This window comes from Gambusia affinis, linkage group LG09, assembly GCF_019740435.1.
Source record: "Gambusia affinis linkage group LG09, SWU_Gaff_1.0, whole genome shotgun sequence".
Taxonomy (NCBI): domain Eukaryota; kingdom Metazoa; phylum Chordata; class Actinopteri; order Cyprinodontiformes; family Poeciliidae; genus Gambusia; species Gambusia affinis.
Genome location: NC_057876.1, coordinates 22,972,265 through 23,044,353, shown reverse-complemented (window position 1 = coordinate 23,044,353; position 72,089 = coordinate 22,972,265). Strand labels below are relative to the sequence as shown.

The 72,089-nt window shown below is 38.0% G+C and overlaps 1 long non-coding RNA gene across 1 annotated transcript; it reads left to right on the top strand.

Moving 5' to 3' along the window:
• Nucleotides 1-23,055: 23,055 nt before the first annotated feature.
• On the top strand, nt 23,056-54,676 carry LOC122837078. Its single transcript, XR_006371684.1, has 3 exons — nt 23,056-23,328; nt 32,021-32,089; nt 51,739-54,676. It is a non-coding gene; the product is annotated as an uncharacterized LOC122837078 (long non-coding RNA).
• Nucleotides 54,677-72,089: the final 17,413 nt, after the last annotated feature.

Genomic DNA, 72,089 nt, shown 5'->3' with positions numbered 1-72,089 from the left:
CTTTTATAATTGACATAGAAGATATTTTCCCCCTGGTGATCAATAAAGTATTGTTATTCTGATTGAAAAATGTTGTTTGTTGAGTTTTGCATGACTGGTGGCCATATTGGATTTTGAGGTCTGGGATGGTAAGAAAGGGTCCAACTTTTCCAGGTGGAAATCTTACCTACAGGTTGATATTCTGTTAATTTTCACTAATTAAATCTAAGAAATTTTACATAAAAAAAAAAATAAAAAATACAGTAGCAAAAAAATTATCATTTAAAACACACACAAAAAACTGAAAAGGTTTATTACACTTTTTATGATGTCACAGTAAGGTGATGCTCGAAAAACCTGAAGTATAAAATGTAAGCAATCCTTGTGCTGATTTCACTCTTAATGAGAAAGTAAAATCAGTGCTTTGGACCAGACTGACTGCTAAAGAAAAGCCTCTGGCTAGGATGGGATTCTTAGAGCAGATCAGTAGAGAAAAACAAAGTATCTACAAAAAGTGTACAACATATTGTTTCTTTCTTTCTGCTTTCATGCTCCAGTGCACATGCAGACTCAGGGACGAATAACTTCTCTACAAAAGGAAAAGCTTAATTTACTTTAGCCACTGATTTAAAGAACAAGAAAGTTATTTTGACTTTAACAGAACAAGACAGTTGACTTGACTTCAAGTGCATCTATTTGTTTGCCATTTAAGGGAAAACACGGCTTAGTATTTTGCTTCTTTTTCATTAAACCTGCAACGGCAATGCATCATGGGTGTTTAATTAAGGAATAAAGAGAACGCTACTCCCATAAGCTGTGCATTTTTTCCTAAATTTGCGTGACCTGGGAAGGATGAAGCTTTTGCTGAGTTTTCCCACACAAAGGACTCTGGGAATTCACAGCCGCAGTGCCACAATTGAGTCCCCAACACCCACCCCTCAAAATCTTGAGGTCCCCCTACAATTCTGCACCACTTCCTGTAATCATCCCCATATGTGGTGGTGGCATTTGGTCTCCTCCACCATGGCACACGTCATTAGGCTGAGCTTTAAGCAGATCTACCTTGCTCCAGGCCATAGGAGAAACTTTCATGATGCAGGTGGGGGGTAGATGAGTTGGTTGAGGTTGGGGGGTGGGTTAATGAAGCACTGGCTGAATCCTACCACCTACAGAGGTTTTGACTTGCTGAGGCAGCAGCAGCAGCCTACACATTGGCCAACAGCAGGTTTTGGCCAGCGCTGATGCAGAGCTCACGTGACGAGAGTGTCTGTAGGAGGGTTGGATGGCAAAGGTCGAGCCAGTGAAAGGTGTAAATCCCAGAAGGGGACCGGCCTAAAGGTCAGTCAGTCATGGCGATTAGTGGAGCCATCGACAAGATGCAAGAGAGTCGGGGGTGGCACAGAAAGCCTCCCACTGTCTTCTGCATTCGAAAACAGACACCATTGTTTTCAGAAAAAAAGCCACTATAATGACATGTGTGATTTATATTTCAGGATAATGGGTGGAACTTCCTCAAAGAGAAAGAAACACTTAAGCAACCATATGAGTGATATGCACCGTCTTTGCTGTTGTTGACTGAGTGTTGAGAGTTTGTGCACGTCCGCTCTGATGGTTGTTGTTTCTTCAAATGTGTGTCGTCTGTTATCAGACAGCCCTCTGCAGAAATGAAAAAAAGGTGGAATTTCTCGATAAGATGTGACAGTTTAATTGCACATGACTCAATAAATACAAAAATATGAAGTTTCTTCTTAGAGAAATTTTACAATTTGCCCCTTTTACAATTTCCAAAAGGCAAATGTGACAATTTTTAATAAAAGCAATTAAAAATATTTTGGGGGTTTTTGTTGTCTTTTAAAAAACATACCAAAACAATGGCTACTTTGAAGGTGACTCTGGCTTAGTGGGGACTGTAGTCATCTTGCAATTCCCTTTCAATTGAAAAAAAAAATCACAGATATGAGTCTAGCTTCTTAACCAGCAATATGTAGTTAGTGTCTTCTATGTAACACACTGTACCCCAAATTACCTACCAGTCTGCATATCAGTGCAATTTGTGCACATTTGTAATTGCGGCTGAATAAATCTTGCTGTACGCTAGAGATACAGCAAGATTTATTGTACTGGCTTAGCTAGTGATCAGTCAAGACAATTACTGATCACAGCTAAAAATATTCGGGGAGTTCTAGACTTTGCATCTCAATGTACTTTACAAGACAAACAGGTGGAACTCATATGCAATTATAGAAAACACAATTCAGTCTAGCTTATATTCAAATTATATTATTTAATTCCAAGAAAGGATTTTCCCAGACAAAATGCATGTTTTACTTGTAATGGCTATTTAAACCATTTGTGTGAATTACAATATTTATGCAATGTTCACATTTTTTATCAGTTTTAATAGATAAGATGGTAAATAAGTTTTTGTGTGATGTCTGAGCCATTACTTGCAAAATACTTAAATTATCTCAGTTTTCAAATAATTTTTGTCTTTTAAAAGATTTATGGAAATTTTATTCACACCATGTGCAATACCTGTTGCAGGCCAAATGCTTAAAAGTTACTTAGCTGTGTTAGGTCTTCACTTCTGTCACCTCAGCATCTGAAAGATCTCGTGCTTCATTTTATACCCACCCTGTGACCTCATTCACCCCTCTACAAGTTAACTATTTCCCCCTCTCACCCTGGGTCCAAAGTAAGAGAAGACTAGTGGTGCGCCACTTAAAACGAGCCGGCCAAAATGGAGGCGTAGCCATCACCTCCCCACATTCACAAATGCCCCCTTAAATGGGGAGAAGTCAAAGACAGGAATTCTAATCACTTGCCTTCCCCTCCTTTTTGTTGAGGGAGATAAATAAGGAATAGAACACAATTTGAACCGAGTCCAAAGGCAGGGGAGGCACTGAGAGTATTGTTGGATGATCTCCACTTAGCGGAGGCAGGGGCTGAAAAGGCTGCTGTCTTGTTAGTTGGTGTGTAATGAACAACTTTCACAAGCCAGTTGGTCAATGGGAATCACAGTGTTCCATTTCTGTGCTCTTACAAATTCACATTAAAATTGGCTGGCACACTGTGGGCCTGCCTTTAAACAAATAATAACTGAAAGAATGAATGAATGCTAATATCTTCATAAACAATTCATTGGTGGTGAGTTTGTGTCATGTTGGTCACCAGAGAGTTGAGTCTTATCTTTCATGTAGCTGGTTAAAACAGAGCAAGTGGGGGCGTACAGCGGCTGAAAAGGACCGCCTCTGTTTTGTAATCGTTCTCCCTCTATCTTTTCATATGACCAGACCTTTCATTCCATCCTTTTCACCACAAAAGAAAACGAAGAAAAAAAAAGTTTGTCAGTTCTCTGTTCCGTTTGTTGTGTGCTTTCTTCTCTGTGCTCTTTCTACTTTTATCCTAATCCCAGCCATGCATGAGCGATCAGTTGTGTCCTGTTGTTTCACTGTTCTGCTGGTTCTTAATCAGTAGGGTTCCTGCTTTGTTCCTTTTTTTTGCTAAACACAGAAAAGGTAAAGGGAAGAACGAGTAATGAAATCTAGGCCTTTGTATGCCTCATTGGGATTTTTAGATATAGCACTGACTGTAATTAAGTCAGATTGTTGTGATGTCGATCTCTGCTGCTCTCACCATTGGTCTTTAGAGAGTTAAAGAAAACCAGCATCAAAGCTTATATCTTGAGTCCAGTAATCAAAGACTCCACCTTGTTTCGATGTCTGAATTTAATAAATAACGTTGATAAATATCAGAACTTGTGGAAAACCACTTCCTCACACCCCTTTTCATCTACAGAGAGGAATGAGCATCTTGAAATCTATCTAAAATCAAACACAGAGAAATAAGTTTTAATACCACAAACTCTAAGTATTCTTCTTCTTGTGAATATGTTGCAAGTATTTGGTGATTAATTCCTTTCATATATTTTTTGCTATTCCACATACAGCTTTTTCAGCAGATGCATTCTATGACTTCTGATGTTATTAAAGTATTGAGGGGGTTTAAAACTTACATTAAGATAGCTGCATTTAAATTGTATGCAGTTAGTTGTCTTTTCGAATAGAATAGAAGAGAAATATTGTTTATTCTTCCACAGTGGGAAAATTCAGGTGTACAAACAATAAACTAAAGATAAGAGTAAACGTGTATTCACAAAAAGGTAAAGTATATACAAATAAGAATAGGAGACTGTATGATAAGGGTACATTTACAATATGAAACAATCATGGTAAAAATACTTAGATTAGAACACATGCTTAGATTAGATTAGAAGACAGGCAACTCAGTAGAGCTAATTAAAGAGTTGCTTAAAGATTTGCATTTATCTTTGTGCAAGACAAACAAAAAACAACGTTTTACAAGAAGTGAAAAAAATGCATACAACTGCAATGTCCAGATAACAGCAGGTATGTAAACACTTATTGAGTTTGTTGAAAGCAGTGATGAGAGGAAGGATCTGCGGTGATGCTGCTTTGTGCACCTAAGATGCAGCAATCTGCACTGAAGGAACTTTCTGAATAGGGCAAGGGTGGGAAATCCCAGTCCTCTCGGGCCGGTGTCCTGCAACTCTTAGATGTCTCCCTGGTCCAACACACTTCAATCAAACAGCTGAATCGCCTCTTAAGTGCTGTCAATTTCTCCAGAGTCCTGCTAATGACCTCATTGTTTGACCCAAGTGTGTTGAAGTGGACACATCTTAAAGTGCCCACCCGTAGTCAGAGTCTCCGACATTGTCCAACGATGAAGTTATTTTAGCTAAAGTTCTTCTGTCTCCCACCACAAGCGTTGGGCCGAGGGAGCCTTCTTGGTAAGCTTATCTTATTTTGAGCTAACTTGTTTATAGTTTCACTACATTTTGTTTTTCTTTTTCCTTTGGAGCAGTCACATACTTATATGTCGCTGCAAATATGTCTGCAATGATTATTAGTTGCGCTGTCTGCAGCTACAATGTGATACAAAAGTAAATAGTCTTATACCTTTAACAGGTGTGGAAAACATGCACCCAAAGTGAGACAAGATTATTCCTCCATTTAAATTAATTTATGTCCATTAAATTCCAGCAGTAAAGAAATCAAGATGATTGTAGCATCTAATGTAAAGGGAACCACTGAAAAACCTATGTATCTGACGGGAAAAAGTCTAAAAGTTTACTTTATGCTTGGGCTACAACCCACCACAAGAAAAGAAACACTGCCTGCTGGAAAGAGTTAATAACACCCCTGAGAGCTGGTCACTTTAGATTTTGAATTTTAAAACTAAGGAGCAATGTAATTACACTCTATCAGTGATTACTAATAATTCACCAATTCATTAAACCCTTTTCTCAATCCTGACGATTTTCTCCACCTTTAAATGTTTTCTCCATCATTAAAAGTACTTTTGTGCAACTAATGTGCTCACAACAGTTTCAAAATCTAGGAAATACCAGCTTAATTTCAGGTTAAATTATATTTTTATCTTTGTTCTGTGTCTGTAGCAGTGAAGTTCACAGCAGAGTTGAGTTGCTAAATATGCTAGTATCCATTCAGGATTCTATTTCATCAACCTTTGGAAGGTGAAGGTCCAGCTATGATTACAGAGTCTCTTTTATTAAAGGATCAAGGTTTATATGCCTGCATATTCTAATCCCTAATCACTTTTCCAGGCACACTTTGTTTATGTGTAAGAATGCTGGTCCAAAAGTTTCATACATAAATGACAAAAGCATACATTTTTAAATATTTAGCTTCATCAAAAATAATGTTGAAGCCTTACTTCAACATTAGCTGAAAGTAACTTTGCCCTACTTTCAGCTTTCAGCTTCTTTTGGTGCTTCATATAAATATATTTATATACACATTTTACTTTTATAGAATCACGGTGTACTTTTCATAAAGTCTCTAGTCAAGAAATAAACTTGATGTGAACATGCATTCTACTGTTCATCTGAGCTCTTTGAATCCATTAGTTATTAATTATATTTTAATCCACGTTATCTATATTTGTGAGCAAATATAGATACATCACAACACATCAAAAATGTATAGATGGAAATTCAAGATGCTTAACGGTATCTGAAAAAAATTATAATTACGGAGAACTAAAATTCATTTTTTTTCTCCCTGACCTGCAAATTTACTTATTTGCACTGCATTTTTGCAGGAACTGCAAATATTCTAGCTTCCTTTAAGTTCTGAGGTGCTCAGTTTCTGATCCCTGTTTCAGAAATAGACGCGTAACATTGAGTGCCACATCACCATGCAGCGTAGGAGGGTTGCAGACCTTTAGAACATTTGGTGTAGGAACTACTGCTGATTGCTGTTGCTGAGGTGATTGTTATTAGCATGATCACAGCATTATATCCTCCATATGGCCTCAGTGGGGACAGAGGCCGATGCCCGTTCAAAGGGACAGTCATTGTTACAGGCTGATCTCTAATCTCTGTGGTTGTCTGCCCTAATTAAAAGTCTTGTGGTGGTGTTGGGTGCCTGGGCCTCTTCACTGCAGGAAATTATGATCGCAAACGTCTTCCTATCGGGTCCTGCGCTTGGCACTACAAAGTGACGCAGGCCGCCATTACCTGAATGGGCTGGAATCAGAGCAGACAGCCGCATCATCCCGGCTCTTAGTCTATCAGGGCCGTGCACAAGTGGCCATTGTTGACGCCAAAAACTGGATTAAGGAGGGTCTTCAAGGGAATTGATTTTCATGTGAGAACAATAGAGGGGCGCAGAACACTGGGGCTTGGGAGTGAATCACACAGCCAAAGAGTTTTATAAAAAATAAAAAAAAAAGAAAGAGAAAGAAGGGGTGCGCCGTGAGCACTGAGATTAAAGCAATCAGGCTCTTTACCCCCACTCTTTCTGGATAGCCCTCCTCTCCTCTCCCTCCCTCTTTATGCCCTCATCCGCTCTGCACAGTAATTTTAACACAAATAATGACTATGAACAAAAGCCCATGAAGAATATTAACAAAACAAAGAAACAAAATTTGCTTTAACCAAATGTCCCTGTTTGCTTTTACCCAACTATGGACCAGGAGTGGGTTGGGTTGAAGTTTGTGCAGAATATATAAGCAGATTCTGGACACTTTGTCCAGTGCAACTAAGAACCCGGCCAAAGGCTCATCTGTGTATGTGGAGAGGCGACATGATTCTTTGGCGGGGAACAGCATTGGGGGGAACATGACGCTTCACTGAGAGGGGATCAGGGGTTACGGATGAAAGAGATGGCCGCCTTGTCCTCTGTCTTTGGCTGACTGCATGCAGCTGTGAGCGCCATTGTGGACATGCTCATTTGCATACGTTTGGCAGGAGCACCAGGAGGCAGAACAGGCCAAGAGGAGTGGCCCCCGTTTAAAATGGAGGCAAAAGGGCAGGCAAGTAAACACCCAGTGCTTGCAGATACATACCCATACATTATCTCGACTACAGTACACACAATGGCTGTGGCCAAAGGAGGAAAAACGGGCCTGTTATTCCAAAATCAACATGCTAATGTAAACAGAAGTCAGAACGTGTGCGAGTTGTGTTTTGGTGGATGATGAGGCCATGACACCCTGATGTCATAATGACAGACATCACGACTGACAACTGAGGGAGTGTGCTGTGTGGGGCTCTTGGCCAGCGGCAGAGGGGTGTGTCCCACCCTGACTAGAGACAGGTTTATTGGGTCTGATGAGCGCTAAGCTCCTGTGCCTAACCACAATGGAGCCTGTGATCTCCCTTTGTGGCTCATTGGGAAGCACTGGTGCGCTCTGCAGCCCCCGCTCTGTCATTAGACAGATTGTGAACAGGCTGCACAAGGCCCAGCCAGGGATGACGGAGCCACCAGCCACTTCATTAGGGGCATTATGAAGAGAACTGAAGCTTTCTTCTGCCCGCCTGTGTCCAGAATTCACAGGTCTGTTTAATCACATAATTCTCCTCAAGTGCCCCGAGGAGGCTGCAGCACAGCAAGGGCCCTTTAGACCCATGACAACTTGGAGAGATTAATTATATTCATCTTTTGGAATATCTGCAGAATAAGAGGGAGTTTGATATTGGCTCATTTTTATTTTTTTTCTCACGTCTTTTTCCAACTAGGTCTTTGATGTCCTCCTGTTATTGTTGGGGGACGTCTGTGCAACCCTCTGCTGCCGGAGCTTTGATATGCTCCAGCAAGGGTTAGGGGTGAGCGTCCAAAGGTCTAGGGCCAGGACGTCCTAACTTCTGTCTTGGAAAGGAATGACCCCTGGACCTGAGGGTTGGTCAGAGAGCCTCCAAATTCCGCCTCCCTTTGATGCACGTCTCTTTCACAGCAGTTAATTAGCAAGGGTGGCTAAACGTTTAGCCTGGGTGTGAAAGAGTCTGGGATGAGCATGTGTGTCCAAGACATTGCCTGCTTTTTTTCTGTGTCACAAGGTCTTTTGAAACAATGTGGTACTTGGACAACTTGTTTGCATAGCATGGTGGCTGAATGCAGCAGCCTATTCATGAGAACTCTTTCAGAAAGAAAAGTTTTTCGAAGGCCTTTCTGGCAGTGAAGGGAAGTCCTTGACATTTCACTCATTTCATCTAATCAACTACACAATTTCGTTCTTTTTCTCAGAGTCTTTGTTTGTTACAGGAATCTGCGCTAAGGAGGAGGGAAATTGAATACCCTCTTATCTCTTAAGCGGCAGTTGCAGTCAGTAAAGATGTTCAAGTTACTGAATCATATCTTTCCTTCATCTTCGCTGTCTTTTGGAGCATTAATATGAATTTCTCAGGAAATAGCTTTCATCAGGAGGAGCCAGAGTTTCATGCAGGATCCAATTTTTCTCTTCTTTCTTTTCTTATGAGGAGTCATGAGCCAGATTGGTAGCCTCAGCTGTAACATGCTGAATTCATCACTGCTTATATATCAAGTCTTTACTGCTGCACGTAAGGAATAATAATTTCTCAGTGTGACAGTTTGAAAGAGCAAAGAGAGCCTGTTTGTTCAATTCTGGAGAGGCACTAAAACTCCCCTTTACTGTCTGGCCTTCAGCGCCGGGGCCTAAAATAACAAGGTGTTGCAACTGAACAGCAATTGGGTTGAATTTAGACCAGACTCTACTTTCAATAAATATGCCCGCTCTTTTCACAGCAGCACAGGTCAACACAGTTAGCTGTAAGATGCTCCTCAATCTATAAGGCAACCTTCAATCATTTGCAAGTCGAGGAGCATCAAATAATATTTCATCTCAGGTAGCCAGTGGCTCAGATAGAGCAAGCAGGGAGCCGGGTTTAGTCTGGTTGACATTGCAAACATATTGATCTTCTATTGAACGCACAGCCAGTCCAGACAGTTTCCAACTGCAGGGACCAGAGAACCAAATCATTCGCTCATTTTTGGCCAACTTCTTTCTTTACAAAACTGTCTAAGCTTTTTGGAAAGATGAAGTTTAAAGTAAAATACCAACTCCAGTCCTGTGCAACTCTTTATTTCCGTTCTGTTATCTTGTCAGTTTTGCAGCCATCTCACCACAGTGCCTTATAGGGATTCAGATGCATCAGTTGCCATTGCAAACTATGATCTCAAAGACATGTTCCAAAACAAGACCCTTTTGTCTTAACAGGCATGAGAGGATTTTAGGAGATTTACACCCTGCTTGTGATTTAAACATCAAGGCTTAACCTATTTCTTTATGAATAAGCAGTTGCAGGGGAGTTGCAGCTCTCCCTGGATAACTTGATGATTCATTCATTTGTGGATACATGCAAAGGAATCGCTTTAAAGCCTTTGTTACTTGAATATGTATCTCATGAGTATAGAGTGTTTCTTGTTTAAGATAACGTATTTTGGCCAGTATAAACGGAAAGTGGCATCTGTAATCTCAGTGTCATCACATCTCCTGTTTTAAAAGGGACATTTTCCAAGTTGTTAATTACACATTTGCAAAAAGAACAAAGCATTCCTATTCCCCATTGAATCATAAGCTAAGCTAAACACCATCATTTATCCAGTATGTTGAATTTATTTGGAAGCTACTGTAAACATTATTTTGCTTTTCAACTGCCATCAAGATGATGTCTGTAGAGTAGGGATGACATTTCTTGACTAGTTCCTTACAGCATTTTGTATCGCTCTGAATGGAGTCAAGAATGAGGATTAAACACTTGTTCTCCCAACAATTTTGAAGACACCACATCATGTGTTATCCAATGATTGCTGCAGCATCCGGTACCTCTTCACATGCTTTTCTGTTTGCAGATTGTGTGCCGTTTGCTTTGTAGTCAGGGCAGGTTTCGGGAGCCCTCTTCTGCTCAGCCACCTGCCGCTGTGGATCGATCAGCTCTCCGGCACCTCAACCCAACACCCCCACAATGCGGCACCCACCTCCAGAAACCCACTCTGTCCTTGGCTACATCACGCAGACCAACAGGGGGCTGACTTTTTCTTCTTTTTTCTTTGCTGAGAGACGAGGGGCACATCCATACGATGTCAAGGCTGCAGAAAAGACATTGTTAGCTGACTAAGCTCACATCTGTTTGGACACATGCAAAAAATAACTAAAAATGGCAGATGTGTGCATATCATAGATATATAAGATCATAGCATTTAAACTTTTTACACATTTTGTTACAATACAATTATCACATGTGTATTTTCTTAATCTTTATTGGATGGTGAAGCATCTGGAGAGGCAGCAAATAATGCACAAAGTAGTGCAATATTTTTTTAAAAACAAAAAAAAGGGTGAGATAAGCATGACTTATGTTTTTTATCAAAATATAGAAACTGTGAAATAGATTTGTTTCAGTTTCCTGTACTCTAATATGCATAAATAAAATCCAGCACAATCAAGGTGTTTTAAAAAGGTGTTCATTGTAATCCAGCAGTCAGTAATTTCCTTACTTTTTTAATCATGATGTCTCTGTATACCATAAAAACCCTAACATATATTTTTTTCTTTGAGAACATCAGATAAAAAACAGAATTATGAACATCAAGGAACACAATAAACTTGTTATAAGGTTTAAAGCAGAGCTAGATTTTTAAAAAAGTGACAATTTTTGCTACAACTGAAAACGTACAAAATACATGAAAGACCAAACACAAAGATCATCCATCAGAGAAGCTGCTAAGAGCCTGATGGTCACCCTGGAGGAGCTGCAGAGATCCACGGCTTAGTAGTAAAGATGTGCCACAAGGCCAGCCTGAGGTATATGTGAACTTTATTCGTCCTCGCTTGTCCAGGACGACAATTCCAAGAGGAATTGAATTAACACCGGACAAGCTGACATATACCCCAGTTGTAAACTTACATGTAGAATGAAAGGGAGAAAAAGGATCAACTACAGACAAAATAAACAGGAGGTCAGTGGTGCGGTAGTGGATGGTGAGATTAACTAGAGGTGGGCCCCGAAAAAAACTCTGCTTAAGGTCTTTCACCACTCTGATCCTGCTTGTTCTGTCAACAGAACAAGTATGTTGTGCTCTTCACGAATTTGGCCTTTATCAAAAACTAAAGATTTGTCAAAATAAAGCCATTAGTATTCATGTTTTCAGTTTGCCACAAATCCTTTATGGCACACAGCAAACATGTGCACATGTCTGTCATATAAGACCAGAACGTAAATTTTTAGCAAAGTACATACAAAACGTTGCTTATTGTGGTAAAAAACTGGCACCTTGTGCTATCCTGAATGCAACATCTCCACTATGAAACATGGTGGTGGGAGCATCAAGTTTCATATAAAAACATGAAACATGATGTTTCATCATGTTTCATGACAGCATTTACTGAAATGCTGTCAGTATTTTATATTCCCATAATAAATTAGTGGAAAATGCTGCAATAGAGAATTATGTTTTTAATCCATACAGAATATTTGAACTTTAAGTGTATTAATTATGCATTGGTCAAGACTGGAACTTCTAAAGAAAACATTTAGAAAAAGGTCACTAGCGTGTGTACAGGGTAAAGATATGCTTGCATTTAATTAAGACGAGGATAGTTAAGCACATGCTGAGACACTAATGAATACTAGCCTTAAAGAAGCACAGGTTAAACTGCTAAAATGCAACCAAGAAGGGTGTTTTTCCTACTCAACTTTTTATGAAAGAAAATCCTTCCGCTTGTCAGCTTCATAGTGGATCATTGGTTTTGACAAAAACAAACCAGGATTGGAGGAGGAGTGGAAGTTGTGCCAGACCCTTACAAGGGACTCCCTGCTGCATATCCAGAACAGAGAAGTTTTCTATTATCAAGGACTCTCCCTTAATGATGAAAGTAAACAACATGAACAGGAGTGTTTAATATTTCATAGGCCACCCACAGGTGTGGAGACGTGGAGGGAATACATACATCTATATGGCAAAGCGAGGCTGATTAAGATGGAGGCCACTGTCCCAGCTGTGGTGTGCCGGGTCTCCTGTGAACATGTGTGTATGTGTATAAAGTCTTGGACATATTTGCTGCCTCAGTCTTTTTATTTTCCTCCTCACCCACCCTCTCTCTTTCACCCTCTCTCTGTGGTGATATATGGAACATATGGGAAATTATTGTGGGGTTATAAAGGGCTGCTGACTTCAACAGACATGCAATAAATTACACTGTTTGTGTAGGGGTGGAAAAACACAAGCTCTTTAGGAACACTTAGTGCAGATTTCCTGTACACACTCAACTCTCCCCCGTTCTGTCTTCCTCCTCCCCCTCTTCTTTTTTTCTCTAACACCTCCTCTTACCCTTTAGCCAGTTCCCTCAGTCTCTCTCTGACTTCCTCTCACCATTGTAACACAGACCACAGCACAATCTCATTCTGTTCTCCTAGTTGGTGGTAACACAGTGGGATATATCCACACAATTACTCACATAAAACTCGTAAAGCCTGGAAAATATTTTAATAGTTTCCGCACCCCCTCAGTGGCTACGAGCTGCATGTGCAGAGCTTGGTGAGCACCACCAACATTATTGGTGCAATTAAATGTGAAACACAAGAGAGGAACATGGGGGAGTGGGAGCACAAAATGGCTGTAAACAAGGAAAATGACACTTGACAAGTTGTAATTTATGGACGTCGTTTCAAAGGCAAGAGACTCACCGTTCCGACACAGGCAGAGCTGCAAGAGTGAGGCACAAGGAAGCAGGCATTAGAGGAGCTATTCACAGAATGTTAGCGCATCAAAGCTACACAGACACAAAAAAAGGGAAAAGAGAAAGCTGTGACTTCAAAGTGGAAGCATGATGAGCAACACAGAGAGAAACCAAGAGAGAGACAGGAAGTGTGTGTGTGTGTGTGTGTGTGTGTGTGTGTGTGTCATGAGAGAGATGATGATGGTATCCAAAGCAAGCTCTGAATGGGGAACTAAGGTAAAGGGGGGTTTGAGAAGGCCCCTGGATACAGTTGAACACTCCTCGTCTCAAAGAACCCAAAATCATAAACTTATACACAAATTTATGCACACATACACACCTACACACACGCAGTCTGTCTGGGGAAGACATACCATTAAACAGAATAAAGTAAAAGTTGAGCTCACACACCCCAGGCCTATCTGGAAACAAATCAGCGTCACCATTTACGTGTTTACTCTCTTCAGAGAATAAGGACAAAACTGCACCAATAACATTCATTCAGCACAAATAAATAAATAAAACTACATAAATGGATGGTGTTCTCATCCAAGCAAAATAAGAACCTCAAGTTTATCCTGTCTAAGGCCAGATGAGTGATTTCATAACAACATTTTTCTTTTACCAAAAGTGTGTTGCTCTTCTAATCAACATAATAATCATACTGAAATATGAGCAGATAACAAGTGAGTTACAAACGCTTGTTTTAAAAAAAAAAAGAAATTTAAAGATTTTAGGCCGAAATACTACATTTTAACAATATGGGCATTAATGCAGTGCCTTTTTTGACAATGTAATTGTAAAATGTTAATGCCTCCAGGTTTATGTAATGAACAAACAGAAATCTACTAATATTTATTGGGTTTAATCTTATGGATTGTTATGTTAATTACACATTATGTTTATTCAGTTTTTGGTTGGACAAAGTTAGAGCTGAATATGCATGCTTGCTATTTTTCCAATATCCTGTTCTGACAACATGGTAGTAGAGATTAGTTTCAGAGTTTTGGATCCTAAAACATCTTTGGATCTTAGTTTTTTTAAAAACAAACATCTTAGTCATTCAATTACTTTTAATGGCATTAAGTGGCTGTCTGATATTGAAATAATACCAGGTGGTGTTGGTGTTATTTTTGACCAGGATATCTCATTTAAATGCCATTTTAAACAAGTGTCTAGGTTCTCTTCTTTTCACCTATGAAGTATTGCAAAATGAGTCACACTAAGAAACTAGTTCATGCATTTTTTACTTCAAAGCAGGACTACTGTGAGTTCTTACACTCAGCAAGTCCTAAAAATGCAGTTATGCCTTCAGCTTCTCCAGAATGCTGCAGCGAAAGTTCTGGTGAAAATTAAAATTAATAATCAAGCTTCATCATATATTAGAGATCTGATAGCTCTATATGTTTCCAACAGAGCACTTTGCTCTCAGACTGCAGCATTACAGGCGGTTCCTACAGTTTCTAAAAGTGGAATCGGAGGCAGATCCTTTAGTTATTGGGCTCCTCTCCTGTGGAGACGGATCGTAGTTTATTTTTTCAAACTGGTTCAGAGCTTTTCTGTCTCTCTGTCCTCCATACATGAAGCCAATAAATTGGTACTACTGCCATTAATTATCTACTTTATTGTTAGCATAGAAAATATTCTTAGATGAGTGTTTCGCTTGTGTGCAAGCTCTGTCTTCTAAAACCCTCGGCCAGTGGCAGATGGCTACTTACACTGAGCCAGGTTCTGCTGGAGTTTTCTACCTGTGAATGGGGAGGTTTCCTTAAAGCTTTCGCTACAGCTATGCTTAGTTTATGAGGAATTGCTGCAAAGTTAACTCAGTGCAATCACCTGTCCACTGTGTCCACATGCTTGTGAATGCTGCAAGTCAGTGACTTGATGCAATCTCTGTTGTTTCCAAGGAAAACATTTTTACAAGTTTGAATAACAAACTGAACTTGACAGCATTCTTTGATAACTGGGATCAAATTGGAATATGAACAGATCTAAATTGACTTTGAATCTTTCTGTATAATCAATTAAATGGACTTTCTACTATGTTTCTAAAAATATATCTGTTTTATGCCATAAAATGTTTTACAAATTATTGACAATAACTTAAAATTTTAATTGTATAGAGGAATATGGTAAAGATTCTAACCAAAAAGACAGTTTTTTAGACAATGTTTGTCTCCTCTCAGTTATTATCTGTTTCACCTTATATTGAAAGCTTGATGAAAACAGCGGAGCCAAACAAAAACAGATTTAGGAAAAAAACATGTTTTTTGGTTTTGTTTTTAAGAGCAAAGTGAGAAAGTGCTAAATGAACCTGTGTGTCATCGTTTTTCAAACTTTCAGTTCACTTTTCAGAATGAGTTTAATTTCACCAGCCACTCTCAGGATTAGTTACTGCCACATTTGTATATTCAAGAAATCACTTCAATAATGTCTTCTTGCTCAAAAAACACCTAGTTTGACTTAATTAAAAACATTTCTGCATAGAAAAGTGAGACAAAATTCCTCCACAATGAAGAAAACTTATTGCCAGTGTTTGCAAATACTTGTTGGCAGTTGCTTCCAAAACGTGGCACAACATGTTATTAGCTTCAAAGCTTCACTTTTTGCACATCCCATGTTTTTATTGATCATTTTTCCTAACTGGTCTTCAGGGGACATTCAGGACCTCAGACATTTTTTTGTATCCATTTTTTGACTTATACTTTTCAATAACCTTTTCTCTGATTTGCTTTGCTTGGAGTGTTTTCTTTGGCTTTATGCTGGGATAGCAGCCAGGAATGCTGATTAACCTTTCCAACACAGGTGTCTTTATACTACGATCAATTGAGATACACCCACTGCACTCAGATGATTTCTGTTCCACTCACTGTGACACTATTAGCACCAATTTGCTGAATCTTTGTTCAACTGGATCAGTCATTCTAGGAGAAGTAATTATTTACCCACTCACTTACTTTATGTTGTGTTTTTCTGATTGACATTATTTTTGTAAAAATAATAGCAAAATAAATAAAAAAACATCCAAGGGAATTAATACTTTTTATAGGCCCTGTATATTTTATATGAAGTCATGACTATTTTAATAACTGAAAACAGTAGTTATTAATCTTAGCAAAGTTGCCTTGAAGTTCAAGGCAATAGGGATTTAATATATTGGATTTCATGTAAATTTATTGCTGGTTTTGGTCAATTTTCCAGGTTTTGTTTTCAGGTGGAGCCTTTCTGGGTGAATATGCATATTCTCTCCGTACAGGCACAAATTTCCTGTGGCCACATCAGTTTTCTGCCATAGTCCACAAAATAAGGCATGTTAGATTAACTGGCCTTTCTAAATGGCCCTTAAGAGGAAGTCCATGCTGGTTTGTCCCAGTGTTGCCCCTGCCAGCATCTTGGCTGATTGTAATAAAATCTTCAGTCTCCTAATAACCCTAAACCTGCTTAAGAAGGTAAATAACATCATTCAAACCCCATGGCTAATTATTTAATTAATCAGTTGCACATAGACTGATATAGCATAAACTAGGAAGATGAACCAGATATCTTGTGAACAAAAAGAAAGAGGACATTGCATCAGCTAAGAGAGTCTAATTAGATGTGCTTCAGTATTTTCAGCATGTCGAAGATGCAATTTCATAATTTGGACATAATACTGAAAATGACTACAGAAACTATTCTGTGACTGCCTCTGAAGACTCTTATCCTAGATCAGTGGTGCCTACATAAAAAAGACTGAAAATGCCGTAAGTGTGGCATTTTATAAAACGTTAAAGAAAAAACAATTAACTGAATTATCTTCACACAAATGTATGACATCAATGATAATTTGCAAGTATATTTTTAAATTTGGACAGGAAATTACTTGATTCATGAGTAACATGAATCAACTCTTGTTGTTTTTGTTTTGTTGGTATTTTACCTTTCACTTAAGAAATATTTGTTCTCCAGACCAATTCATCTGGGTATCTGGATGAGATTCATGAGATTGATCATAAAAATCACTCATTCACCATAAATTAAGCATCTTTCTCAAAACAATTCACAAAGTGTATATGAACTCCCAGTTTGCTGCTGTTATATATTGTTGCATAAAAGCCACTTATGCCAATCTAATTTTCTTTTTATTGAAATAGTTCAAAAGTCATGATAAGGATCAATACTGAATGTGTGTTCTGTGTTTATAACTATAGTTAGCTATGTTAGGAAGTTTTATAAAGAGTTTCATTTTTGATTAACTATTGTAGGTAAAATCTCACCTCTGTGAAACTGTCCAGCATCACAGAGGAAGACTTCTTGGTGTCTAATATCAGACTCCCTTCAACTCCCCTGCGTCACTGACGTCTGTTTCTGATTGGTTGAGCGGCTTTGTTGATCTGGTCCAGGTTGTGTTGTACTAGAAAGAGCAGGAGGGAGAGAAGCCGTTCTAAAGTAGCATTTGTTTAACCATAAGAGATTTGCATCATTTGCTCCGTCAATTTGTTTGATTATGAGTGAAGCTCTGCAAGACTTTGTTTCTCACATCTCGAACATGTACTAAAGCCTTTGGCAAATTTTGAGAGCATTCACTGGAGAATACAAGTATTCAAAATGTTTAGGATCTTAGGTTGTTTTGGAGTTTGATTTGATTCCAGATTCATATGTATTCTGTGTTAGCTCTTTATTTTGATTAGATTGGTCTTCTTCTTGTTTTTCTTTAGTTAGTAATTTCTTAGTGACTCTAGTTTATCATGTTTATTTCTTGTGTCTAGTTATTCTTAGTTACTCTAGTTTATGTTTAGTTTTGCTTTATTGTTATATTCACTTCCTAATCCCCATCTGGACTCTCCCTTGCCCTTTGTGCCACTTTCTCTCTTTCTTTCTTCTTCTCTGTCTCTTTCTCTTTCCTCAGTCTGCCTTTTGCTCTCACACCTGTAATCAGTTAGTTAATCAGCTCAGGTCCATTGTTCCAACATTCTCTCTCTCAGTACTTATACACCTTTTCTCTGCTCACTTCCTGCTGGTTCTTCTTGTTATAACCTGTTGTTTTTTCCTGTCAGTTCCTTTCCCTCCTTTTTCCCTAGGATTTATAGTTTTTCTTCTTCTCTGGGTTCCTTGGTTTCTCTGTGATTTTTTAAGAGTTTCGATCAACACAACCTGCATCATAACACAAACTTGGAGCCAGATCGACCATGGAACGTTTTATTCTTAACCCATCTGTCCCTTGTAGTCTCATTTCTTACACTAGAATAGAAAATAAAAGCCAAAATTGAACCATAAATACAACCCTCCTTTTAACATCTCAGAGACAAATGTCCAGATAAAAGACTACAGACTACAATCTAACAACAGTTCATCCCTTACAGTCCTGTTTTTGTGGCCCGACCAACTGAAGTTTCTGTACTGCTGGTAGAAATAACTTCCTAGATAAGCCACAATTTGCCATTCTCTTCTAGCAGTGTCAAAAAGAGAGGTAAACTTTGTTTTTTGCATCAGTTGTTTAACAGCATCAAGGGTAGCATGTTTCTGTGCTTTCCACATCTTGTGGCTGTTTGAAAATTATCCGGAGGATTAATGATTATCTAATACGCCTAATGAGCTGAAAAGGCAGATTAATATGACACAAGACTGATTAGCTTGTTAACGTCCACCACTCTGAGAATTTGTTTACTTTGTCAAAAAGCTCACCATCATATTAGCTTTTTTCAACTAGAGGTAAGTATGTAATTACTGATAATAACATCACAGAACCTCATTTCACCAAATCTGAGTTTAATGATACTGATGTGTTCTTATAACAAAATCAGACTTCTACATTTCCAGTTTAGAACATCCCCAAGAAACCTGACTACCTTTAAATTGAATTCATGGCAAATATTTTCAAAAGAACACAAACATTTTAGGTCAACAGCAGACATTATCTGCAAAATTGTATTTAGGATTAAGGTGTCTTGATAGCTATAAGAATAATAACCTGGAAAGAGTTTTTGATGACTGAATAATGGATTGCCAAATTTATTATAGATAGTAGGAATGCCTGCAGAAGCACATGTATATATGATTACTTTATTAATTGTGTGAAAATTTAGTAAGTGATAGCTGCAGTGCTCCATAAAGATGCCTGGAAATTTCCCCTGTCTAATTAAAACTTTGCTAACTGACTTGTCATTAAGTCTTTAATTTACCAGACGAGAATTTTGTAAAATGAAGTTTATGTGTTGGATAATTCAGGCAACTGAACTGACATTAAATTATTGGAAGATAAAAACTTGACACTCATTGAGTACACGTTAAATGAATATTACAGTTTTTATTTTTATACATGCAAAAATCTCAATCCACAAAGGTCTTCTCTGTAGCATGATGGATGTATACAGAAGATTTTTTGCTGTCATAAGTAGAAAGTTAGATTTTAATTTTTCCTTTTTTGAGTTTTAGTTGAAATTTGAAAACACTACAGCATCTTTCTGAATCTCAGTTAACTCGGTGTTGGAGTGAGGTAGAATGCATAGGAACTGTGGGGGAACATTTTTGTTTTGGTTGTGAAAAGTTACATTATTGCAGACCAGGAAATCCTGTAAAATTCAAATCCATGAGCTCATATATTTAGAGTTTCTGTTGTATTTTTTTCTTCTTTACAAAATGCTTGGTTCTGTCATTATGAAGCAAAAATACTTACAATCCTAAGAGTTTTATTAAAACATTAAACTAATTTCTCTTGATTTTTTTAACCAGATGTGTTTGTACAGTATTTCATACTAATTAATGTAATTATTTTACCAGATGAATTCTAAAAAACAAAAATGAAAATATGAAGGTTTTAGGTTTAGGTTGCTATGTACAGTTACCGTCTCTGGTTTTCTGTAAGTTCTGCCTCATTTGTGGGACACTCCAGGGCCTTATTTTGTTTAAAGTTTCATAAATAATACCGTCTAACAATTTTACAAAATAAGTGAATAGTTAGTTACTTTTCCAATCTGTTACTGTTAGATTGTTACCATATTTATCTGTTTTTTTTGTTGTTGTCACTAAACAAAACAAACAAACAAAGAAACCCCTGATGTATTCACGCTGTTTGTTTCTCTCCTACTTCTTGGAAGGTAGCTGAGTGCTAGTGGAAGGTATCCAATCCCACGGCTCTGTCAGTGCATATGTGTGGCTGTGCTCGCGAGATGGTGAACAGAACAGCCTTTACTCTGTGAAAGTAAATGCATTATTGTAAATTCATTGGTAATACAGACAAAAAATAGCATCTTAATAGACATATAGCTTGGTGGAAAGAGTTTAAATATGAAGAAGCACTTTAAGACACAAAGCTACACAATGGTTGCCAGTTCAAAGGGAGATGTCAGCGCTACAGCTGGCATCTCCAAAACAATGGACACCCTTTAGTTCAGCTAAAGCTGTCAGTCCGGGGGAGACTGTGGAGTTTGTTTCCGGACACATGGTGGAGGAAATGCTACATCTGAAAGGAGGAATGCATCATATCATGGTTCTAAAATAAATAAACCGTTTCATTACTTATCACTGATGAATAAAAATTAACTGCTGATCATTTAAAAGACTTAAATCTGTTTTTCGCAGTATGTACTATTCCAAACATAGTCTTTTATTTAAGTTGCAGATAGGATGTTAAAATGAATGCTTTTCAGGATGTGCTGCAAAGGAAAAAGAAGACTGACAGTTCTGTACTGACTGCTGCTGGTCTATAATACTTATAAACATTTTGACATTTCTGAAATAAACTTTCCCGTCTGTAAAAATATACTTTATAAATAATTTTCCAGTTACACAGAAGTGCTATGAGAAAAAAAACAAAGTGTGTCTATATATTTTCTTGAATCATCTTTAAACTCTTCAAAAGACTAATTGATTTCTTTAAACTTCAAATATTTAATATTTTCATTACGTAATCACGACCACAGCCCTTTTTCAGAAGAAAAACTCTTTTATCTGCTTTTTAAGAATTACATTTAAAACCAAATGAGAAAAAGTGTTTAGTGATTATGCTTCAAAGCTGAACCTGCCAAAAGCGCAGGACAGTGAAAGTAGTTTAATTTTAGCAATGAGTTCACTTAAAAGAGCCACGTCTTTCAAATGTGATACACAGATTTGAGCACAGGACCAAGGAAATTGGAGGAAATTAACAAACATGCAACTCTTCACAGCAGATGCTCGGGGTTCTTTGCAATGAAACTACACAAGTTAAATTTGCAATGTTGTTATCCTGTAATTTGCAAAATGACAAAATGCTAGTCTGATGCACTAAGCACCTTCAATTGCAGCTCATTAACTCAGTCAGGGGGAACCATTTTACAGGCATGGAGAAAAACTATTAGAATACTTCTATTAAATGGAAGAATAAATATCCGGTTGAAGCACAATGTGTCTTCATTTTGGCCCAAATGTGATATATGCCGTTGCCATGGTAATGTGGCGATTGCTACAGCCCTCCTCCCAGCTGTTGGTGGGTTTTGTGTGCAGGAGGGCGAGGGTAAAAAGAAAGAGGGAGACTGTGTGTTTGTGTGCGTGCACACATGCATTGATGCCGCCTCCGTGCTGTGTTCCCCTTTCAGCCCTCAGAATAGTGTCTCTACTAATCCGTGAAAGTTGCGGCGCTCTGAACTAGTGGCCAAGGCTTTTCCCACTGAACCAAGGCCCAGGGTCTGCGCTCGACTTCACACTTGATTGGTCCCTCCTGCGGCAGACCTCTCCTCCCCACTAGGCGTGGGCCAGTCCCCCTCGCCGGTTTCCCCAGGCACTGCTGAGTCGCCTCTCCCCACCTTAATTACCAGTGCTTGAGTCGCGGACTCACCAACAAACCATTAAAGTCTGGCCAGCCTAACCTCACAAGCCCTCACACATCCAACACTTAGCACCTTCCTGGTGCTGAAGATCAGCATCAACTCCACTGAGCACCTGTTTGTGCCTGGGATGCTCCGTAGCACTCTGAACTCGCCTGCTGTTGGTGCAGGCCGGTATAAAGAGCAGAAATTGGTAGCGGTGCTGTTGTCCTGCTCCTCCTTCAGTGGAGGTGATGTTTTTATTTGACCTGCATTGAGAAGATGAGACGTGCCTATCTCCTTGTTCTGTTCTATTAAAAGAACTCAGAGTTCTTTGATAAATGACCCCTTCAAGCCTGCACTGAGCTTTGGGAATAACCTGTGTTGATGTGTAAACAACTCGGAACCGACCCTGCACTTCCTTTTTCAAACTTTGTACATGTTTTCAGAAAGTGACATAAATGTGGAGCTGTGATCCTATTCCATAGTGTAAATTTAGAACTAGAATAAGCCAATTTTCTATTTTGGTGTGCCTACTAAGTTTAAGACTGCTGCAGAAATAGTCAGGCCATATGGGAGTGAACAGGTGAAATGCAATGACCTGGCAAATGGTCCAGAAAATGATGAGAGTCGAGTACACGTCAGAAGGCACTGGGTGTGCTGGCACAAACTTTACCCAGGATGTGGATCAGACAAACACCCAGCACTCGTTAGTTTATTGCTCTCTTATTAGGAACATTTTTTGCCTTGCACGGATTGGCAGAGTCCCGCTAGCCACCCTCTTCACATGGCCCGGGCTCTGTCAGGACTGATCAAAAGACGTTTCTTCACATCTCCAGACGCCAGGGAAAAAGAAGAAGAAAAGAGGGAGAGAAGAAAAGAGCCAGAAGGGGGCATACTGCTCTCTCTTTACTCTGGTCTTTTGGTGAATGAGGACTTTTCACAATACCCTCTCCCTTCTCTTTTTTCTTTTCTCATTCTTTCACTGGCAAAAAAAGAGAGAAAGAAATAGCATTTCCCAACGCGTTTGCGCCAAATTGTTCTTGCCATATCAAAAACAATTATCCTCAGGTTAAGAATGTGCCTGCAGAATTACAACCGTTCCAGGGGGAGAAAGCAGTCTTCACAAATTTGACTGGCTTCCAGGCAGCCAAGACCCCCTCGAAGTGGTAATGAAAAGTGTAACTTTAGCCTCCCAGCTGTACGTCTCAATCCATAATCCTTCCCCAAAAACCTCACCGTAGAGCCGCCTACCACTCCCATGGCGTTCCCAGCCTTTGCCGGGCTGGGCCTGCACTGATTTATGTGGCAGTCCTGAGTCATACTCTCAACCTGAAAAGGATTTGCTCTCCTATATTTACAGGGGTAGTCAGGCCGGCTCTCTTGAAATACAGAAAGCCCTGTCTCCGGGCCTCAGTCCCCATGGTTTTCTCCCCTTCTCTGCCTCAGTAACAAGGACATCTGGGACCTTACAAGAATCAGCCGAGACTCCAGTGTTTTTATGATGGAGTCTTTCTGCAGAGGAGAGGTGAGTTTCTCTGTGTGTATCTCTTTGTTTGTGCCAGAGGTATCTGCAATAGATTACAGTAGCAGTGTTAGGCCTAACCCCAGCAATATCCAGCTAAGGGTTGGTGATTTGGCCTGCGACTTGACAACAGACCCAGAAACCTAAAAAAAAAAAAAAAACGGAACATGTTCTTGTAGTAACAGTGTGTTTATTGACATTTACTTGCTTACATCGCCAATGTGTTATAAATATGTTTTTTTAAAACAAGTACAATACAATTTTAGTAAACCAGTTGTTCTGTGAAACAGATAATTGAAATAATTTCTAGTCAATAATTCTAAAAAATTGAGAAAAAGCATGAAAATCTATGAATCAATGAATTTTCAGAGTTTTTACAAACATAACTGCAAAGCAGATATCTCTGACTTTTTTTTTATTTCCAAAGAAGGCACAACTAGCACTACTTACCTTTAAAGCTTGACTAAAGTTCTGGTTAAACTGAAGTGTTGACATGTTGGTAGCGGTATGATTGTGCATGGTGGTGGTCCACTCTACCGCCATGGATCCATCCCTGTAAAGAAAACAAGCCAAGGTGACCTCTAGACTCCTGGGTTTGCACATCCTGTGGTCGGCTGTCTATGTAGAGCACAGCGGGTGGTTGAAGCAGCCTCTAAGAAAGGGATAACTTCATCTCATTTATATATATCAGTGCACATGTGTGTGCGCATGCAGGATGTGAATGCACATGAATGTATTGTATGTGTGTGCCTTTGTGTGACAGCCTTGTGGTAAATGCTAAGCACCATTTGGCACCTTCTGTGCAGGAAAATGAAAGCATCAATGCTTAGGACATGCACAGTGCATGCCTGAAATGATCCACGTTTTTGCACCTGACATCTTGGTTAAAGGCCCAAATTAAGAACTTTTGCCCCTGCAAATTTTCAGATGAAATTGCTCCTACCATCTCCTGACAAGAATCTGAAAGAAATGCGTCATGACCTGAGAAAGACTTCTCAGCCAATGTAAACGCAGACAAAATGGCTGCTGTTGCTAAGCTAACACAGAGGAAGGAAGATGGAGCTGATGCTCATGCTGCTGCACAAAGACATCAAATGAGAGGTTAACTCTTTATGACTTTCGAGCAAGAAGCATGCCGAGGTGTCAAATTTTGTCCATTTTGTGTTGGCAACTAACTATTACTGTCGTCTACAGTATTTCACGTGTGCGGTAACGTGACTGACCCACACATCCTTGCAAGTCAAGGCTACGCCAGAACTCAGCGCTCACGTAATTTAGCTTTCCCAGCATGACGTAGTTTACAAATTTGCACAATGTAGAGAACAATAGAGTAAATAAAATAACGGCACACTCTTCAAATGACTTTAGTTTTCGGAAAAGAGTGACTACATAAATATTTTCCGCTCAGATTCTAAGTTTCGAGACGAGCAAATGTGACAGCCTCATACGTAAGTCTGTTTGAGTCTTTTCAGTTAAAAGCCTTCCAAGTTCGACACGAGGAAGCCTTTGGAATTTCTTTTTTATCCTTCGTTTCTTTCAGTGCAATGGACTAACTTTGGAAAATCATGTAAGAGATAGTTTTCTTTGAGATTCAAAGGGTAAGATTGGTAAGTTTTTTTTTCTTCCCCCAGCAAAGTTTCCCTGCTGATCAGTTTTTTTAAGTTGCGTTGAAGTGAATACATTCTGGATGTTTTACAGTAATAATGTAGTTGAGAATGTAAAAACGAAAAAAAGAGAAAAAGATGGAATAATAATGCATCAAAATGCAATGTTATTTTCTCTTTTTTGAATAAAACAGAATAATTTTACTTTTAAAATACCCGCCATTTTTACGTAAATGTTCAAATACAATTTTTTCATTAAACATTTAATTAAATACTAAATTTGCTTAAATAAAACAACTGATCAACTCTATTTTCATCAAAAAGAAAATATTTATTGTTACGACTTTGACCACAGTTGACCTACTGATGTAAATACAATTCAAAAGATTGTTAAGGAATAAAACATTTGTGTTGTCAGGATATCTAACAGTCCTGATGAGTAGGAGGGACACTGCTGACAGTTCAATGTCCTCTCTACAGACAAACATACAAAAAAACAGATGGCGGCCTTTTATTTCTGAAACTCAGAGAAGTTTCACACTTGGAGACTTGGAGTGTCTTAGAAAAACATTTGATTTGAGTGAGAGGCTTTGATCAAAAACTGGGATTCTTATTTATCATTGCATATTATTTGATTAGGATGAGAGCTTTTTATTCCCGACAATGTCCCTTGAAGAAATAAAAAAAAGGACTTGAAATAAGGGAATCTCGCCAATTAGATACAACCTTGAAAGAGCGCTCTGATGGATTTCCGTGTCTTTTGAAGCCGCACACGAAGTTCTGCAAATGTTAAAAACAATGCAAAGGAAATACAAAGAGATGCATTACCAGATGGCTTTGCAACAAATAGCTAAACTAACAAAAAAGTACGACGAAAGTAATTACTTTTTCATTGTTTTAGCTTATTCTGTTTGTCTGACATAAGCTAAAAACTTTAATAATTCTAAAACAAGTCGCTGTGCTTTGTTGAATTTTAGATCAGATACATAATGTCCTTTAGCTGTTCTTTTAATAAATTATATTCATTCGCTCAAGGATATTTTTTTTGAAAGAATAATTTTTACGATAAAATTTAGACATCCTTCATTTTTATTTATTACAAAATATAGCTTCTTACACATTTTATAAAAAGGGAGATGAAATATGTATTTTTTCAATTGTTGCTTTACATTTATTCGTTGCCATTTTCAAAAGAAATGACATTTTATTTTTTATTTTCAAATTGGCAAAAATGTGGCTAAATTACAACAATGACAAATTAATTATTTTTGTATTACTTTAATTTCACTGTAATAATAATGAATACAGCGACGCTGTAAGTTTTTTGTTTTTTTTTTAAATAAGAGATGTTTTAGTTTTATCGGCATTTTAAAAATCAACCAGAATTCTTTATTTTTCTAACGTAATCTTTATATATATTCGAAATTTTGATTTTGTAAAAACTCAACCAAAAAACAATACAAGAGAAAAAAACGCAATTATTATATCCACTGCACCTGATACAGTAAGCCGTTTAATGGTTCGGGTTTTTAATTTGTCACGTTTTTCTCAATCGCAGTTTATTTTTTCGTATGCTGCTTAATTTTGTTTTCTTTGAAAAAAATATTCTATTGATTTTCTGAAGTGACAATCCTACATATACCTATGATGATTATGAAGATGAAAGTGATGGAAAGGACTATGATCTCAGCACAGTGTCTCTTTAAGGACATGGATTTAAAAAAAATGAGGAACCCTCTTATATAACAGACCTCATTTTCCTTCTGTTGAGTTAAAGTTATTCACCTAAAAGTTCTGGTAACATATCTCTTTGAATGTACCTTAATTTAGCCCAGCCATAATTCTGGTGTACAAAAGACACATGTCAGAGTCACACCGCTGATGAGAAATAAATAGGGAAAGGGGTTCTGTGGATGTTCTTCAAAGGAGCTCCAATTTCACACCGTCAAATAAAAGCACCCTTATAGGCACATGAGTGATAATCCTGCTTTTTGGACTTAAAGCTTTTTCTTTGACATAGTTACATTTCAGTCATTCTGATATATTTATTAATATTATTTTGGGTGGAGATTTAAAGAATGCGGACAATGTGTTTTTGTGGCTCAGAGGATAGTTTTGTTCACATTTAGGTATATTTAGAGGACTTCTTGCTTTATAGTAAATCGGATCATTTACTTCCTGTAAAATTTGCTTTTAACATATGACACATCTCAGCTTTCTGACCTTAACAGTGCTTTGCATACCTCTAGGTTGCTACCATAGGCACAAGAAACAAACACATGATGTAGGACACATATGCATGTTGCTGTATGAGAATATGTCGACTGGAAAGCCTTTGATATAAGTCTGAAGTCAAGATTTTGTAACTAATGGAGAAAAAAAAACTTTAGAAGATGCTGAGAGTGTCCAAAACTTCCTCTTTCTTTTTGAATGATAAAACCATCTAGTTTTAAGCCTTTAGAATATCAAATGCAATTATATCATCAAGTAGTATTATTTCTTGTTTTAAATTTACTCACTTACACTTGATGTTCTCATAATTAAGACTTGACCTGCATTATGTAACCAGGAAGTTGACTGCCAACATCCTGCAGCTTGTTTTCTGTGACATCCCATTGATTGTCAGCCCCAATGCGTCTGTATTAGTTTCCATGCACTCCTGACATGCACTCTGTAGTAGCAGAAGTGACAGCCCTTATCCCTCCTTTGTGGCCCCCCTTCATACTGAGACTCGGATTTTAGGGACGGACAGCTCAGGACAGGACAGCTCAGGACAGGACAACTGCATCAATGCTGACTGAGGCCTGAGCTACGTTTGCAGCAGAAGGCCACACTCTACTGAAACTTTCTTGGACTCGACAGTTTGTGCTTGAGAGAAACAGCTGATCCTTCTTATGCTACACAACTTGGTTTTTTGGCTTAGCAAAAGTGAGCAGAGTTACCTGAAGAGAGTGTGAGGTTTCGTCCAGATTAAAACGTTAAGAGTCCATGGACCAAAATCCTTATTTAGTGTTTTAAATGTTCCTAAATGTGGCAGACATGCAACAAAATCACCACAGTTTCAAAGTATTTGGTTAAATAATGAAAGAACATGATAATAAAAAATTCACACATTGTAAATAAGATGCTATTACCATCAAAATATGTAGGCCAGATTCTTTACAGCAAACAGAGAAGTTTCCTCCCAGGCAGCACCAGGAGGTGCTGTAAAGCAGTTAGCCTTTGATAGTACAGCAGCAGCAAAAACAAACATGGCTGACGATAGGGCCGCAGCCGACGGTGGAGCAGGCTGGTTCAGAAAGTCAATGTGAGATTAAGACTTGAATTTTTCGAGCCCGAAGCGTCAATATCAAACAAGATCCCCCTCCATGCCCAGGTACCCGGGGCTCGGAAAGGAAATGCACCCTGCCATGGTCTCGGCTCCCAGATTCTAAGGCTTGTTGAAAAAGTAGAGCGCCGATGTTAGCATGGTAGCTATGAAGCATTGAGCAATGCGAAGCACCCTGCAATGCGACATACTATAATCAATGCAAAGGTGGGTCTCTTTCTAAGTAGGCAATCTGAAAATGACTAGGCACCTATGCTGTTCAGTTTATGTCTATATTTTTTGCAAATTATAATTTTATGTGAAAAATGCCCACTTTAGTTAATTCTGTTTTGTGCTTGAAAAGAAAAAAATGTGCAGCACTATCTCTTAAGCAGGCAGCTCAAAGAAGTTTCAAACCATCTCAGTGCATCCATCTGTTCAACTAATCGCTACAAACTTTGGCTTTTAAGTGACAGCATGTGAAGAGAATGGGTTTTGTTCTGAAATAGCAAACTGATTGAGGCAGGAAACGGTCCCTTGAGTCTCAGATTAGGTTCTGCAGAAAGTGATAAACTAAAAGACAAAGTGAGGCGACCTGGTCCTCCTTCGTCCTCATCTGAAGTGCTAAACCTCACCCTGACTTTGTAACGCCTTGGCTTGTGAGTCACAACTGTGAAGATATAATGTTATTTAAACCCAATCTGTCACCAAATGGAGCGAAAGAAAAAAAATGCTTGCCAAGTGCACAAATCTAACATCACCACTTATGAGACACACACTCCCACGCAGACGGACACGCACACAATTTCCTATCTCTGCCATTATACGGGCAAAATCAGCAATTAATCATAAAAAAAGTTAATTTATGGAGTTGTCATTATCGCAATCACTTCCAAAGGTCAGGTTAGGGATAATTGACAGAAGCATCAACACTTATTATGACACAATTATGTAAAATAATTAGTTTCAAATGATAATAAAAAAATCTAAAAATATTTTAGTTAATTTGATAACATACTGTAATGAATAATTTCCCGCTGATAGATATACTGCCATCCCTCTTGGGTCTTAGCTGTTGCCTCAGTGCGTAACCCATTTCGCCTTTTAAACGAACCAAAAAGATTGCTAATTTTGACAGCTCAATTCACGGGTAACCCACCCTTAACAAGTCCGCCACCCTCTGCAGCAATATTGAAATTCCAAGTGACAGACAAGAAGCGACGGCATGGCGGTACCCTGATGGTGCCCAGGTGGTGCTTGTGGTTTCTGAAAATGCATGCTGCCACATGTCCATGATGGATGGATGGCGGCAATCCACAGATAAGTTACTTTTGACATTTTTGACTGCCATATTGGCAGTGGGACAATTACAGATTTTGTTTCTTTAAGTGGAACTAGCGGAGCGACAGAATGGTAAAATTTTCTCTGGTGAAAGATCTGAAGTTTCCTAATAAACATTTATTATTAGATGATTATGACCAATAATGATAATTAAAATTCCCAAAAGTTTGAATTTATGTGGTATGAAAAGCAATTTAAGAAGAATTTGCTAGAACTGTCACTAATATTTAAGGCCAAAGCATACAAATTTAAAGGGGGAAAAAAAAATAAAATAAAATAAAATAAAATATATATATATATATATATATATATATATATATATATATATTTATATATATATATATATATATATATATATATATATATATACAAGTTTTTGGTAAATTTGTATGAGTGACATTAATGTCTGCGTGGTTCATTGGCAATCAACATTTCAGGATTATATTTTAGCCTTTGGAGATGCTAAACAAAAAAGAAAAAAAATGAAAGTAGAAAACACAATGTTCAAAAATATATTTTTTACTTTTAATCCATGACTGAGATTTAATATTATTTCTAGAAAAGGTTTAATAACAGTTATAAAAAAATATTTGGAGATTTATTTTATTTTAAAAACTGACTGAGTTTTTTGTTGCAATAATATAAAAACTATTCTAACCTTGCGACCTCTTTATAGGAGGTTAAAGCATTGTGATGTGTTACTTTTTGTCACATTGATCAAGTAGGCAAGCCTCCAAAACAGAGGAAATGACCAACTTGAGAAAACTAAAGATACATCACTCTGGCTTCAAATTGAAACTGCTGAGAGGTGGTTTTTTTGCAACCACAAGCCATATTAAGTGCCACATCAACATGGCTGCTGGACTTGGAAGAAGAATAATAACAGAAAAGAAAAATATTATATTTTGCCAATTGAATTTGGCAAAGAATGCGGGCAGTGCATGTAGCGGTGGGCTGCTCTATAAAGACATCTGCTGATTGCACAGTTTGGGGAGGCCTGGTAGAGCAAAGCCTGGCAGGGAAAAGTGTAAAGAGATTGAGACCACGCGACAACTGCTGAAAGAACTCAGCACTCGGACGCTCACAGCCAGTTGCCTCGCACGTGAAGGTATGAAGTTGTAAAAGCGGTGAGTTGCCTCTTCTGTGTTTTACGCTACACGAGAACCTCGACAGCACAGTGGCAGAATAATTTTAGGCTCCCAAAATTCAAGTCGAGGGTTTTTCACTTGTTTTTGTTCAAGCCCGTGACCTGGCAGGTACACCAAATACCCAACATAAACTGGGTTGAATTATTCTGTGTCAATGCGAAGTGTTACCAAAAAAAAGTTGAAAAAGGTCTGCACTCTAATGGTGCAATTTTGAACACATTCCCCATGCAAGAATCGGATGTGCTGCATTCACCTTCCAAAGAATGGTGGCAAATCGATGTCTGTCTGGCCTAATAGGGACATACCTGTAGGTAGGTCTGACCACATGTATCCCAGCAGGGTGTAGAGTCAGCGCTTCGAGATGGAGACGGAGGCCTGCTTCTGGCGTCCCCAACACTGTTAATATCTTTCTCCTGTCACAGTGAGACCAACCCTGAGAGACACGAAACAAAGCCTTCAGAGCCTCTCACCCAACAGGACCTGATCCGTGTAAACAGGCAACGCCTACGCCCTTCTGCCACACTACTTTTGGATTCACTATTGAATCATTAATGCAACCGACACCCATGTGATTTGCTCAGCGACCTGTCATGCATGTTATGCTATGTTTCGTAGAATTGCAGCTCATCGCATGCACAAAAATGTGGTGGTAGTTGTAACACTTAAGTGGAAGTGGTTCAACAACATTTATAGAACTATTAAAAACAACCATACTACAGGTATATCTGTGAAATTGCAGCAGAGAAAAAGTTTAATAGAAAATGATCTTTTTTGAAACGTCTCTCTCGTTAGCTACACACTGGGCAAATAACTTACTTACAGGCTCGGAGGAGAAAACAGACGGATTGGAGAGTCAACTGTCTGTTCTTTCATCTTTTTTCTTTTATCACATGTCTATAAATATTGGCTGGAACAACCTTCTCTCAATGGGTTTCAGGTGTGTTTGTTCAGCGAGAGTGCTCATTACAATTGAGCTAGGAGTTATTTTGGAGTTCAAAATAATTTTTTTCTATTTTGCAATTTGGCAAAATTGAATACCTTTTCTCCGGAAACAACGAGATAAATGGCGCTGTTAGATTGTGCCTAACTCAAGCACAATCAGTTTTGAACTGACATGTTTACATTGAGCTTAGATTTCCTCAGGACATCTGAGGGCATCTGGTTCTGCCTCCGCTGTGCCACATGTGTCCCTCTGATCATGTTCACTCGATGTGTCGTATGTGTGTTTTCTCCACGTCTCCTTGCTCCCCCCTGACCTCTCACCCAGGCTCTCTCCCTTCTTCTTTGTTGTTCAGGTCAGAGTCCATGCACTCGCTCCTTGCAACCACATGGCCACGTTGTGGTATGCAGATACCCAGACACAGGTAAGTCTGGTTCAGGTGCACCCCACAGTGATCCTGACCCACTCTTCTTCACCCCACAGTTCTCAGGGCCCAGCAGGGTCCCAGCAGAGGTCACAAGAGGCCTCAGCATCCCAGGGATGAGACTCCAGACTTGCATGAAGAGGAGCGTTTGATGTAGCCCTGTCCTCAGCTATGTTACAATGCTAATATGGCTTTAATCAGCTCCAGCAGTTGCTACTTCCTTGTTGACAGGCCAAGGCAAACTCCACTGTCCATATAATATCTTACTGGTGACATTCAGTTTACGTGTCAGCCTGCAATGTTTGCTCTTTTTAAAGTAAGGTGTTACAACTTTAGAAAGAAGAATCACTGTTTACCAAGCTAATTAGCTGTGAAATGACAGAAGACAAGATCTGAATGAAAAAAAAAAAAGCTAACAGCACCATAAAGTCCACAGCATGTTTCCAAATACGTTATGCAAATATGTCTCCAAGTGCTAATACATGCCCATTATTACCAGCTGAGATGGCTGAGCTGCTATTGTTTTTCACTTTGTGAGTGTATGAGTGTTTGTGTGCCATCTAGAATACCTTAGCAGCTGTTTGTACGATGCCTTGTAAAAGTATTCAAACCCCTTGTATTTTACATATTGACAAGAAGTGGTATTTATTTGTATTTAGTCTCCCTAAATTAAATCTATTGCAGCTAATTGTAATAATATTTGATCTTACTATGAAAACATTTTGAAACATAGTGGTTGCAGCATCATGCTGTGCATAATGATTTCTTTAACAGGGGTGTGGAAGATGTTCAGAGTTGATAGAGGCTGCAAAGACGCATTAAAGCCAGAGGGGGAATGTTTGGATCAAACTATTTACAAGTTTTAGAATGGTCCAATCAAAGTACCGACCTAAATCTAAATCTGTGGAAGACTTAAAAGTTTGCATTTGTGGATGCTTGAGCTATTTGGCAAAGAAGCATGGGCAAAAGAAAACTATGAATCCTTTTAGTTTCACTTCACGGTTACACGTTACTTTGTGTTAGTCATCCCAATGAAATATGTCACATTTTATGTGAAGAAATCCAAGTTATATGAATAATGCAATACAGATTTTTTCAATATTGTGGAATTGTAGCACAATATTGTAAACAGTTAAATCTCACTAGTATACAAGTGAGATTTAACTGTGGCTGAAGTTTGAATACGTGTTTTTTATTGTAAGCGATAGCAGCTTGTGGGTTGGAGGGTCAACATGTACCAAATCATTTTGGACTAAGGTTTCTATTAGTCCCGTATCTGTCTTTTAGTAGATGGGATAATGACAGGCGGCATGGTCCACCAGGTACCGATGAGAGTGCCACCCTCTACTCCTAATCTGCCTCTCCAGTTTGCTCAAAGACAATTTAACGACTGGAAATTGCGCCCTGAGGAGTGACAGCTAAAACTGATATTAGAGTCGATGAGTGCACCTTGCTCCTAGTTCTTTTTTGGCACTCCCAAGTTGGTAGACCTTTCCTTAAAACGGCACCAAAGATAAAAAAGAGAGCTATCTCAGCTTGCTATGGCATACTAATACCCTGGACTCATTAAATTAATGGGGCCAGATTCCTCTTACAGAATGTGCTCTGATGCCCTTTGAGTTTGCCGGGGCTAGAGGGTGTGCAACACTTTGAAAAGCCCTGACCGGCATATTGAACATGCTTTAATAGAAACCTTTTGAGACTCCTGGTAGGATGCTCAGTAACTCTTTGCCTTTAAGTTCCCGCACATCTCTGAATGATCTCGTCAGATAGCCTCTCTATCCTCGGATTCAGGCCTGGAGAGGGGGAGGGGAACAGTTGGCGTTAAATGAGGCCAGAGGTGCCTGTATCTCAGCAGAGGCCATTCTTTCCTGGAGATGTGTATCTTTGAGACATAGTGCTGAGCAAGCTTTGAAGTGGAAAGGTGCTCTGTGTAAAAAGTGTGAAACAGGAGGCTTATAGTTCGGCCTCGTTTCCTTCACCGGCGAGAGCCTGGCTTTTCACTGGACAGTCCATCCAGGCTTGATTTAATTATTCCATTCATCCAACCACTGACAGGGTAGATTTAACCCCTCAAATGGCCATTAAAAATGTCACTGCGTATTTAATGGGAAGTCGCTATGAAGCACGCCATGATTTAGACAAGCTGCTGCAATTTAGAAAATTTATTTTAAGAGCCAGAGCAGACTATCAAGGAGTAAAGGGCAAAGAGAAGGCATTGTTTTATCAGCACTATAATAAAATGGCTGTGACTTAATATAATAGAAATGGAATATTAAAATGATTTTGCATATCTGCCCAACAGCAAAAAGATCACTTGATAAGAAAAGAAAGCTGGTGAACCTCCATTTGCATGACAAAAAAGCCTCTTAAGAGGGCTAATACATCACACTCATGTTATCACAATCCTAGAATCAGATATCTAGATAGAGAGTAATTAAAATTTTAAGATTTCATGATTGGAATCAATGAAGGTTTACGAATCTGTTCGAATTATATTGATAAAGCACAAAAGTAACAATCAGCTGAAACCAAGTGGCATTCTGCTGAGATGTAAGAACATTTTGATGTAACGATTATCTCTCGCTCGGTTCCTCTCTGTCATCTCGAACAACATGAAACAGAAAAAACATTCCTGTCGCGATGACACTTGGACACAGTTCTGAAGTAAGAAACAGGATTCATAGCAGCAGGCTGAAACACAGAGTAAAAGCAGTCAAGCGGCTGGCGTCTACAGCAGGATACTGACAGACAGATGCTACACATGAGCCAGACAATGAGGTTTTAACAGTTGAACACAGTTTGCCAAAACAGATCCCATCGAGCAAAATATGGCTGACTCAGGTGCACTGCGGAGCAAGCACATAATTTCTAAACTACTTCTCACTCCGTTTTTATGAATGTCTTTGCATGTGACAGACGGCACATCATGCCTCTTACGGAAATTGTCGTTGGGCAATTGTACGATTTACACAGTCGGATTTGGCAGTAATGATTTCATGGAGCCTTTGATTTTTACCTCGATCACCATGGTTGCAACATTGCTGGATATTGCTCCTCATTAGCCATTCCATAAGCAGAGAGCCATGCACTGTTGTAGCAACTGATAACTTACATGCCTCCCACTCTTAAAGTGTGCTGGTAATTTATTCTCTCCCCCAGCGCTCATCATCCTGATGCAACTCTCACACTGACAGGAATCCATCTCTGTGTACCTGGCAGCAAAGTGGGTGGGGGGAGACTCAAAATCAAAATGAAGACTTGTTGCTGAGAAACTCTAATAGCATTTCATTCCCAGCGGAATATTTTGAGAGGACCGAAAGCGGTTGGATTTTACGCGATTTACAGTATGAGCTACCATTCCAGCCAGTCCATAATTCTCGTTGAGTTTAAAATATTTCATGAGAGAAGGTGAAATCAGTTCAGTGTTTTTGATCCTTATATAAGCCACCATCATCTGCCAGATTTTTTTTCTTTCTCAGGGTATGGCTTAAGCACTTCAAAGTTAGGTACTACATAGAGAGCGTGATTCATTTGGCAGCTCGCATTGTCCAGACTCAAAAAAACCCAAAGCTGGCCAGAGACTTACTTCAGAGGAGAGAAAGAATTTGGCTTGAGCTTAAGGCCGCCCATCCCCATCAAGAGATGGGCGCTTTTTGTCATCTTATCGCAGCCTTAGCTCATTGCTGTGGTGACTATGTGCTTCACAGGTGGGAGCCTGCCTCTGTCAAATGAGCGAGTTCACTAAGGACGGGATTTGGCGCTGTTATTTTTCTATTAGAGGAGAATTATGCTAAGCCTTCAGAGGCCATCTTTGTGTTGCTATGGCAGCCCATATTTCCTACCGGGTTGCGACCTTGAATGACTACAGTGCAAAGCCAAGAGGGCCAAAAACCCTTTGAGGATTAGAAGCAGTGCCTCATAGTTATGCAAAACACCTCTGATATGATTGAACTTTGAATGGATGAATGACAAAGTTTATTGAGATTGCCTCTCCTTTCTTCTGATCATTGTCACTTGATTATTTTCCATCACTTGGCTTTGAATGCAGGTTCTTAAATGAGTGTTCTAGACAAATATTAGATTTTTCATGTCCAACATCTTCATGTATTCAGTGGTTGAAATGTTTGTCATAATAACAATAAAAATAATAATTTACCAAATCATTGCCATTTTAGGTCTTAAACACTCCCCATTTTGCAGGCATCTCTACTAAAGTGCATATTTATTTAAGGGTCATTGAAATATATATAAACAAACAGCTCCACAGCGCCCCCTTGTAATTAAAAAAAAATAAAAGCTTACTTGTCAGCTTGCTTAAACTTAGTGGTGGGACATTTAGGACACAGATGTGCATTTTTATGTGCATACATAATTCTCTTGAAGCTGTATCCTCCAAACAAACATTAATAAGTCATGTTGGTTTAAAATTATTGTGATTCAAACTGATGCATGAGCTGATAAAACATTTTAAGATTTTATAAAGTTATTTCATTTTCAGGAATGAGTTTATATTTAATCATTCGACCAAAATGTGTTTAAAAATGATTCAAACACATCACAGAAATGTTCCAGTAATAATAAATCGTCCTTAAAAATAACTCTCTTGCAGCTATTTCCTGCCACAAATAAAATGTCAGCCATTTTGAGTTAAATTTAACACAATTCATCATGATCACTTTCTTAAAATTAGTGCACATGCATACTTTTTTAAAAATGATTTTTCTCTGCTTTGAGCAAGAATTTGAGCTTTACAGTGGATTTTGGATATTTTCATGTCAGACCCTCTGTCTGCAAGTTCTGTCCTTTTTTGTAGTACCCAGTCACTTCTAGCATACAGGCAAATGCACATATCAGAGGGTAGAAGTGAAAATATTTCACTAAAACTCCTTTTATGCTTGTGCTATTTTTATTTAAAATTTATTTTCATTAACTGTGTAGGCTGCTTCTGAAATTTACACGTTGAGGAATAGATTCAATTCCAGGTAGCATGAAACAAAACCCTTTACAAATCCAACTTTAATTCAAGGGGAAAGAAATTGGGTAACCTGATGCATGAAAACTCTCCTGTGGTCATGTACTGCAACAAACAGGAAGTCAGCCATTTTGGATTAAAGTTTCCATAAATTGTTATGACTAACTTAATAATAAGCTTAATAATAAATGTTCTACAAATAGTTGATGCCACTATTAAAATTTCAATGCATCATTTCTATTGTGGAGACTTTATTGTTTGTTTGTTTTATCATACAACTTAAAGTACCATATTTTTATTGACCCATTATATCACAAATTAGACTTTTATTATTTTGATTTAATGAAACTACATTCATAGTGGTTATAAGGTGAAGGTCGGACATTTTACATCTGAAGGACTTTGATGATAATTATCCATTAGTTAGTACATTGAGGAGAATGGACTTATCACAAATGAAAAGAGTAAAATATGAAATCAAATCTACTTTCATGCATTTCTGTCATTTTTAAAATATATAATTTAAAAATTTTGTTGGCTGTTGTTGGACTTTAGTTGTTTAAAATTGATTAAATATAAAGTAACATGATATAAAATATTTAGGATTAGCTTACTTCAGTATCCAGTTATCATATTTGTAACATAGATTTATCTCCTTGAGAACTGTTGGAGCATTTTGGATAAAGGTCTGGTGTAAGCCTAATTTTACCTGCTGATGCAATTATTTCTGTTGTCCTTTTCAAAATGTATTATTAATCTATTTTATCCATTAACCAAAACTGAATATTTTTAAGTTGGCCTGTCTATTTCAGGACTGCTTGATTATAATCAAAGTCAAATTACCAATATTTAATCTGTGTATTCCTGTTTGTATTTTTCCTGCAAGAAATTCTGGTGTTTTGATTTGCAGATTTATTTGCTGTTTGAGAGTTTCCCTCTTAATGCTGATGCAATTCTTTTAAATCTAACCCTTCCTCAGTACCATTACAGTTCAGTTTGTGAGCATGAAAGCGATTTTCTCAAATCACAGGTCAAATTTCACATGCAGCCAAATCAATAAATATGTTTTCTTCTTTTCGTCCAAAGTTTTTTTTAATAATGTTTCAGACTATTTTTCCGACCAGCCTTCAAAGCCTTAACTCCATTCGGAGGCACGTATAGACAGCTACTCAACGCTGACATGGAGACGAGGCTTTGAAAGTATAAGATTGACACTATTGTGGCCACAAAGCACAACAGGAGACTACTTTGAAGAGGAAAATGCTTTGAGTATTGGATTTCACTTCAGAAATAGTGAGTCCGAAATGAGTACATTTATTGGAGGTGTGGAACTGGTGTACACTGAACAACAAAATCATGTGCCAGAACAGGCTGTGTCCAAACAGAAAGGTCAAAGTCTCCTTTTAAAGTTTTAAAACCACAGTTATGGCACAGTTCTTGTTTGTTTTTATATACGCCCGTGTCCTGGGATGTTGCAAGCAAAAAAAGTTGACAATACATCCAAGGACAGAGTACTTTTTGACTTAAAATAAAGTGCTGTTATGTCTTGTTGTGGCATTTGGGGAATTGATCGGTCTCAGTCCCAAACTCTGTCGACTGGCAGGTCTGCTGAAGCTGACACATTTTCTGACAGTGTCTTGTCAATGACTCCGCTTGAGTGAAATCCCCAGCCATATTCGCTGACTGCCAAAGTTGTGTCTATCATCTTATTTTTTGACAAATTCGTCACAGCCGTCTCTCAATCTAATTGGTCTTTGAGGTTCCTGTAAGACAAAGGCTGCTAATCTTAGTGTGCACGTTTGAACAGTGCTTTCCTCTGAATACTTCTCAAGTCTTTGAGTTTGTGTGTGTTTATTTTTTTCTGCAAAAAGTTTGAAGGAAGAAAAAAAAAAAAACATGACAGTCACATTTTAGGTACTCTGATGTCACACAGCCTTTTCTGGCTTTAAAAGTTCACTCAATATGAGATTTGGTCTACTTTGATGTGAGGTCTCTAGTGATGCGATTTTAGCATGCTATCTGCCTGCTGTTCTCTGTCACCCACTCCTGCAAAGACTGACATGGGAGCTGCCAGAGCTGAGATTCAGCCTTTTTATTCCTGGTGACTACAAATTAAAGATATGGGAAAGGTAAATTCAGGCAACACCATGACAAGTGGAATGTGCAAACTTCTACTCCTGTTACAGTGAAGAAGAAAAAAACAACTTCAAATCGTGTTTCCTGTTTTTATAACAAGACATGTTTTAATGTTTGGTAAATGTTAGGAGCTTCTTCCTCTTGGAATAGCAAGCAAAACAAACAAATCAGGCAAGGTTTTAATAATGCATCTGCAGATTAATTTACATAAACAGACTCCTTGAAAGATGAGGATGCTTTGTTTATGGCACAATCATTTAAATTGGAAATATCCCCATAACAACCTGCAATTCATTTCCTGCTCATTATGCAACACTCTAAGTCTTTACCTGAACTTGTCAGGCTCTAGTTCTGTGCGCAGGGAACCCTCGGCAAATATCTAGTAATCTTGTTTTATGCTTATGGCGGCTAAAGGAGAGCCCCCCTCGATCCCCCCACCCAACACGCCCACAACCCCCTCCCCCATCCTGCAAGTCGACTCTCACCTGAACACGCAGTGGGGGCTCCGCAGGACCCCCTCTAACACACGCACGTCTCCGGGCCCTGGGAATTGGGGATTTAGCGAGGATTAAAGCGGAATATTTCAATTTAGGCGCCGGAATTTACCTGGCTGCGCCGCAGTGTAATTACCTACCCCCCTCCTGGAGAGAAATGCAATTACGGAGACAGTAGAGCACACCTACAGACGGGGAAGATATAAAAACGGCTCCGAGTCGATTAAGGAGGGAAATGTAAGACTGTAATAAAAGTAATTAAAAAAAAAGTCGCAGCTGCCAGACCTTTTAATTTTCTAAATAGTTCATAAGAGTAAACTAAATAAGCATATATATATATATATATATATATATATATATATATATATATATATATATATATATATATAAACTGTAGATTAGCTGCATTTTTATTACTAGTTTAAACACTGTTTTTCCTCCTTATTATCCTGTTAAATGCAGAATCACAAATAAGGCAGTGTTTTTCACATTATGCGGTTTTAAAGAAGTGTAATTTAATTAAGCACAATGAAAACGACACACAAAAGAAGCTTATTGGCCTATTTGCAAATTCATGCGAAAAAATTAGAGTAATTGGGGAGCGGGAAAGCTACACGAAAATAAACGCGAGGAAAATTAAATTTTGTTACTTTTCAACCCTCTATGGTTACATTGGAAACTAATTTATTATTATTATTATTATTATTATTATTATTATTATTATTATTATTATTATTATTATTATTATTATTATTATTATTATTATTATATTTGAGTCGTTATAGTTTGGTTTACAGCTTGCGCACTAATGATTGAGTAGGATTTTATTTTTTACTCTTTGGAGATAATATCTGTTTACAATCTCTATTGAGAGATTCGTCCATTTTTCTTTGAAAAGGATTTAAGCACAGTTATAAGATTGTTATGAATGATCGTAGTTACTTTGAAGTTAAATAACTTCTGAAATTGCTGACAGATAAATTAAAAGGTCTTGATTTGTTTTTCGAATATGATTTTCATCTTTTGGTTTGACAAAAATTGATGTGGGCTTGGCAGTTAGTGTAAAACTGAGAAACCGTCTGCAGAACATTAATTATTTACTGTAGTATTAAAAAATTTTGACTCAGGTAATAGAAATCATATTTGACGCATCTCCGTTGGTGTTTTATGTTTTCTGTAGATTGCACAAACGATTGTTCGTTTATCTGTAACCATCTGTGAGCCAAAGAGAGAAAGTAAGAGAGAGAGGGAGAGAGAAAAAAAAGTGCACCTCAGCGCGGTCTGAGGACGAGGCGGAGGCCCTCTGTGGTTATAGTCCGTGTAAACAGGGCCCTGTGCATTGTGCCATTTAGATGGATTAGCCCTTGCTTTTGTTGGACAGGTTGTGTACACACAGGCACCGATTCAGCTTCCCTAAAGACATTCTGGTCCCTCACAAACATTTAAGGAAGTCTTGCATCCTGACAACTGTCTCCTGAGGTGATCTAAAATTGGGGATTCCTTTTGAAGTTGCATAGTGGATTTGTTTCGTGATCTACCACTCAAACACCCTGAGTTTCCGTTTACTCAACATGTAAAATAAATGCGTAAATAAAAATATATTGCTATCAAAAACTCTCTGAAAGAATCTCAGAGTTGGAGTAGTTCTCCTTTTGTGCCAGATTGTCATCGAAATAATAAAAACATCTGAAGTTCTTTGATTTATTGATCCATTTTGTATTTGTGACGTTTATATGAAAACTACCTTACACCTCTCGAGCTGCCAGATGGCTCACCCGCCGCGCGCTCACGAGCGTGCACGGACACTGTACTTAGAGATGTAAATAGGACAATTTGCGCGTATTTCTTTATAATTATAATATTTGGTGCAATTAGGTCAGCCAATTTAGCAGATTATCGACTGTCCCTATTATTATTATTATTATTATTATTATTATTATTATTATTATTATTATTATTATTATTATTATTATTATTATTATTTATTTATTTATTTATTTATTTATTTATTTTATTTTTCCCTTTTCTTTTTAGCTTTTTCATTCATTCACTTGGTTAGCTTACCAAAAGTGCGATTGCTTGGCTGTTTGCCCAACTGCTTTTTTGTGACTCAATTTTGGATCCACTTTACAACTTCAAAAGTCGGAAATGTCAACTTCTTCCTGTGCATAAAAATTATAGACTTCTTTAGTAGACTTCGGCTATAAAAGACTAAATACAATTCTTCTCGTTCTATGTCCTCACCAAGAAAAGCAACAGATGTTTGAGTTGAAAAGTGGGCCGAGATGTTTTCTCTGTTTACCTAAATTTACTTACCTGAATGGCGGCTTTCAGGTGCATCCCAGATAATATTTTCCCACAGCAAGGCCTTTAGGCCCACACTCTTTAATTTTATTTTTTAATACATATTCACTTTCAATATTGCAGCGCCTGATGTCTCAGTGTAAAAATGAAGATAAGTTTTTAAAAATATAGTTTCTGCCATTTTTAAAATCTATTCTAATTTATTTCAAGACGATTGTTGGAAATTATTTGTGTAAAAAATGGGCTAAATCGAAAGTAGCACGTCATAAAAAAATGCGGTCAGAGTTTTGAATGTGCGATTATTTAAATATATTATTATGGTAACCTACTTTTTCGTTCTGATGAACTATTTAAGAGGAACTATTTAATCTGAATCCATCTGAAAGTGCTGTTTTTAGACGCATGTAGGGCGTTTCTGCTACTCGAGTTGGTGGTGTTTCAGAAAGTTTGCAATATGGCGCATTTGAAGTGTTTCTCGCATAACTCAGATGCGTTTCTGTCGAGCTGGAAGCTTGTATTGGCGCAGTCTCAAATGAGTTTGGCTTATTGGTGAGAGAGCACAGAGCGGAATTTTTAAATTTGGCAAGAACTTTTTCAAAGATGAGAGCAGTGTATATGAATACATGCTTAGGTTACCTTAAAAATATAGTTACAGTGCTAGATTTAGTTTATTGGAAGAGACACCAATATAGTTTAGAAGTTTCAAAAGGATTCTGCTGCCTTTAAAAAAAAGAAAACTACAATTATTGGGGTTCCTGTCTATTAATAGGCGCACATATGTTCCTAAAACAGCAAATCCTCATAATTTTGCCAGTGTTGGTGATTTGTGAATTATATAACATCTCCTGAGAAAGTCTCATATCAAGTTTTTATGCAATCCAGGGAATCACGGGCTATTTCTGGTACTTCAAAGTAAAATCCATCTGGAGTCACTGGTGGAAAAGCTGGAACAGTTTGCAGCACTTTTTAAAAATTGAAGTGAAAAGTTAAAAAAAAGAAAAAAGAAAAAAAGATTTCCTTAAAGATTAGAAATAATGTTGAATTTGATCTAATTTAAAGAGGACAGTAAGTAAAGTGTTGGGAGAAGCATGACAGACGCAGTGTAGGAGTTGCCTCATGTTAAATTTAGTGTTTTAACAGCACTGGTGAGGTGCAGAGGAAGCAGGCGATGCTTCACCTTCAAATATGACAGACGATTCTGCATCAAGCTCCAGAAAAGTGAGACCTCATGTAATAAATGCTTCACAGGGAGCTCACTAACAGGTGAACTGAACAAACCCTTTGCATCTTGGATCCTTCATTCAAAGTCAGGGTCATTTCATTCATTAGCACAGCAAAAAGGCACTTTTGCATCTCTAATTTTGCACCATACGCCGTGTCTGCAGAGTTAATTGTGCCGAAGTGTGTGTCCTGGAATCTGCGCGCTAATCATAGTTGTGTTGTTGTTCGCAAGAGTCTCTGTGTGCCCATGTGCCAATGGAAGAAGAACGTGCCCATGTGTGGGTGTATGACTGCTCCTCTGCTACTCTCTGTCCATGTGTGTGCCCGTGCGTGCAGTCTATTAGTGGAGTTTAACCCCTCTGTTCGGGGAGTCACAGCCCCTCAACACACCAGGCACTATTCTTTCTGCAGCACGTTAACGTTTTACTCTTCCACCCACCCCACCCACACCGTTCACTTTTGTCCTAAGAGGGCAATTAAGGAAACAAACGTTTTCCCCAAGATAAGCTGGCTGCCAGCTTTGCATACTAATGCAATGCCAAGTGGTTGCAAATACTGAGTGCTCTAATTACCGGTACTATTTTCAATCAGAAATTGCTCAATTTCCCAGGATGAGGTCTCTATGACTGCAGAAAAAAACACATGCAACCTGATAGAAGCAAGAGACAATCATCTCTGTGTGGAGGGAGGCTGATTTTCTCTGTCTGTCTGTGTGTGTGTGTATTTGTGTTTGTGCTCACATGTGTGCCCATATGTTGGTGAAAATAAATTCATCTGCCTCTGTGTGTACAGACCGTGGAATGACCCACTCCATCGCTGCTGCCCTTGACAAGTCAAGAAATGGATCCTGTCAGCATCGACAGCATTTAGCACCACAATTATCCCCTTTCACAGCCTGGCTGCATCCGTGTAAACCACACCAGGCAGCAGTTGCCACTCAGTGATGAGAGCAATGTGATGCACCATCTACTCTGTGAGCAATTTGGAGCAATTGTGCTGCTTTGTGATCATCAGTGCAAATCAAGGCCTTCTCATTTATTAAACAATTTCTTCTGGAGGAAATTAGAGGGAAGGGTCTTTTAATTTGGCAGGAGATAGATAGCAATATCACTAAAAGCAGCAATAATGCATAATGCTGCTGACATCAAAGTACAAAAAGGATAGTGGACATGTGATTTGAGTGAGATGCATCATCTCAACAGGGACAGGACAGCTATTCTGAGTGGCCAAAGTGGACAAGGACTGGCTTCCTGGATGTGGGAATGAGTCATTCTATAGGTTGCACATGCAGGGCCCATCAGCTGGCCTTAGCTGACCTTTGGCTCTGACGATGGCTAATGGAGGGCTGGCCCTCGATCAGTCCATCGCAAAGCTGGGCTCCTGATCCCTGGCCTTTCACCGGGCCAGGGTGGGACGGATGCTGCCAGGAGCCACGCGGCGGAGCCACCGACCCTACCACTTTCCCATCCGTGGGTGACAGCTGCAGCGCCAAGGAGCCTGGGGACGCCACACTGCCCTGCCACGCAGGAAGGACAGCCAGCAACTGTGTCTCTGTGGCGAGGGGGGAGGGAAAGCCACAAATAATCCGCTTGTGAATGTCACATTCGTGTAAATATCTTCCACATATGATGCTGCGATGACCTGTACAAGATAAATCTGGAGATATGAGTTGATGTGCTGATTGTTTTTGGCTCAAAACTTTGTTTCTCAAGCAGTTTGTGTGAGTTTTTCACCTGCATGTCAGTGCAATGAAGGATCTAAACACAAAGCTCCTGAATAACATAGAATTTCATTGAAAAGTTGATTTAATTCAGCAGGTATTTCAAGAAGTGAAACTAAAATGATATAAATACTTTAAAAACACACTAATGTGCTTTAGATATTAATTTCTTCACATTTTGATTTCATGATTTATAGCCAATGAAGACACAGATTCTCTGAAATTTTAAGTAATATCTTAGACCAGGGCTGTTTTGCATGAATTGTTAAATCAGTCCTGCATTGCATGGAGGAAATCAGTCTGGAGTTCTACAGAGGTGTTAAGGAAGTGCTAGTTTAATAGAGGCCTACAGCTCATTTCACAGCCAAGTTATTTTCCTCCTTTTTCTAGGTAAAACCCTTCAAAGGATGTCTCTGATTTGGGAGACAGTTGTATTCCATGTCCCAGATAAGTCAGTGTGCAGTAGTGATTGAAGTACTGATTCCAGTCCCTGTCATTTTTATAACACACTTTTTCCATCCACTAAACTTTCCAAAAATATCTTTGGACATGGCACTCTGTAAACAACCAGCAATTCTTAAATTGAGTTTTTTGTAGCTTTACATCCTTGTCAATAATAATGAATAAGTCAAGTAGTCTTCACCAAAAGTTCTGTGTAATAATTCTCTGCTAAATTAAAATTTTGTCAAAAAGCCTTAATCATCAAAGTGAACACTGGAAAAATATATATCACTATGCGTACTATTTCCCATATTGTAAAAGATTAACTTTTTGAATTGAATTAGTGGAATATGTAACTTTTCAACTCTTTTCTAATTTATTCAGATGCACTGATGTGATGCTTTTTAGAAGATGCGATTGAACCTGCATTTAGCTTAAACACAAAGAAAGTTGTCCCCACTTAATGTTTTGAAAATGAGTTCCTGCACATTTTTTTTAAATTATGCTTTACACAGTTCGGCAAAGGCAGACAACATAAATCTGAGTCTGTTAAACGTGGAAGTGACACGAACAAAGACCTACACCAGAATAACTCTGTCAGTTGTTAGAAATTCATATTTGCAGTTTAAGTGTTTTTGGTATTCATTGTGCACTTAAAATGTTACCTCAGGGAATATTTTCTGATGCTGCTCCCTGTTGCTCTGCCTGATGTTGTGCATGGTTCTGTACTTTGTTACCCTGATGGTGCACCGCTGTATACTTTTTTTTTTCGTTATCAGAGCATCCTTTTTTTCTTCAATAGACAATGCTTACATCAAAACACAAGACAATATTTAGAATGCATTTTAATTTCATAGGCTTTTCATGTGTGACAACACTGAAAACAATAGCAGATAAAACATCCCGTCCATACGGGTGGAGAAAAGGGAAACATCCAAGTCGTTCAGCGCAGATTGTTCTTTTTATTATCATTAACAGTAATGTGATTCTGAGGCCCTCTGTGACCCCATCACAGCAGCTCTTTATCTCAGAAGTCATTCATTAGAACAAACAGAAGGCAGAAAGAAACACAGGGAGAGCGAGAGATAGAGAGAGAAAGAGAGAGAGAGAGCGTAAAATAAATTAGATTGTTCTTAGGAGATGATCCACTTTGAGTTGGCAAAAAAGAGAGCAAACTCAAAGGAGATCCAGCAGTTCAGAATATGGATGTGAAGTTGCTGAAGAGTCTGCGATCAAGTTTTGGGCTTTGGGCTAAGTGTGTAATCACAGCCTCACTTATTGTCCACTTTGGATTTAAAGACCCACAGGAAGCCTTGAACTGAAAGCTGCATGTTTAGGCTGATATTTGGTTAGACTGTGTCTGCTCAAGACTTTGGGCTGATTGCAGGCTCTGGTGAGACTAATCAAAAAGCTTCTTATGTCTTCTTCCTCTAATGTAAATGGATTGTACAGTGTTTCTCTCATGTTTTGAGCCAGAATACAATTTGTACTCTGAAATGACAATAAAGGCCATCTCTTAAAGGTTTTCAATAAGAGTGATCATAAAGACAATTTTTTTTCATCTGCTGCTGCTGCTGATCTTAGTAGATCCACATCTATACATTTCTACAAGTGAATGCAGACAGTTCTGTGGGTTCAGTAAAAGCAGACATCAGATACTGGAGTGGTCAGAGACTCAGACACTGATGAGGAGGGGGGGCACTGATGTATGGGGGAGGTAGGGAGGAGAGCCGTGTGGATCCTTGGAGTGGTGTGACAGACTCCCCAGCCTCCTGGTAGGATTTATTGGAATGTGAGAGAGGAGGATTTTAGCACCAGGCGAGCCACGCCAGAGTGCTGCAGACTTCATGCCATCTGTCTCAGCCTCCATCGTCTCTTTGCCAAACTCCTCAGACCTTTATTTCCTCTCCCTCTTTTTCTCCTTCTCATCCCTGTTCACAAGAGTAGTGGACATACTGATATCCGCTAACGTATTGGAGGCAGGGGGGGTTGGTTGATGGCTGGGCTTAATAAGCAGACAAGAACAGAAAAAAAAAAAAAATGACATTGATTAATATGTATTCTTGGAGCTGACTGTACGACAGCCCTGATGGAGACACAAATGTGTGTCCGAGAGCCCTGCCATTTGTTACGGGACCAACAGGGAAAGAGAGAGTTATTCATACCATAGCAGATCTGTTGATCAGTTAATAACGAAACATGCTCCAAGTGAGAGCCAAGAAGTGCTTTAATTTATTGCCCTGTTAAACACTGATCAGCCATAACATTATGACTGTCTGCATGCTCTTGCAAAAGTATTCAAACCCTTGTAACTTTTCACATTTTGTCATATTTCAACCACAAACTTTGGTGTATTTTATTTGGTTTTATGTGGTAAAATCCCACAAAAGTTGAGTGACATTCTTAACATGGAAGGAAATATTTCACGGTTGTCATTTTTTAAAACAAATCAAAATCTGAAAGGTCTGCTGTGTATTTTAAGCCTCTCCAAGTCGATATATTGTAAAATCCCCTTTACTGCCAAAACAGCTGCCAGACATTTCTCCACTAGCTCTGCACAAAGAGCTAGTAGAAAAACTGACGTTTAATCTCATTCTTCTTTGTAAAATACCCCCACCATCCATATTTCTACAATCCTAATCAATTTCTTTGACTGTGTGGAAGTAAAGCATCTCCACAGCATGATGCCGTCACCACCATGTTTCATTGTGAGGATTTTGTATTCAGGGTTATTTTACAAACAGTGTTTCAGTTTTTCTCCTTGCTTTTACAATGACACCTTTTCCTTACGTTTCGTGGCTTGTGGCCAGGGCCGAATTTAAAAGGATGTGGGGCCCTGGGCAGGAGCCAGTTTTGGCGCCCCACCCACTATTTTTCTTATTTAATCTTCACTTAACTATGTGAGTTATTGAGAACTAATTCTTATTTACAACAACAACCTGGCATTATTAGTAAAATTATTTTACTAGTAACACTTAGAGTACATTAACAGGGAGCTCTATACATGAGCAGGTTTGAACTGATGCATGGTAGGTTCAATATGACCCTAGCCAGTAACTGCGTGTTACATCCAAAAAAAATGACTATAGGTTTTTTATTTTCAAACACTTGAAAATACAACTCACCCAATTTGGGTCTAGGAGATAAACAAAGCAAAGAAATATAAACAAAGCAATTTTGTTTGCTTTTGTTTAAGCACAATGTTTGCGAAGCATACATTATAATAAATATATGTTATATTTGTAACTCCCCCCAATCAGGGCACTGGGTTGCTTCTAAAGTATTAAAGTTTGTGGCAAACTGAGATTAAATGATACACAGGTGATGTTGAATTTACTAGTTAGGTGGTTTCTGAAGACAGCTGGTTGCACTTGTCTTGACTAAGGAGAAATGGAACAAAGAGAGACAAATCCTCAGATTTTTATTTGTAAAACATTTTGAAAATTCTCTGTCTTTTTCTTTCCACATCACAATTGATTCAGACTGTTTTAGTCCTAATCAAAAAAGTTCAAGTTTATGTTTCCAACCTGATGAAGTGTGAAAAAGTACATTTAAAACTTTCAGGAGGCTCTGGATATGCTCTATTATAAAATATCTGAGGGTGTCCTAAATGTTTAGTTCCAAACAATAGATTTTAATATTTCTTTGACCCCTCTTTGATATGTCATGGGGAGTTTTTTGGACAGAGTTTCTTATTACAGATGCAATTAGATCCCATCAGGTCAGAATCTGGGGATTTTAAAGGCTGACTAAACCCCTAAGATCTGCTGTCATGTTCTTTAAGCCATTTTTGTAAGCAGCTTTTAAAGCACCCACAGGGGAGGAAATGGGGTTAGGAGGGTGGAATATTCCTCTAAACTGTTTACTTCTGTGGTAAATGTCAAAATAACACCAATGCTGATGATTTTCTCAGCTGAATATTCTGTTGTAACAACATATTACTCACTGCACCTGGCATTAGTTATAATCTTATGACTGATTGGTGTAAACAGACCATTTGCTTTACTTAACTTGATGTGTTAAAATATGAGGAAGATGCTCACATATCATAATGTGATTAAAATGCGTGGCATGAAAATGTTTGTTTTTGATGTCATTATTTTGTTATTAACCGAAATCAGGAAATATTTGAATGCGCACATGGAAAGGGAAATATTCTCGATAAGAGATTTAAGGTCATATGACACCTACCAGCACCATAGAAAGGAAACTGTAACTCTGGCCAAAAATTCTCAAATCTTTTCATTGTAGACAGATATGCATTTGCAGGCTATAATTAAATCAAAAGCAGATTTTCACATCAAATGGTGGTGTGATTATGCTGTATTTGTGTGGAACTGATCTCTCACCCTCTCTCTGCATGTGGGTGGCTTGGGAGGAGGCAGCAGGAGATCACAGGGAGGAGCTGTACCAGCTCCATGTCCTTAACCTGTTCGGAGAAGGGTAACGGGGGTGGGAGCTGGAAAGAAAATTTACCTATCGTCCTATATGGAACACCAGGTGGCAGGAAGTGGGCAGGAGGCCTTTGAAGCTGACCCCTGGTCTGTTCGCTGAGATGGCCTCAATGATCGATTTAGCCAGTGATGGCAGGGAGGCGAGCCAGGTGCCCCCACAGGGCCCTCAGACCACTCAGATCTATTATGGGCCAAGGGGAGAGAGTCGGTTGGCGCCCAGGCTCACAGCTCCCGGTCACTTTAAAGTCACCTGGCTGCATCCTGTCTGCCTGGTTAGCTTTAGCAAAACACTTGCACTTCCAACTGTTTCAGTTTTGGATATTAGCATAGTTGGGAAAAAATGCAACGCAGTATGCAGCTAGCAACTAAAATCTGATCTTTCTCAAATACCTGTGAAAATCATTTGATAGCCTACTGATAATAATGTTTTATGCTATGAAGTAAACTTTTCAGACTGAGCCCACAACTGGCTTTCTAATGAGCTTTCTGTCCAAAAGCGATGTGTTCAGTGGTCTTTCTAACATCAGTTTCTGACATCAGTTAGCCAGGAATGTGTTACTAAAAAACTTTCTAAAACTTTTGGGCTGCAGAAAACCACACCAAGTCACATACTATCAAAAATCAAGAAAACATGGACAACATGGAGCATGGAATTAAAGATAAATAAATAATCCTAACCATGCCTTCTGGTCAAATAGAAGACTTTTGGATCAGCTGGGAAACAACAAATCACATTATGTGTCTCTTTGCCATCAGTTTTAAAGAAACACCTCAGCTGATAAAGGTTAAATAAGTAAATGAGTTTGATTCATGCAGCACAAGAACTGTGCAGGCTGCTTTGTATTTTGGCCAGAATCGGAGGAGGTGAGTACTGTCAGTGTCTACATGCTCATTCCTGGGTTACTTCTGTGTTTACAGATCTGTAAACATGAGAGTAAACACACTTAAACTCACTGACAGTAACTCAAAACCTGAACCACCTCCCAGTTCCTGCCAAACACCCCTCCTCTTTGGGTGGGAAAAATAAAAGCTCGGCACTCGGAGAAGGAATGACTAGAAGAAATTATGATGTGTTTGATTTCCTCTGCAGCCAATGATGTGGGAGCTTTGTGTACTTACTGCCCTCTGATAGGCCTTTGTCGCTCTCTTCATCTCGAGACCCACGCCGTTCCCCATAATCCCCCTCCTGAACACAAACAGGCCAATCCTGTGACAGAGCTGAGGGGCTGGGGAGGGGAAAAGCAGCCACAGCTTGGATGAGGCGACGGATGTGGTTCAGAAAGAGAAAAAACAGGACAAGAAGCTGGTGGTGATGTGAGAAGAAGTCAGTGTGTTGTTATTAATAAAGCATTAAAAAAGTGAGTACATCAAAGCATACAGAGGCTATGCTATCTTACATGAAAGTAGCGCACTATGGCTTAATGTTTCCTAAGGCGTGTTACGGTGACGCTGCTTTGATTTGAAATGCATTGTGTGGAAAATGGATTTACAGGAGTGCAGTGGGAATACCTGGTGTGGGTTCAGACTATAATTTAAAACCTGACCTCATAGGCTCTTCAAAGTAAGAGCGGGGATGTTTTAGGCATCCGTAGTGTGTGTGAGGTCCTAAACCACTGCTGCACACACAACAAATAAACACCAGTGGGGGATGTGGATAAAACCTGGAAAAACCTGGAAAAAAACAGAAACATTTTCACATATGTGATATTCCTTATGCTAGTCATTAGAACTAATAGTAACTTACTTCAATACAATTTTTATTATTTCTTTTTTCAGCTAAAGGCTGTCAGACCTGATTATTGTGCACTGCATTGCCAATCAAGGCCTGCAGGAAGTGAGATTTTTTTCATTGTGCCCTCATGGAAAAGGTAATTATCCTAATCTACCTTTCTCTTGTGCTCCAGCTCCACTACCACAGTGGCTCAGACCACCTCCGAGGTTTCATTATCATCGCTGGGACTCACTAATGGCTTGACGGCTTCACTGAGCGGGCAGCTGGAGAGGAGAATCCAGGGAAGACGGAAAAGAAGAAGAAGCAAAGGGAGGAGAATAGGGGCACAAGGAAATGGGGGATGAGGGGAACAAGTCATGGAGGACAAAGAGGTTAACATGAGGGACAATACGATGAAGTCCAACTGCTTCCTTGAAAATCAGCAGAGACTGAAGGAGGATGAAGCAACAGGGCAAAAGTAATGTCAAAGAGCCAGTCTGGAAATCCAACAGAGTGCTCTCTGCATGGCTGGGTGACCATGCCTGAAAAATGTTTCAAGTATATAAATCCACCTCCCATACATCCACACCTCCACCTTGTATGTTTGCAACAGCTAACCTCACAACATGCAGACGGACCGGGGGAGGGAATTCAGCTTCACTTTTTCCTTTCCAGACAAATGACACCCTGACAGTTGGAAAAATGTTGGGGTCCCTGAACAGATTTCTCAGTTATAAAAATAAAATGTGTTGGATTAGACAAAGACAGACATTTTATATTCTACTTTTGAACCCCAATGAGAGCACTGACAAATGCCACCCCACCCCCACTCCGTCTGTGCCATAATTGTTGTTTTTTTTTTCCTTCTCTCTTTCCAGAAATGTCATATAGTTAAGAGGTGATAAATCTATATGGCATAAACAGACACGGATTTCTCCCAAGTGTATGTATAGCATATAGGCTGACAGCTTGAGATGGTGTTTGTCTTTGCATCATGCTAAATTGGCATGAATTTAGTTGTTTTTTTTTTTGTTTTTTTTTCTTTACTAAGAGATTGTGAGCAAAAGATTAGAAATTGGGAGGAATCTTAAAAATTGTTTAAACTGAAATGAAAAAACACACGGCTTAAAAATAAGGTGAAAATCTTGAAAATGTATTGCTTAATAGCTCATTCATGGTGTGCTTATTGGTGTGTATGTTTAGTGTGAGCAACACTGATTGCATCATATGTCAAACGTATGTTGTATAAATGCTAATGGTGTCAATTTAAATATTATAATGCATAATTTCCTTCCATCTGTCAAAACAAACACGTTAATTGGGATAAAATCACCTTAAAGTCTCAAACTTTATGCATGCTAAAAGTTAAGCATGACAGAAAAAAATAAAATTATTGTCAAATCTGGAAATTCAATGCTTTTATTTTGAATATTCATACTTTTAACCTATGAAACGGTTCAATTTAGTCTGGAACACCTCCACAATATAACATGCTCAATAAATAATAATCATAACTGTAAATATATCTTATTTAAATGTCAGATATACCAGAAAATAAGTAAAGCAACACAAGAAAATAAGAACCCTAAAAATAATCATAAAAAACAGTTGAACACTCAGTAAATGACATCAATTTAACAGGTAAAATCCATCAAAATACCAGGGAATATTTTTACACTGAATAAACATGTGACTATTCATTTAAATACTTCATTAAATCCTCAAACTTGGTGTAAAGTTCACCAAGAGGTTGATTTATTTCACTCCCTCAAACGTTACTTAACTCTGCAAATTACATCATTTCCATATGATTTACAAGCATTATAATGATTTAGAAGCATTTTTAATTTATATTTTTAATTTACTATTGCTTCTTTACAAGCAATATAAATGCTTGTAAAGAAAAAAAAACTGAACAAAAAAGTAACATCAAAAGTATTCTACTGGCATGTAAATATGATTTGATATATTAAAAATTAATGTAGATTTTGTAATACTTTTTATCTAGAATGAATTGCCATTATACTAACAAAAAATGGACTATACTATATGTAATTGTTCCAAAATAGCAAAATATGAGTAATATTCAAAAATACTTTAAGCATACTCATGTTTTGTTGGAGTGTGAGGATATTTATGTATTTAAAACATTTATAAATTTGGTACAATATTTTTCATTCCAACATAAACTCAGACATTATAATGTTTTTCAGCTTTTTTGTGACTTTATACTTTAAATAAAGAAATACTATGCTGTCTTTTCTTGTTTTATCTTCTTTAGAAAAAAACAATTGCAAAGAAAGTAGATCAACCTCAAACTACAAAGTCTCATTGTTGTTGTTCTACGGCAACACCTTTGGGTTAAAATTGCTCAGCTACCAATTGAATAGATTTTGAACTCATAAGTGAAACAGCAGCAGGGAGGGAATGCAAAGCAGAACTTTCCAACACATTTGACAGGCATGTGTTTTCCAAACAGTCCATAAACATAAATGTTAGTTTAATTAATTTTTCGAAATTTCCATTAGGTGTTTTTGTTACTCTACACAAAGAGCTGCATCAAACTCCTAAGTAACATGGAGCTAAAACCTAAGGAGCAAGGGCTGAAATAGGATGCAGCCAAAGTTATATCTGCTTGATAACAAATAAAATTCTATATCTGAAAAAAAGTAAGGTGGGAGAGGAATACTAAATTCTATAAATGCTCAATAAATTGAGTAAAACAGTGTTTAGATGTGAAAACTTGCATCAAGGCATTTTATGTGGATGTCACATTGACATTTAACATCAACTTTAAGATTGCTGCAGTGCAGCCACACCCCTGACAAACACAACCCGTCAATCCAGGGTGGGACTGAAGATTCACTTGCCAGTGTCCCAGTATCAGACAGCCCACAAGACAAACAACATAAATTAAAGTGACAGTAAACAGGCATGTTAGGGCTCAAAATGTTCTGAATATCTTGCTTGTCCTAAAATTGTTGTCAGGTGTCACTTGCAGTCATTTTAGTAAGTGGGTTTAGGTGCAGACAGGCATGAAGGCATGTTTTGTTTTGTTTTGGGGTGTTTGTGTCAGAGGTAATGTGATGACACATGATGCTGAATTTTAAACCTGCTATAAATAAATGTGTTAAAACTGGTTCAGTTGAGTTTGAGGAAGAGAAGATGAGGAAAATCAGCTTTCACTGTTCATGTTTTCTTCCAGTTCTTTTACTTATGATTATTAAAAGTTAATAATAATAATAATAATAATAATAATAATAATAATAATAATAATAATAATAATAATAATAATAATAATAATAATAATAATAATAATAATAATAGAATAGATCCTTTTGTAGATGTGCAGGTGCTGAGCAATGTAAATATTGTGGAGTTTCATGCATGCAGAAGAGAATACAGCAAGCACAAAGATAGAGGACAGACCTTTTCAAATAAAAAGAACTCAGGTATTTCCATAAAGGCATCCAGAAGGAAAATAAAAGCCTTCTTCAGCTTCCATGCTTTGACAGAACCAAAATAGGAAACAGCTAGAATGAGCTGCGCTCACAAAGAAACTCATGGAACAAATGATTTATTTTAACTCTGTAAAGCAGGGTGAAAAACACAAACAGCAAACAGCAACACAGTTTTGTTGTATTTTGGTTGATTGCAGGAATAGGTAATATAAATAGTATAGGCAGATAAGTATCATTTTACATTCAAGTGCCACAGAAAAAGGCTACAAAATTTGGAGGTAGTATTCTATTATGCATGTATAATGCTGTCAAAGCTCTGATTTGGGTGTGTCTGTCATGAAAAGGTATATATTTAACTCCCTGTGAAAATACTTTGTTGGCTGCTAAACTTCACCTAAACTTACCTGGTAGAGAGATGAGGACTGCATCTGTCAGTCATATGCTGCAGATCAGGTAGTTTACATGGGATTTCAGGAGCTTTTACAATGAAAACAGCATCATGATTCAGCTAAAACAGACGCTGTAATGAAAGTGGGAGAGAACAAGGTAATTTGTTGAATGAGACGATTAACAACGAGTTGAAGTTTGTTACAAAGTTTTATAAGACTCAGGAAAGCCACTGGGAATTTTAAGCTTGCTTGTTGGGCTCGACTAACAATAGTTGTCAGTTTTTTAAGAGTGTCACTCAATACCTCAAACTGTCAGTCAGGCGCATTTCTTTGTTATACTTATTCTTAGCCTGGAGAAAACAGGGTTTATTTATTAACAAAGATTTATTTTACTGTTAGGTTTTAGCCTTTGAGTCAGTCTTTCTCGGATCTTCTTCGTAGTTTTAAGTTTCTTACCAGTTAAAATAATCGATTGTAAGATGCTAGATCAGGGAATGTTTCAAGAAAAACAAAAAACTAATTTCTTTTACAATTTTCCATGCAATGCCTAATGTCAAAAGAAACAAACATGGATGTGTTTTAATATTATGGGGTTTAACATGGAGTTAATTTCTAAGCATGTTAGACTTTATGGTGAAACTGCATTATTGTACGCAGTGGACAAAAAAAAGACTGTAGGATCGTATTTCTGGGAAACAATATGTTATGCCGGATCAGGCTGTTCTTTGTAGATATTTTGATACAAGTATTTGGAAAAAGGAAGGTTCAGTCAAAAACACTGGATGAACCATGTTAGATTACCACTTTGTAAGCCTCTGGTGAAGACAACAAAGACTGCAAAGAGTGTTAAAATTTACCCCACCATAAAGTACCTTGCTAAAAATGTTGTTTTCCTCAGCTTGTAAATTTGTGATTCCCTCTAGAATTCAGCAAACATTGGTGAAAAGCATAAACTTATTCTAAAGTCTCTTTCTGGTAGTTAGTGAGGTGTGATTTCAGCTTTACAGAGGAGTTAGTCATTTAGTCAAACAATGGGAGAGCATTAACGGATGCCAATGCAGCAGTACCAGTCAACGGCCAAAGTCAATACACCCTACTGGGCTGCATGCCTTTCAACAAACACAAGCAATTGCTTTTTAAGACCTCAGCACCAGATAGAAACATCAATTACAGTAAATTACACCAAAACAGTGTGTAACACTTCAATTTGTTTAATCTTCTGAGCTGTCTGAGCTGCTTCAATGAAAGCAAAGCAGAGGAGAGCAAACCAAGACTACATTCAATAGCCTTAAGATGCATTGCACCATCCAGCTCTGGTCATGTAAATGCAGAGAATATGAGTTATTTATATTTCGTCTCCAAGTACTTCCTTTGATAGCATTTATTTACACTCAGAAATGGGTTATAAATGTTTTGCTTTTGAACAGCTTCGAGTTAGGAGCACTCGACAGCAGCCCTCTGACTATCCAAATCAAATGTGCCCAGCTTTCTGCTGGCATTGGGAAGTCTGGAGCATACAAATGACTCTCTCAGGTTCTTAGTTCATAATGCTTGGAGTTTCAAAGGCAAAATTAGGATGCTTCAAGTGTTCAACAAGGCTTTAACTTCAGTGTCTTGGGGCACAGGTTAATAAATTCTGTAGTGAGACTACTTGGAAAAAATAAAATCCAAGGCTAACACCCTTTAATTTCAATGAAGCCTGGAATGGGGATCCTAATAATAAAGGTTGGTGCTTCTGTGTTGACTAGTAACTATAGATTAATTAGTGCTTCACTAATAATGCCTTCGAAAAAAATTTATTTGCTAATTAAATTAGTGAAATTCCTGTTGGTTCCATGCAGGATAATTTGTCTGCAGAACCATTCCCCTGTGCTACTCACATTCTAGCTCTTTTTTTTTTTTTTTTGGATTGCCAGGGCTCTGTTTGTTTAACAAAAAAAACATTTGACATAATTAATTATAAGCATTTAATGGATAAATAAGGTTTGTCAGTTTTCCTGCAGAGTTTGTCGATTTCATGAAGCCCACAGTTTGTGACAAAATGATAATAATAATAATAATAATAATAATAATAATAATAATAATAATAATAATAATAATAATAATAATAATAATAATAATAATAATAATAATAATAATAATAATAATGTGGTTCTTGGAACTTGGTGAATGTATCAAAAATAATTGGAATTTATGTCTGTCATAATCTTATTTTATAATCTGTCCCTTTTAAATAAATACATACATAAATAACAGAAATTAAAAACTTGATTTTGACAAATTTATTCCCACTATAGGTAGAAGCTATACCACTAAACAAAAAAATGCCCAATTTAAACCAAGTGGAGCATAAATGGGTTTCTCTGCCATGGCTGATTATCCAGGAGGGGTCCTGGTTGCTGCGGACAGATGAAGATTTGGCAGTTTTAGTGAACATTTCGGGAGAACAGGGAGGCTTTGGAGGGGGCCTAGAGTAAATGAAAGACAAATGCAAGTAGTGCCCACTCAGCTATTTTCCCAGTCAAGATCAAAGGCACGCTGGACCGGCCGCTCCACAGGAAACTTGAGATGGGCCCTGCCTTTGTTTGCTGTTGCTATGCGACCTGCAGAAAGCTGAAAGTGTTTGCAGAGGGGCACAACATCAAAAACCATTTCCAATATAAATTTTTAAGACTGTCTTGTGTTTGTGTCACTGGCTTTGAATTTACAGAGCATACCAAACAGACTAACACTAATGATTTATCCCTCTGTTTGTCAGGGAATTGTGGTGTTTGAAAGAAAGAAATTAGTCACACACAACTGTACACACAGGCAGGGCACTTGTCATTTGTCTACGCAAAAACCTTTGATGCAAAACTATGGAACTATTGATGCACAATGTAAACTGACCAAAAATGTGTGTCTTTGGCCCAAGATGCACAGATTGCAAAACTGCAAGCAGTGTGCAAACCAACTTCAATATTGCTTGAAAGATTTATAAGCGTCTGTTTGGCTTTCAAACAAAACTAATTATGATGCTGTTATATATTAATGGGCCCCATGACAGTAAGGGTGGCTAGACATGTGTCACAGAGAGCTCATTACATATCATTAGTTCGACACTTCAATAATGTCTACACCTGCTGAGCAGTAGATAATGACTTGGCCCCTGATATTTGCAGGACTATTGTCTACTAAGCACAGCACCACCGGGAGAATAGATTTGCCAGCTTATGAGGAGAAAACTGATAAAGCTGCATTATAACCTACATAGACTTCTGGATTAGCGTAACATATATTGAAGGAAGTACATAGAAAAAGAAATCTATCTATCTATCTATCTATCTATCTATCTATCTATCTATCTATCTATCTATCTATCTATCTATCTATCTATCTATCTATCTATCTATCTATCTATCTATCTATCTATCTATCTATCTATCTATCTATCTATCTATCTATCTATCTATCTATCTATCTATCTATCTATCTATCTATCTATCTATCTGACGTCAAAAGTAACTAAAATAGAGTAAACAGTCAAATTTGTCAGTGATTGTTGACAGATGTGGGAAAATTTAACTCAGCATGTGATGACAAAAATATCAAAAGTTTAGCTATTTTCACATATTACTGTTCAAGTCGTCATCCAAAAATGGAAGTGGAGATTATTCATCAGGAAAGCCAAAGTATCCAAGGAGCCTGAGAGATGTACAGCTCAGGTAGGAGAATCTACTGACAGGACAGATATTAGCCATGAACATCAGAAATCTGCTCTTAAAAAAACAAAACAGTAATAAGAAGAAACCATCTTACTGAAAGAAATCCATTTTCTGTTTGGTCATATATATAATGTTTATAAAATATTTTAAAGAAAAAACTTAGGCGACATGAGATTAAAACAGCCAACAAGGAAAATGCTTTAAATGGAGAAAAATTATCATTAAACTGCATTCAGAAGACATTAAATCTAAAGCAAATTATTGTAGCGGTAGCATGATGCTGTGGGGTTGCTTTTCTCTGTCAAAGCTGGTCGTCCTTAGCTAGAAAATTGTTGTTAAATTGTTAAAATGCAGGGCAATTCTGAGAGACAACCTACTGCAAACAAAACACTTTATACTAGTGAGCAGGTTTACAGTCAATTACTCGGGGTATTAGTCTACACCTGCCTGTGAGTAGCTCAAATCCACAAAAATCTGAGATCCTCTGAAAACAATTATAACTGCCTACTTACATAGTTCAAAAACCAATTATACCTTAATATGCACTATTGCACATGATGGAAACCATCTTATCAATACCACAAAAGCTAACATTGACAGTGTTCTTTACCTTCACTTTGGAGTGTAGCCAATCAGCACCAGGGAAAAAGAACGGCGCTTCTTGACTGACTGCTTTGTAAATGCCAGCTAATTGTGTTTCAAGTGCCATTACACCAACTTTTTCAGCTCCCCAGGCTGTATTGTCTTTCCATATAGCTGTTGGAAAAAAAACAGACAAAGGATGAATCCATAAATACTGAACCACAAATAGACGGGGGTTCTGCTGTACAGGTCCAAACGTTAAACATGCAGTCTTGTTTTCAGTTTAAATTAAATTAGTTTAAATTAAAGAATTTGCAGATGTGAGAATACATACTATATTTCCACAAAATTCTGAAAAAATAAATTAGATTTTAAAAATTTGTTTTCAGAAATAAAGGTTTCATAGAGGATAAAGCCTTTGTTAGTCTATCTTTGACCAGTCAAGCATGTATATCTTGAACGAGACATGATCAAATGAGTCCTTTTAATTTAGTGCACAGTGCATAGTGTACATAACCCAAGGTCCACCCACTTCCTTTTGATTAGACAAGCAACAAAAAGCAAGAAAAAAAAATGGTTGGAGCTCTCACTCCAAGTTTTACTGCCCCCCAGGTTGTGCTGCCCTGGACAGTGTGCCATATTGTAAATATTAACAATCATTGTATCAATCATTTATGACTGTGGCCTGATCTAGGAATTCTATGACTTTATCGCTACATAACTGAATAAAATGACCTCTGTCTTTTTGGCAAGATGCAAAGGAGAAAATGAATGAACAGAATTCTGCATAAATATATATTTTGCACGTAATAAAATGTTTTGGAAGAGCTGCATTCTTCTAGGTAGTTTCAAAGTCACCACTTTAAACATTTCCTAGGACTAACAGGACACTCAGAAATTACACTGGCCAAAAAAATGGACTCTGTTTGGAACAATGAACATTAGAGTTGTTCTGTGTCTGCCTTGTGTTTTCTCTGCTTGAGCCAACTGGCACAGCGCTGGTGTCCTCTCCCAGGCTCCCACTTCGCAGTGATGACAATGGCAATGCGAAAATGACGAAAATAACAGCTAGCCAAGGAATGCTTGGACAATTTAAAGACAGTGCAGCTCATGCATGAGCAGCGTCTCTGTCACTAGAAAAGCGTTGGTTTAATTGTGAATATTTGGTCCGTCAGCCCTTTCATCCATGGTTAAACTGCAGACAGAGCCTGGAATGACCTTAAAGCGAGCCATTTTCCAGCTGGAAGTGGAGTAAATAAGGTTTCTTGAGGATTCCGAGTTTGCATCCTCTAACGGGCTGAATTCCTTTGCCAACCGGGAAGAATTAAAAATGGCCTACATTCAAGTGTGTCATGAGCTTATGCTGTGCGTCCTGCCGTAACCTTTCCACACTCAGTGCTATAGCGAGGGCGCTTGTGAGGCTTTAAGAGAAAACATTCAGAACACAGCAGGCAACGAAGTGATGAGATAAAGCAGATTCATCTTCCGAACCCCTTAAGAAAAAGATCGGAGGCTAATCCTGCTGTTGGGATGGAAGAAAGAGACGTCTTTCTCCTGTCACTGCGTGCAGGGATCCGCCCCTGTGTGACATCACAGCGAACGCACTGTTGCCAAATATCACATCAGTAGCCCGGACTGCCTTTAATTGGTGTGTGAATAGCTGCTGCGATAACTGAACATCATGTAGATTTATGACTGCTAAGTACAAATCCATTATCAGCTTGAATTAGTTTTGACTGAGAACTCTTTGCTCATTTGGATGCCACCTGCTTCTCATTGATACTAATGATTCACTACAGTTATTGCAGTGGGAAAGAGATGAAACAATGTTTGATTAGCTAGACTTCCTTTTTGTTAGTTTTACAACATAATTTGACTCTGTTACCACTTCTTCATTGGTTGTCCTTATTTGCAGTACTGCAATTAATAAATCATCTGTGAGAAAAATGATAAATAATGTAGCCATAAGAACTTTGTATAAATAATCAGCAGGAAAACACAGTAGGGAGGTTTTGAGATTTTAAAAAAACTACAAATGATAAAAATCTAATAAGTTCTGGGGCTTGACAAAAACATCTGAAAACCGCTAAAATTTTCATCTTTGCTTAATTTAGATAGTGATAATACTGTTATCATTCAATCTTCAGCCCTACTCATGAAGATACTCATTCAAATAAATGTGTGTTCAAGATGAGGAGATAGATAGATTTAAGGATTTTAACAAAAGCAATAGCAGCTTTTACTTTTCCACTGAAAAATTGTGTGAGTGTGCAATAAGAAATTCAGTCTCTTTGTTTTTCATGTCTCAACAGATCTTGACTGATATGTTGGCACAGTGGCCAGGAAGCTTCCCCCCAAAGAGTTCACCTCTGTTTCAGTCGATGACTGCTGCCTGAACCCTGTACCCCCCATTGAGACAATAAAACGGCTGGATGACTATTGGAGTAGCAGAGAGGCCAATAGTTTATAACTCAGGAGAGGTAGAGCTTTACAGCTTGTGTGAAGACAAAGATTTGGAATGGTACAAGTTTGCATTTCCCCCAGTCTGAGGTCAGGAGTGCAAGGTTACCTTTTTTAGTTGTCTGAGGCAGATGGTGAGAAGTACAAAAGCTGCATCGCTATGGCTTCAGATGAAAGGAGATTTCTCTGTGCATATATCAAGGGTTTTTAGAGGCTCAGTCAATAAATGCTTATTTTTATTAAACAGCAATATGATGTTCACATGATCCCTTTAATTAATGCAACCTGGAGACTTCATTACTTTTGTTTAATTCTGAAGTTTATTTCTGATGGGAAATGAGACAGGTATCTACTAAAAGATAATATTATGCAAATATAATCTGTATTTTGAATCAACATTTCTTCTGTTTTATTTACTTTGATTAAAAAAATGATTCAATTTTATTTGACGTATTAAATAACATATAGCTTCTCAACAGTCACTGAAAGAAAATGGATTGCTTGATTAAAAGTAAAGGTTTTTAGAAAGTTATTAGGAGTAAGTATTGTTTTGTTGCAATTAAGGCCTAAAACAATGCAGTCATGTTATATATCTGCCATTTATATATGCCTTCAGTCATATACATAAAAATTAAAGATGCATTCTGATTAGACTATTCACATCTTACTAAAATCACCTTATTAAATTAACATTTAAGCAAGAATTAAACATATCCATCAATAACCCAATATTTATACAACTTTTTTTTTCCTGATGTCTTAATCTAATCTTAAATGTTAAATTTTATTTAACATTTAAATGTTTTCTTTTTCTGGGCAGAGTTCATTTTAATTGAGTCAATTTTCAAAATGTATTTTTCTCCCTGTAAAAGTTTAAATATGCAGAAGAAGTTGGTTGTAGTGCTGCATTCAAGCATTATTCCTATTAAATGAGTTGTTTTTCGACAGTTACTCTTTGTATCTTCCTACCGCAAATAAACTATTTTCTTTTACAATTAACATAAAAAGACATAATCATAAAAATTCAGGTGAACCAGAAGCAGCAAAAACTCAAACCATTGGGCCGACTTTATGTAAAGAAGGTCTATTATGATATAAGGACTGTTTTGAGCTTTCATCTTTTCACACTCTGAGATTCCCCTTTTCATCCTAACGGCATTAAAAGGAGAGAAAGAGCAGGAGACAGAGGAGTTAGGCTGACGTCACAGCCCAGGAGTCACCCGCCGTGCGTTCGGCGTCTACGAGTAAAGACTTATCTTGCAAAGAAGTTTGGACGGACAATGTGGGTGGACAGGGCGTGAAACTACTATCATCATCAGGTCTGAATGAAAAGGAGAAAACATATCTTCCACAAAAAAGAAGGCTCATTCCAATTCAGCTGCGTTGTTAGGACAACGGGAACCATCCCTCAGATGATTAGTTCCACTTCAAAAGAATTTACTTTCCGCTGTGGAAACGTCCCCCTTTTGTGTCCTTACACAGGGTTTTCTCAGCCCAAAAGAAGAATCGTATGTTTAGTCAGCCTGTTTATTATTCCTTCTGTTCGCACTACAATTGTATTAAATAAATAGAGTACTGCTTACAAAGGCCTATTAGCCCATAAACATGTCCAGGGACAAACAAAAAAGACTAAATCATAGCCTCTGCACAGGAATTAAGATACCCTGGCAAAGGCATAAGATACACCAACTCCCACTAACATCCCCTCTGACATCATGGAGCATGGATGTTCTGTTGCACATATTTGTTGTTCCATCTCAATCTTGAGAAACAGCGTCTCTTGCTAAGCATCTGCTGAGAATGCAGAGAAGACAAGGGATGGGTGAAAGTGGCATGTTCTTTCTAAGCTGTGCATAACAAACTCTTTGGTCTAAGATAATAAAGTACTACAGGCTACTACAAAACTGTAAGATTTAGATAGTCTTTCACATATTTATACATCACTTACCCAAAAATACATCCAGATTTTAGATGAGCAGGCATTCAACAGTCTGCAAGAAAAAAAGGCAAGCAATTACAGGTAATAATTAGGCAATGTTGGGCACAAATTACTCTGAGCCTAATGTGATTATTAATGGGTGGCTACAGAAACAGATCAAAGAGTTATACACCAGCTAGTTTGATCATTAACTCTGACTTCGTCAAGATTTTGAAGACACCACTTGAATGCAAAAAAACTCTCTGTCGAGGTTCTGCCGGCTGCTCAGATAAACAGACTTCTTGCCTGAGTCCAAATCCCAAAAGGGGGAGGAGAAAAACATTGACAACACACCTAAATGCAGATGAGTGGAATCAGGATGAAAAGTTTTTTCTTTCTTTCTTTCATTTTTGATGCAGCCTGCGACTGGCAGCTGTGACATTTTGGTTACTTTTATTGGATTTATTCATTTTCTTCTGCGTGTGAAGTTCATTTTTTTTAAGTTTACAAGTCCCGCCTTCCTCCAAAAATCAAGCTGGAATGAAGTTTCATCTGTCCTTTGGCAGTGTTCACTCTGCTTTTTTTGCAGCAAGTAAAGTGGATGCTTAGGGGCATTAAATGATTTGCTTTGTAAAAATAACAGATCTTTAAATTAGACATTTCAAAAACAATGACTTATTAAAACCCAACAACCTTCATGTTCCTACTCAGAAACAGCTTTCTTCCTCCACAGGACCAATGATGAGACTTTTTATAGCCCACAGTGATTTAATATGCTCAGCAAAAAGAAGCCTCTTGGCACAGGACAACCAAGCCGCCTCCCTTTAATGTTCACTGTCAAAGCTATGATTTCTGATTGATGAGTAAGGCTGGTGCAATCGCAGAGCGACATGGGCTGGTCTTGTTGCACAAATTTAAGCACATCTTCTGGATGTCAAGCTTGTTGCTCCTCATACCCCAACAGTTACCCCATCACGCCTTAGAAATTGTATTTCATCCCCCAAAATGAGCATCCTGTGATCCCTAATATAGAAACTGTTACAGCAGATAGAGAGGGACTGGAAAAGTAATCAACTTTTATTTTTCCCTCTGTCAAGAGCACAGCTGAAAGTACGAAATGCAAACTCAGTCACCAGTTTGCTTGTCACACTGATTTAAAAATAGTCCACAACTAATAACACAGTCTAATGCAACAGTACTGCAATAAAATTTATCTTAAGGGGTGCTCCAGTGCAAAGTCTTGGTCTAAATGTTTTAGAGAAGTGTTAATTTAATGAAAATGTCACATTGGGAGGCTGTTACAATGAATTATACTGAAAGCACAGCTGCAGGGGAGTTTAGTTTAGGAAAAAAGCAAAATTAATAATAAATAACAGACCCTGGTCTAGCTGTAAGCAAATCTGAACATTTATATAATCATATGGTAATAACTGTTCCTGCAAGCTCCTATAAGTGAATGCATGATGCAAAACTCAGAATAAAACCAAATCATAAATGAGATGAATATAGTGTTGCAAATAAATGCATCTGTTACTGCAGTAGCATAGTCTCTAATAAAATTTGAAAAATCTAACATTTAATTTAAGATCATTTAAGTGCAGGAAAAATCCCATCTAAAGAAATAATTGCTCTTAACACTGAAACATCTGCTGTAAATACTGTGTACAATCGCCTTTAACCCACAGGACAGCACTTGGCCTTCTCCTATAACCTTTCACAATGTTGGAGCACAAACAGAGAGCGATCTTTGACCATTACTCCTTTCACAATCTTTCTGCCTCATCCAGAGTCCTGAGTTTTCCTCTCTTCAACTCACATTTCAACTTTTTTTACAGGATTTTGGTATGATGACTAGAAGAAGGTTGATTTTCAGCCTGAGGAGCCATTTTTGCACTGATTTGGTTTTATGTTTTGGATCGATATCCTACTACAAAATGAAGTCATGAACTTGTTTCTGCTAGTCCATGAAGTGTTTATTTGAAAACCCCTGAAATATACCATGCTAACAAAGTTTCCAAATTCCTGAAGGAAAGAAGCCCACAGCATCACACATCCTCCAACATGCAACAACGGACATTTTGGCGATCTTCTACATATTCATGCTGGAGTGTTTATTGCTAAAAAGTATATAATCTTACTCTTATCTAACCAAAGCATAAGTTTAAAGCTCCAGCAAGTTTTAACAGTAGGACAGAAAATGCTTTTTTCTTGTTTTGGTATGCCACCCAAACAACCAGTTGGTATGTGGTATCAAGGATGGCTGTTTTGGAAAATCATGGCCCTTCTCCATTAGCACATACTCAGCGTGATTCGACTTGGCTCTAAATGGTTATGAGGCTTTTCCACTAGTAACGGTTACATGGAAACATCCCTGTTTTTGGAACCTACTTCATTGGGGTTCCAATTGTGTAAAGTAAGGCTGAAAAGATCGCCGATCACTGATTGGCTAGAGGGTGAAGCCACTGATTGGGTCACAAGAGTCTCCCTTACAGTTTTAACAACTCACAACAACAACTGAATCTACCAAAAATCCACAAACTGAGCAGAATGTTTAACATAACTTCCATGTCCTCCATTGTTGCGTTTTGTTCGTGATGCATCCAGACTGAAGTATGCTAGTTTTTCAGATTCTGCAACTGCCCAACTCTACGACTACTCCATTAGAGTTGTTACTTAATTGAAATGGAAAATCACCCTAACTGTGTGGAGTATATTTGAGCCGAGTTGAGCCACACTGTGACTTCAAGATACCAGTCTTTGCTTCAGTTACTCAGCAATATGGTTCCTTCCTTACCACCATGACAACCAGTGACAAGATAAACATGGGTCCTCATCCAGCCACTGCTGTGACTGTTCTACTTGCCTTAAACTCATTAAATACTCATTAGACTGTAGATATGAAAACGATATTTTCTAAACTGCAAACATCAATGTACGTCAAACTTTATACAAATGTCAGGTTCTATTCTCCTTCCCATTTTGAGGGAAGCCTCAGTGTTGGAAGAAAGACAAGTGCTAAGAGAAACAGGCCTCTGTGTCACACTGGACACTCTGACGAACTGAAAAAGGTCAAGAATGAGTTAAAACATGCTTCAGTTACATGCTTTAATTGCCAACAGTACCAGAATGTCTGGCACCACTTTCTTAAAAATAATATCTTAATGTATGATTTTTTTCCCTGATCTTAAAAAATTAACCCAAACTTGTGATCTTATTTTTGCATTATGTTATTGTATTAAAATGTTTTAAAGATTATTTTACAGATCTATGGCAGAGCTATCAAAAACATTGGGCAGGGGTTGTATTTTGTTTCGTCTTTTATTAAATAAACAAATTATTTAATATTTCAATATTGCTGAGAGAAACTTCAGAAAAGTGGTTCCATTGGGTTAGATTCAGCAGGATGTTTTAACAAACAACTGAAACCTTCTCACAAAGAACCTAAGTTCATTTCAACTAATGAAAATACCAAAGAACAATAATAATTAAAATGGAGCAAATAATAAGGAAAATTATATTTTAGGTCATAAATGTTGAAACGAAAGTGAAAAGAGCAATTCATCGCATCACTAAATGTCTTCATTTTTAATAAATGAGTACTGGCTGACTTGAAATAGAGACTTAACTCAACTGCATTTAATTACCTCTTTCATCTACCCAATTAAAAGCAAATTTTTAATCCATGTAGTTTATTTCTTGTTTTGATTGCTCATCATGCCACTGCCTTTTAATCAGGATGAAAACATTAGTGTTGCATATTAATTTATTTGATTTGCATCGTCCTCTCTCTGCATAGCATACAACGCCTCAACTGACGACTTAAAGAAGAAGACATTCCAGCGAAGTTATCAGCAAACATTTTCAATCCGCAGTCTCTCAGGTGTGTGTGAAAGGGTGCGAGGTGGTTGTTAAAATGGTCCTGAGGATCAATACAGTGTTGTTGACAGTGAGAGTCCCCTTCAATGGAAATATCAGTAAGGTGGCATCACAAGTTGTCATGTGTGATGTTACTGAAATGGATCCGGACGAGCCGGGCCTTTAGATGCTAGAATAAACATTCAGCACTGACAACTCAAAACCCAACACATAAAACGGCTCGCCTGGGTGAGGTAATCTGAGCCTTACCCAAATGAGATGGTAATGCCTCCTCTCGGGGAATTCTGCAACACACAGCAGCACCTAAACAGAGGCTCAGACGGGACTATTAATAGAACCTCCGGTCTGCTTAACTTCTATATTATTCACTTCAAAACCGAGATCAACTATGTGGGTCAGTGGGATTTCTGTGGGAAATAAAACACACTGAAAGACGCAGCCAAAGAAAAAATGTGCTCCTCTGACATCAGATCTGAGGAACGTGGCGGCTAATAAGAAAATTATTTGGGCAGCTCAGAAGTTTAATTAACAGCTGGTTTTAACTGATTGAAAGGGACTACATGTCCAAGCGCATGCATGGGAGCCTAATTATTTTTCAACTCCTTGATTGTCTAAATAGGCTTTATAAATAAGAAGAAAAAAACACACACACGCACACACAAGTGACTTGGAATGTTCAAAGGAAGTTATTTTAGAAATGGAAATGATCAAGGAGATTTTCAAAACTTCTGTGATCTGTGGGCTTGAATACACTGGGACTTGAGTCCTCCACGCTGCTTCATATTGCATACAGACACACACATTCACACAAGCCAGTACTTCACCACCATCTCTGGCTTTTTTGAAAGAAAAATTGGACATTTGTTCTTCCATTTTGTTGCAAAGCCTAGAGCAAAACTAAAAATAAAAAACAGAAACATTTCTGAGATGATCAGAGAAGCAACATAAGGCAAGAGATGATAAAAAAGTAAGCTAAAGGTCATGAGGTATGAAATTAGATGAAAACTAAGAACAAGCATCAGACGAGATATGAAAGATGAAAGGAATTTCTGATGCACAGTGTTGTTCTGATCATGACTTTACAGATTCATCTCAACATGTAAGTTAGAATATAATCAAAAAGTTGACTTATTTTGGTAAAGAAATTCTAAACATGAAACTGTGTTATTTAGTGAAATATTTCAGTAATGAAGTTCTGTTTATTAATATGATTATGGCCTCAATTTCTTGGAAAATGTTAACATTTCACAAAACCAAGAAAAAAAAACAAAACAAATTTTTAATGCAGAAATGTTTTCCTGCTAAACACCTATGGACTGAACAGTTTGGGGCTCGCCAGCATTGTTAGCTCTGGCCTCACTCAGCTAATTTCTCACATGACAGATTCTCTTTGGGGTTTAGTTCAAACCAGTTTTTTGACCCTCAAATCATCACTGACTTTAAAAACCCAACACTGCACCTCAGAAATTTGCAATGCTCCATTCTTCCTCCAGACTCTGAGCAGCAGCTCAGTCCCTGTCCCCTGCAAGGTGAGACACCTCTCCAACTCTGGTTCAGAGATGACTTAACAAAACTAACGACACCCCAGGATCTGGATACATCTGTGGGTGATCACTCTTAAAGCACTAACCACACACCACAGTCAATGTTTTGTGGAAAGCCACTAAATAAATGTTGTTTGTGCACCATTTTCTACCACACATTTTCCTTCCACCAAACTTTCCACATATAAATTCTTCCCAGTGATTCTGTAGGTTATATTTTAATCATTTTTTATTAAAAGTTATTTTTTAAATGGACATAGCCTATATAATGTTAACATTTTCAGAGTAACTCCAGATTTGTTTATTACTAAATTGGTTGTTCAGAATGTATATATTTCTCACTTTTAGAATCGAGCTACTAACAGGATTGAGGTAGGAACAAGATCATCTACAGATTTGGTCATCTCAAAGCAGCTAATAAGGCAATAATAAAGGCTTTATAACATCCAATATTGAAATTAAGCATGCCATTCATGTGTAGTAACAATAAATTACATGTAGGCAAAAGTCAACTGTTCAGACCTTGTTCATATATGTGTAAAACCAAGAGACCACACTTGATCCTGCAGTGGCTGATGTCTCATTTTAATCTGTTGAAAAGTGTTTTTGTAATCTAAAAACAAGCAAGCATAGTTTTATACTTACTGTGTAATTATGTGGCTATGAATGGTATTATGAATTCATAATGTTTTTTTCACCAAATGGTGATTACATCATTAAATACGGCAGCTGTTTGTAATTCAATCATTTTGTAATGTTTTCAAACAGAAATGTTGATAAATGGACAGCAAAGCAACTCTTATCCGGTCCAAACACAGCTTCATTAGCAGGAGTTGGTTTCTGTAATTAGACCTATGAAAGCGGGTTTAGGATTTTGTCCTCATTCCACTCTATTCCCATGCAAACATAATTTATTTGTTGTTAAATGTGTTTCCTGAGATACACCCAGTTGCAAAAGCAGACTGCATAATTTCTGGAATTACATAACCAAGGAAAGTCACTTCCATACACTGTGCTACTCCAGCATGGCAGTGGACAAAGGTGAGTTTTCTGAGGAATATTCAACTTTAACAGTTGGGCTTTTTGAAAATGCAACACTCTCCTTGGTTGCATAAAACAAGGATTTTTCTTTTATCCTCCACCTTTTTCTGAGATATCCCAAAAAGGAAACATTCCCTGCAGACTGATATAAATACTAACTCCTCTGTGGAAAGAATCAGAGTTCACAGGTTTTAAATCAGCACAGAAACAGAACTAATTGGCGAAAAGATTACTGGAGCAGTTCTTCTGTTAAAGAACACATCTAAAAATATTTTCACATAGGCTCTTATTGTTTCTTTCAGAAGGGGCTTTTCTTCTTGCCACTCTTTTTTAAAGCCCATGGGTGTGCAGTGCACCTTTATGCACTTCATTTGTGGGTTTGTAGTTGTGTCATACTCTCTTCACCATCAGAAACTGACAGAGCGGTGATCGGTGAGATCTTCAAAACTTTAGATATTGTGTTACATCTTAACCGTACTTTAAGTTTGTCTACAACTTTAACTCGGCCGTGTCTGTTGTGTTCCTTAATCTCCATTACGCCAGTTGACCTCTTCTGTAAGAAAAAGCTGCATTGGTTTAGGTAGGTGACCTGTGAAGGCAATTAGTTGCGCTGCTTTTAGAGAGGAATAAATATAAATGCATGCCACACTTTTCAGATTTTTATATCAAAACTATGTTGCTTTTTCCTATCTATCACATAAAATCCCCATAAAAGAGATTAAAGGGTTAATTTTATGTGACAAAATGTGAATTATAGGGTAAATAGTGAAGCCTAAACAGAAACTCCCAGATGTGCCTCTGCCGCTTGTAGTTGAGGGTCAGCGCCACACCAAATCACATTTGTCCCTTTCATTATCGTCACAACCTTAATTCAACATATCATCACAGTAGAAACCTTTGGCTAGCCGTAATTGAAAAGGCCCAAGGGGAATTCCTGTGTTGGGGAAGGGCCACCCTCTTTCCCCAACGTCTCACATCCATCATTGTAGAGTTACTAGGCCCTGGGGTGATGTTGGAGCGTTTAGGGCTAACAGCAAGATTGCCTCACATTCTCGCTGAAAAGACCTCTAAACTGTGGCCTCATGGGATCCCACTTTAACAAACCCTAAAACTACACACAGCCTCATGTCCACCACATATTAATTTAATGGCCTCGAATCAGCAGGCGCAAGCTTGAGCATGTCAACGCACCCATGTTCCTGAAATGGATGGACTTCAGTAGGAATGGGATCAGAAACAGGAACCTTCCGTCTGATGTCGCGTTCACAGGCTTGATAACGCAGCTGCCTCGCAATGCATACTGCAACAGACAAAAATTAAGCTCTCACGATTGGTCCCCGCTTTGAAACACGCTGGATCGTGATCAGTGTGATCCGCTGTTTTTCAAGTTTAACCTCAAACAGCCGAATTTTCAGAAAGCATGTAAAAAAAAAAATGAAAATGATTTTTTCATTTAATAAAGGGTGATGGTGGTGAGAGACAACAGGCGATGAAAACGTCTGCTCACATGTTTTGTGTTTTTGGTTTTATTAAAAATCTGAGGCGTCGGGTTCTTTAGGAGGCACGATC